The 72,089-nt window shown below is 37.7% G+C and overlaps 1 pseudogene across 1 annotated transcript; it reads right to left on the bottom strand.

Moving 5' to 3' along the window:
* Positions 1-28,163: 28,163 nt before the first annotated feature.
* Positions 28,164-29,891, bottom strand: LOC105549611 (annotated as a pseudogene). The gene has a single exon (XR_001007576.1). The product of XR_001007576.1 is annotated as a T-complex protein 1 subunit eta pseudogene (transcript).
* Between the last annotated feature and the right edge of the window lie 42,198 nt (positions 29,892-72,089).

Genomic DNA, 72,089 nt, shown 5'->3' with positions numbered 1-72,089 from the left:
ATAAAATCTTTTTTAAAAATCAAAGGATGCACCACACATGGCCAAAGCCCTTTTTATTAATACTTTATAGCTTTGCATGGCATATGGAACAATGTTCCCAAACTGTCCTAAGTTATTAATAGGTTCAGCAAAACCAAAACCAAAACCAAAAACCTGGTGTTAGCAATATTTTCTTCAAAAGTGTATTAAAAATATAAATGTCAGAAAAATACTAAGCACATTTCTCTTGTTCTTATTATGTAAAAGTCTGTCTTTAAGGAATGGTGGGCAATCTTAAGACAAAAGAAGTTGTATATGTTACCTGAAGGATGAATGACTGGTACTCAGTTTGTTAGTCAATGCAGAGTCAGGTTTTACCATTTTACCAACTTATTCTAAACTTTAGTGTATGTCAACTATTCAGTGATCTTCAGCCTTTCTTATGCATATTTGTGATATGGATAAAATTTTGATCGTTTTAAGGCAGTTTCCTTGAAACTGTTTCTACTGTTTACTTTAATCTACATGCCTATTTCATGGGTTCGTATTGATCTTTCATCACTACTTTATAGTGCATTTTGAGGGCAAACAGTTTTGGGAAATACTGATCTAGAAATTGTTGCTGCCAAGTTGGTACCAGGCATTGATTGCCAGTTTCTCAAAAGAGATACTAATCTTGATTTCGCTTCTTACTTTTTGAACTTTTGTTACATGTTAGATGGATATGTAGTGTCCAATGTGCATATATCTACAACATTAACAGCACATAGATTTAATGCACATAGATGCACTTTTCTTATATACTTGATAACAAGAAATATTTAACAAGAGTAGTTAAAGAAGTGAATTTTATGTTATATGTATTTCATTACAATAAAAAATGCAACAGGGTGATACTGGTACTTAAGGAAGAACATAAACTAATAAATTGCAAAATATAATATTTTTCATGTCATAATCAGATATAAGACAATAAATAATAATCATATCTTATTAGTATGAGAAAAAAACATAACCAGGAGCTGGAGCTACATGTCCCAGGGGATATAAATAAGAAACAAATTCATTAAAGAATATTTACATAGAATTAAGTAAAAAGGTAGACTTCGATTCGGTTTTGTTTTTGTTTTTTGAGATAGAGTCTCACTCTGTCACCCAGGCTGGAATGCAATGGCACGATCTTGGCTCACTGCAGTCGTCACCTCCCGGATTCAAATGATTCTTGTGCCTTAGCCTCCCGAGTAGCTGGGACTACAGGCGTGTGTGAGCACGCTAATTTTCATATTTTTAGTAGAGATCGTTTTTCACCATGTTGCCCAGGCTGGTCTTGAACTCCTGGCCTCAAGTGATACGCCCACCTTGGCCTCCCAAAGTACTGGGATTACAGGCATGAGCCACTGAACCTGGCCTAGACCACAATTTTTGAAAGGAAATCAGTCATTGATGTGTTCTCAGTACTTGATATAGTGTCTGACAGAGTAGGTGTTCAAGAAATATTTTTTGAATGAATAATAAGATTATTTCCACACTGGAGCTCTTTCCCTAGTTGTCCATTTAACCCATTTACTTCCTAGAGCAAGTTACATAACTTATTCCCTTAGAACATAGTGAGGCTAAACCAGAGTGATTATAAAACTCTTGATAATGCCACATTAAAAAACAAAATGTTGTATGTAACAAATATATCTGGGTAAAAATACTTTTAGGAAGCTTTGTTTAAAAAATCATTTCTATATCTTTATTACCATATTTGGTTGAACTATATGAAATTGCCATTTTTTTGTAGGTCAAAAATAAGCAATTTTATATGATTTGGTCGTAGTTTATAAATTACTAGCTAGTGGGTGCCTGTAGTTTTTCATGTTGGAAACATTACAACTTGGAGAAAATGTAATTTAATGTTCATTAAAATGATTCTTTTTTGCTCCCAAATGCAAGGGACTGAAAAGTGATCTCAGAAATCAGAACAAATATTATAATACCTTCATTAAAATATGTGAACCTGACACATTTACTAGTAAATTTTATGGTTAATCACAAATCTCCTACCAGAGGCTGTGGAATGACCATCTGAATGTATTATAAGAAGTCCTTTTTTTTTTTTTTTGAGAGAGTCTCGCTCTGTCACCCAGGCTGGAGTATAGTGGCGCGATCGCTGCTCACTGCAAGCTCTGCCTCCCTGGTTCACGCCATTCTCCTGCCTCAGCCTCCTGAATGGCTGGGACTACAGGTGCCCGCCACCATGCTTGGCTAATTTTTTTGCATTTTTAGTAGAGACGGGGTTTCACCGTGTTAGCCAGGATGGTCTTGATCTCCTGACCTCGTGATCCACCCGCCTCAGCCTCCCAAAGTGCTGGGATTCTAGGTGTGAGACACCGCGCCCGGTCTGTAAGAAGTCTTAATGGTCTTAAATATCAATTGCCTTAACATACAGCAGTCCCTTTCACTTCCGACGTTTAAATAGGCCCTCCCAATTATGATTTAAAAAAATGGTAATGTCATTTATTTCATAATTAGAAGTGTAATAATTAAGTAGATCTATAATTTGTTTTTAAAAATATTGCAAGTAATGATCAAAGGCAGGGAAATTAATTTTGATCATTTATTATTTTAATATTTTTAAGTCCCTAAATGATTACAATCAATTGAAGGGCCCCCAGAGGTAGTAACCATGGGCAAAGTCTGACACAGGAAATAGAACTCTTTGCTTCTGACATCATACATGACACCTTTAGCTACTTGTGAACACTGCCACAAGAGAGACCTCAGGGACACAACCATCAAAGCTGAGAAGTATAAGGGGGAGAATTAGAAAGGGGCAGACTATCACCTTCTATCTTGTAACCAGTATGCCCTCTTTATTCTCCCAGTCTCGGTTTAGCAAGGGAGCATTTAGACAGATTACACAAGAATGCCCAGTTACCTAGACTTGCTAGTAGACCATTCCAGCATTAGTGGGAGGAGTGAGTGGGTGATGCACTACATTTTGGTCACTGTAAAGCCTTCCAGACATTTTCTATGCTTGTATCTACCTATATACTTTAAAAAATAGGCCGGGCGCGGTGGCTCAAGCCTGTAATCCCAGCACTTTGGGAGGCCGAGACGGGCGGATCACGAGGTCAGGAGATCGAGACCATCCTGGCTAACACAGTGAAACCCCGTCTCTACTAAAAATACAAAAACTTAGCCGGGCGAGGTGGCAGGCGCCTGTAGTCCCAGCTACTCGGGAGGCTGAGGCAGGAGAATGGCGTGAACCTGGGAGGCGGAGCTTGCAGTGAGCTGAGTCCGGGCCACTGCCCCCCAGCCTGGGTGAGGGAGCGAGACTCCGTCTAAAAAAAAAAAAAAAAAAATAGTACCATGTGGGACATCTTGCAACATAGCCTGCTATTTAAAAATTATATATATATATATATATAAAAAATGAACTTCTTTTTCATTATTATTTTTATACATTCTTTCTAGAGCTTCTTAAAATTGTATTGTACATGTGTTGCTCCACAATTTATCCACGAATCCTCTATTGTTGTTCACTAAGTTTTTCTAAATCACTTCCTCACTATTAACAACATTGCAGCTAAATGTGAGCATAAATCCTTAATTCTTTCTTAGGATAAAATCCTAGGAGTTGAATTTTTTGGTTGACAATGGAGATTTTAAATGATTTCATGCAGAAAACATTTAGCTTACAAAAGCAGAGAGATGGATGAGATCAGAGACAGTAGGGTAGACTTTTTTATACTCGGGGAGCTTCTGAAGAGAGTCTAGTCTACGCAGCTTAGAAATATGAATTGGAAACATTTTGTATTTTTCACCTTATACTTAATTATTTTAAACGAAGGCCAGAAAGATGGGTAGGGTGAGGAAATCTAAAAATGGTTAGCATTTCCTGGGGTATTTATTATGTGTCAGGCAAATGCTTCAAGCGCTTTTCATGTCTCTGATTCCACTTTAGTCCTACCGTAACTCAAAGAAGTGGGTAAGGAATGGAGGGAGGCAAGAAAAACTAAACAACTTCCCCAAGGTCCCACATCTAATACTGTATATGGTAAAGCCCAGAGCTGTCTGTACTCTTAACACCTGTGCATTGCTTCCTCCCATCCAACACACTGGACTGCATAGGCAGAAAAAATAGGAAAGCTTCATAATAGAAGAGGCTATAGTGCACATGATACCTTTCTAAAATCTTCTACTTTCCTCTTTTTTAAAAGTTTTATTTTTCTATGAATGCCACATTCTCTCTTGCTAGTAAATACACTGACTATATAACCTTAAGTATTTTACAATTTGCCACCAATTATTAATGTCACTAAAAATTTATCTATATTAATTAGAAGGTGCCACATCAACTGTTGCTACAGTTAAATTAATTCTGATAGTTGTTATAAGTAAATAATTATTTTTATGTGATTGTACTTGGTAAGGACGTTTCTGAATTCTCACTGGATAAATTCTTTATATTTTGATTAGTCTTAAAGTCAATCAGGCACAACAGACACGACACAGAAGATTGTGGAACTGTCCTTTCTAGGAAGTAATGCTGCATAGGTTTTTTAAAAAAAATTGGGGGTGGGGGGTATATAGTAGGTATCTATATTTATGGGGTATGTGAGATATTTTGATACAGGCATATGATACTTAATAATCACATCAGGGTAAATGGGTTATGCATCACCTCAAGCATTTACAAACAATCCAATTATATTCTTTTAGTGTTTTTGAAACATACAATAAATTAATGTTAACTGTAGTTGCCTTGTTGTGCTATAAGATACTAGATCTTATTTTATCTAACTATATGTTTGTACACATTAACTATCCCCATTCCTGTCTGCACTGCCCGCCCCTTTCCCCTTCCCAGCCTCGGTAAACATCATTTTACTATTTCCATAAGTTCAATTGTTTTATTTATTTATTTTTTTTTAGCTTCCACAAATAAGTGAGAACATGTGAAGTTAGTCTTTCTGTGCCTGGCTTATTTCACTTAACATAATGACCTCCAGTTCCATTCATGTTTTGCAAATGACAGGATCTCATTCTTTTTTATGGCTGAATAGTACTCCATTGTGTATATGTACCATATTTTCTTTATCTATTCGTCTCTTCATGGACACTCAGATTGCTTGCAAATCTTGACTATTGTAAATAGTGCTGCAATAAACATGGGAGTGCAGATATCTCTTCAATATAATGATTTCCTTTCTTTTGGGCCCATACCTCAGAGTATGATTGCTGGATTATATGATAGTTCTATTTTTATTTTTGGGAGAACCTTCAAACTATTCTCCGTAGTGATTGTACTAATTAACATTCCCTCCAATGGTAAACTAGGGTTTCTTTTTCTCCACACACTTGCCAGGATGTGTTATGGCCTATTTTTGGATAAAAGCCATTTAAACTGTGAGATGATATCACATTATACTTTTGATTTTCATTTCTCTGATGATCATTGATATAAAGCGCATTTTCACATACTGATTTGCCATTTGTATATCTTCTTTTGAGAAATGTCTGTTCAGATTATATTACTCAGGGTTCCCTAGAGGGGCAGAACTAATAGGATATCTATATGGTAGTTTATTAAGTATTAACTTACACGATCACAAGGTCCCACTATGGGCTGTCTGGGAGCTTCAGGAGCAAGGAGAGCCAGTCCAAGTCTCAAAACTGAAGAACTTAAGTGTCCGATGTTTGAGGACAGGAAGCATCCAGCATGGCAGAAAGATGTAGGCTGGGAGGCTAGGCCAGTGTTGCCTTTTCACATTTTTCTGCCTGCTTTGTATTTGCTGGAAGCTGATTAGATTGTGCCCACCAGATTAAGGGTGGGTCTGCCTTCCCCAGCCAAGTGTCTCAAATGTTAATCTCCTTTGACAACACCCTCACAGACACACCCAGGATCAATATTTTGCATCCTTCAATACAATCAGGTTGACGCTCAGTATTTGCCATCACACAGATCTTTTGCCCATTTTAAAATCAGATTATTATATATTTTTTCCTATAGAGTTCCTATAGGCTGGTTATTAATCCCTTTTCAGATGCATAGTTTGCACATATTTTCTCCCATTCCTTGGATTGTCTCTTCACTTTCTTGATCGTTTCCTTTGCTATGAAGAAGTTTTTTAACTTGATGTGATCTCATTTGTCCATTTTTTTCATTGGTTACCTGTGCTTGTGTGGTATCACTCAAGAACTCTTTGCCCAATCCAGTGTCCTGAAGAGTTTCCCCAATGTTTTCTTTTAGTAGTTTTATAGTTCAAGTCTTAGATTTAAGTTTTTAATCCATTTTGTTTTGATTTTTGTATACAGCAAGAGATAGGTATCTAGTTTTAATTATCTGCACGTGGATATCCAGTTTTCCCAGCACCATTTATTGAAGAGACTGACCTTTCCCCAATGTGTGTTCTTAGCACCTTTGTTGAAAATGGGTTCACTGTTGATGTGTGGATTTGTTTTTTAGTTCTCCATTCTGTTCCATTGGTCTCTATGTCTGTTTTTATGCCAGTACCATGCTGTTTTGGTTACTATAAATCCATGGTATAATTTGAAGTCAGATGATGTGATTCCTCCAGTTTTGTTCCTTTTGCTCAGGATAGCTTTGGTTATCCTGGGTCTTTTGTGGTTCCATATAAATCGTAGGATTATTTTTTATATTTCTGTAAAGAAGGTCATTGGTATTTTGATAGGGATTGTATTGAATCTATAGATTGCTTTGAGTGGTATGGACATTTTAACAATATTGATTCTTCCAATTTGTGAACATGGAATAGCTTTCCAACTTTTGGTGTCCTCTTCAATTTCTTTCATCAATATTTTGTAATTGTTATTGTAGTAATCTTTTACTTCTTTAGTTAAGTTTATTCCTAAGTATTTTATTTTATTTTATTTATAGGTACTGTTAATGGGATTACTTTCTTGAATTCCTTTTCAGATTTTTCACTATTGGCATATAAAAATGTTACTGATTTTTATATTTTGATTTTGTATCCTGCAACTTTACTGAATTTGTTTCTGAATTCTAATAGTTTATTGGTGGAGTCTTTACAAATATAGGTTTTTTACAAATATAAGATCATATCATCTGCAAACAAGGATAATTCAACTTCTTCCTTTCCAATTTGGATGCCTTTTATTTATTTCTCTTGTCTAATTGCTGTAGCTAGGACTTCCAGTACTATGTTGAATAACAGTGGTGAAAGTAGGCATCTTTGTCTTGTTCCACATCTTAGAGGAAAGGCTTTCAGTTTTCCCTCATTCAGTATTATAGTAGCTGTGGGTCTATCATAGATGGCTTTTATTATGTTGAGGTGTGTTCCTTCAATAGCCAGTTTTTTAGGGTTTTAAAAATCAAGAAGAGATGTTAAATTTTTTCAAGTGCTTTTAAGCATCAATCGAAATGATCATATGGTTTTTGTGCTTCACTCTGTTGATATGGTGTATCACATTGATTGATTTGCATATGTTGAACCATCGTTGCATCCCTGGGTTAAATCCCACTGCATAGGTTTTGATTTTTTATTTCCACATAGTACATAAAAATGTTTAATCTTAATAAATACCTAACCATGTCCAAGTCATCATATTCTATAGAAAACACCCCCATAACACTGTCTCTACCTTTAAAATGGCTGAAGATAAGCACACATTCATCTTGAAGAATTACTCAAAGCATGCTTGAATAAATGAAGATTGTATTTGCACACTGATCAACTGGAACAGATGTCTTTCTTTTCTCCATTGCTACTTCTGCCCTCCTTCTTCAAAATTCTCAGTTCCTTTTTAGTTCCAGTGAATATAGCACTGTAGTTAAATGCATAGATTCTGGAGCCAGACTACCCAGGTTCCAATCCCAGCACTGCCATTTGCTACCTATGTGACCAGGGGGAGAGTTTCTTAGCCTCTGTCTGTTCCTTAGTTTCTTTATCTCAATTGCCAGGCTTATATCTCCACATTTGACTACTCCTCAGACCTGTAGATTTGTACCTAATTGGTATCTCAACTTGGTGGCCTAACAGATCTCTCAAACTTAACATCACCAAATAGAGCCTGTCTCATTCTTGTCATATAATTGGCAACATCACCCTCCTTTTGCTCAAATAATAAATGTAGGAGTTGTCTTTGATTCCTCTTTCTCTCACTCCCTCACTCAATCCATCAGTGAACCCTATCCCTTTTACCTCTAAAACAAATCTCAAATCTGCCCACTCCCACCAGCACTGCCCTACCTAAGCCACGTCCTCTAATGTCTGGGCTCCTGCAATGGTTGCTTTACTGGTCTCTATTCTTTTACTCTTGTCTAAAATCCAGTATCCCTGCAGCCAGAATGATTTTTTGTAAAGCATTAATTTTATTAATTAGTGATTCTCTTACTCCAAATCCCCCAGTAACATCTCATCACATTTAGAATAAAAGCAAAACTCCTCAATCTGGTCTTCAAAGTCCTACAAAATTGGGTGCTGCAGTGGGTTGAATAGTGTCTTACCCAAATTCATGTCCTCAGAAGGTGGGAATACAATTTTACAGATGTAATTAAGATGAAGCCATATTGGATTAGATGCACCTAAATCAAATGAGTGGTGTCCTTATAAGGAGAGGAGAAAACGCACAGAGTCAGAGGAAATATAGAAAAGGCCATGTGAAGGGGAAGGCAATGATTTGAGTGATGAAGCTATGAGATAAGGAACATCAAAGATTGCCAAGAGTCACCAGAAGCTAGAAAAAGACAAAGATTCTCCCCCAGAGCCTAGAGCATTTAGAGGCAGTGGAACCTGCTCATACCTTGATTTCAGACTTCTAGTCTCCAGAACTGTGAGAGAATATACCTACATTGTTTTAAGCCGCCAAGTTTGTGGTATTTTGTTACAACAGCTTTAAGAAACAAACACAGGTGCATTTATAACACTCCAGCTTCAACTCTGTTGCCCTCCCCTTGCTCTCTACCCTCCAGTCACACTATTCTCCCTCTGTCCCTGGTGTTAGAATACCAAGCTTGTTTTCATCTTAGGACTTTTGTACTATCTATCTGGCAGACTCATTCCTGGATCTTTTCATAGATCCTTCCTGTTATTCACATCTAGCCTGAAGTCACTTGTTCAGAGAGACTTTTCTCAAACACCCATTCAAAAGTAGCCTCCCAAACACTGTCTTTCACATCACCCTATTTTAGTTGTCTGCTTTGCACTTACTACAATCTGGCATTTCTTATTCATTTACATATTTATGGAGTCTGTTGCTGTTCCCTCAATATACACATGCACACACACCACATACTTGTGCATTCACTACACCTACACTGTCCAAAAGGGTAGCCACTAGCCACATATGGTGATTTAAATAGAAATTTAAATTAATTAAAATTAAACATTTAAAATACTGTTTCCAAGCTGCAAAAGCCACAATTTCAAGTGCTTATAGCTGCTTGTAGCTAGTGACTACCATAATGAACATCATAGGTGTAGAACATTTTCATACATTGCAGTAAATCCTACTATTCATTGCTGCTCTAGAATATAAGCTCCAGAGAAAGAGGAATTTTATATCCTCAGTCTGAATTTGTTTGATACATAATAGATGCCAAATAAATATTTTTTGAATGAAGAATGAATGAGCTTTTGAAGAAAAAAATTGAGCATTAATGTGAATAAACTTTGTAAAAGCAATGACCATTTCTGCTACTGAAAAGAAATATGGCTTTCAGGGGAAAATGACTTCTGTTCATCTGGGCAGAGTTTCTGGAACCACATTTGTCATTGATTATTCTTTTTGTTTGTTTATTCAATAAACACTCAAAAATGGATCTGGTTGTAAAGAGGATTTCAACAAATTCTCTCATCTTGAGTGATAGCTTTTTTGGCTTATAAGTAAGAAGTTTTAGCAAGGATCTTCTGAGAAGTGGGAGGAGGGCAGACAGGGGTGTGGGTTGAATATTATCTTCTGTGCAGTATAGCATTTTCTCTAGATGTCTAAAGAGACAGTGTTATCAATCTCACATCTTTAGTAATAGTTTCTCTGTGCTTTGATTAATGTGGGTGTAAAATGTATCTGATGTAGCAAGCATATGTCTGAAACATTCTGAGACAAGAAGAGTAAAAAGTATTTTAATTTAAAAAACGAACTTTAAATATGCTAAAAGGCATAAGATTATTTAATATAACAGATAAAATGCTATATTGCTGCATTAGAATAAGAATCATGGAAATATGTCTTTGTCAGACTTGCAGAGCAAATAGAGCCATATGTTTAAAAACCATTAAATGTTGGCCATAAGTGCCCTGCTCTGCTTTCAAATCATCACAATGAGGTTAAAATTAAAGCTTGTGAGTTTCTGATACTGTGCCTAGTATATGAAAAAAAGTCAATCTTGGTTTCTCTTCTTTATCTCATTCCTCTATTTTAATACTCTGATACATGTCAAAGTTCTTACAAGGCAGTTCGTTGATTAGTTAGTGAAGAATTATTGTTGATTAGTGAGAATTACTGTTTTAAGAGAACCTTTGATTGAAAAGCTAGGGACTCACAAGTCATCTGAAGACCAATTCTGAGTGGTCAAACTTGAATAATATTTATTAAAACTTACCCATTTCCTATTACAATATTAACTGACCATAGAGTGGGATTAGGGCATTATTGAGCTGCAGTAATCATAACTTGGTCTGAAACCCTGTATAGATTCTCCATGTGCTATTACATAATTAAAGTACAACATTTCCACAAAATAAACTTTATGGCTTTAGAAGCATTGCTAATGTCTTTACATGCAACTAAAATGGAGGAAAATATAAGGAACTAGGTAGAACAAGACCTCTTTGCTATAAAACTGAATAAAGAGGGGGAGAGTGCGTGTGTGTGTGTGTGCGCGCATGCGTGTGTGTTTGTGTGAAAGAATGCACGTGAGAGAGACAGAGAGAGGCAGGCAGAGACAGAGAGAAGCAGAGAGAGAAAAGGAGAGGAGAGAGGAATAAACAATTAGAAATGAGGGGAGTATGCCTGATTTCAGAAATCAAAAAATAGAATATTGGAAGTGTTCAGAAAGCTTGATTCAGACTCTAGATGATTTTCTCTAACTATTCAACACAGAAAGGTATCTCAGCATTTCTGTGCTGTGTTCAGTGGTCAGAGGCCCATGGCTGATGATAAAGATGCTTTGGTAGAAATGGGTTATCTCATTCCCACTGGGGTTCTGGTAAGAGGCAAGAAAGGAGCAATGATTCTTAGATGAACAGTGCCTTGGTTAAAGTGACCCAATTTCAGATCCACCAATGTAGAAAAGAGACAAGTCCTTTAGCCATGGACGAAACAATGAGGAAATAAGAGTCTCTTATTTACGGGTTCCCTGCACAATTCACCTTTTCCAGAAAGTAACTGTCTCATCAATATTTCTCCAGAGAAATGACCACAGTTTCCCTCATTTTGTGTGTGTTTTTTCTGACATGAATGAGAGAAGATATACAGTGAGGAGAGCAGAGCCAGGGAGGAAGGGATGGGAAAAAGAAGGGAAGAACAAAATATGGCAGTAAAGCCCATTTGTGAATATTCCAAATAGGGTTGGAAATCAAGATCCCCCATGACCCTGTTTATACAGGGAAATCTAGTTTACATAATGAAGCGTAACTTATAAAATGTGCTCCCCATAAAAAATCAAATGTCAGCCCCTCCTGTGTGTAGTTTAAAGAACTCCCTTCCTTTCTCCTTTGAAAAATTGAAGTGTGTGTGGATAAAAAAGGACTGACTTTTGGCAAGGGATGAGATTTGGGGTAGAAGTATATAGAAAGGGAGAAAATTAAAAGGATAAATGCTTCTGCTGGGGGTGTTTCTAGGAGTTTCCTGAGATGTGTGGGGCAGTTTCAGAATTGAGTTTGGGCCTTGAGTTGGCCCCATGCTCCTCTCCTCAATTTAAAAATTGCTCAAGTTCTATTGAGCAGAGATTTCAGACCATGGAGCCCACTTTATCTCCACTTTACTTCCTCTTACTGCCCTTCCCTTCCTTCCCAACTCCCTTCAGCAGGTGTGAGAGAGGGAAGTTGCTGTGGCAGATCTCATCTTGATTCTTTCTATCTTTGACTCCAGCTTCTTATCCCAGCGGAGGCTTTGAGGATCCTACAGGAATTCTAACCTTATTCTATCTCCGCTAAGCCCTCAGTGTGCCTAGAAATTGAAGGAAGGAAAATAACTAATGGCATTAATTTCCTGACTCTGTTTTAAATTAACCCTGAATCAAAAGGTTAAGAAGACAGTGAATAAATGAGGTTTGGAAAAATAACCAACTGTTCTGTTTTGAGAAAATTTTTGCATGACAATCCTCAAATTGGATAAGTAGGATTAGCACTTTATATTGCATTAAGCCATCTGTCATTGTAGGTTCAGTAAATTAAATAGCAGATCTAAAAATCTCTAAGTGATGTGTTATTCCACGAATGATAAGAGCAGTATCTGTAACTTAAGTGTTGCAGAAATTAGAAATATGGGGTCAGAAGAGCCAACATCCTGATGATCTAGCTGCTGTACCCTAAAATGTAGTTATAATGCCACTACAAAACCAATATCCCTTAAACTTCTTTCTATCACATCAGTTCCCTACTCTAGATATTTCACCCTCTGCCTATTTACAATCTTTTTTTGTCTTCCTACACATTTTCTTCTACACTGACATTCCTCCAAAATTTTAATTGGTCTTGTAAAGTCCACCTCTAGTTTCCCACCTTCCATCTATAAGCTCTGTTCCCATAAAAGCATATGCCTGTAAGGACACTGTAATCAGCTTTTTATGCATCTTGCCTTGTTTGCATCAGATCTCTTTCCTCTGGAATGTGCTTCTTTCTATCCAGTTTCACCTGCTCCACAATAGCTCAACATCTTGGCTCAAATCCTCTAACTTCAACACAGCCATCTCTGAATGTAGCCTAATTGGTATTTCTCTCTTCCAACCTTCTGTAGCTCTGAAAAGACTACATAGCCTAGCTTTTAATTATATACACTTGACCGTTCTTAAATAACGTGTGAAAGAGCCTTACCATCTAAAAAGCATAACAGTGTCTGGCATGTAGTGTCACCCAATAAATTTTTATGCATTCATTTGTTCTTTATTGTTATTGCATATGGTTTGTTTTCTTCCCAAGAAGGGTGGCAGCTAATTGAAGAAAGTGACCATTTTGTTTCATCTCCTATGTGTCCCCATGAGGGGCTGGCATCCTGGAGAGCACTCAGTAGATAATCAATAAGTACTTACTGACTGAATGATTGATTTACTAATGCACTTTGCTTTTGATTCCAAGTGCAGAAGCCCTTTAAGATGGCCTGGTTTTCTTCCAAATGATTTGAAATTGACCTCTACTACACAATGGAAAGTTCACTGATCTTTTGCAGATGAGAAAGTTGAAATAAAAAGAGAATTAAAATACTCTCAAACTCAAGCAGAAGATTAGTGATAGCTACAGCCTAGAATTAGAAGCCAAGCACATCCTGATGCCAGTCCATTGAATTCAGAGTCACTGAACCGTGCTTTGTTTTCTGACATAGGTAACCTTTGTCCACCTGTTAATCTTTAATGTGTAAGTTATTATATAACACATTGCTATGTGAATCTACCTCTTTTTCTTGTTTGTTTCATTTTATTTTTTTAGTGACTCTTAACAGGTAAAAAATGTATCTAATTATCCTTCATGATGTTGCTTTTTGTTTCTTAGTTGGCCTTTAAGGTCAGGAACTATGCCTTAAGTGCCCTTACACTTTTGGTGTATGGCACAGTACCTGGCAAATAATAGATGTTTAATAAATATCTGTTGATTAAATGAATGTTATTGGATGAAATAATCTTTTTAGAGTACTGAACAATTAACATGCCTAAATCCTCTTTATAGTATCAAAGAGAGTCAAACATCTAAACTGTCTTATTTAATTCATAGCAACCTATTCTTAATGCTGAATCATAATTCCCTTGCTTAGTTATTGTCCTTTAGGGGTAAAATAAGAAACTGAACACTTACAGCATCATTCTTGTTTTGATTCCTAACTATAGGCTGAAGTAGGCTTTAATTTCCACAGGTAAAAGTATAACATTTACATATTTAAGGAAAGAAAGTAACTTCTCCCAACTGAAATAAGAGGTAATTTAAGGAGACAGAATTATTGGTCCCAAGTTAGCAAAAAGGCGTTTTAAACCTGACTCATCTGTGCCTTATGGATTTCGTAACTGATGATTAGCTTCTCTTAATCAGTTGAACATCCATTTAAGGGACAAATTGATTAGCTCCTTGCATAATTAAAAGAACATTAAGTGCCATTGCTTTGAGTTTAAAAAATTGTTTTGATTAACAGCAAATATGCACAGTTTAACATTAAGACATTAAATGGTGTTATCTCAAATTATTATTAATTTGTTATTTTTTGAAATGTTAAGGAGGTGTTTGCAGCTAGCTCAGTGACCAATATTTGCATTCCCCCAAAAAAGTGCAATTTTCATTTTTTTCTGGCTGGCATTAAATTTAATATGCTTTTTCCACAAAGCATGAGAGCATAATATAACCTATAAATAATAATCAATGTTATGATGTAATCAAACAATCAAATTTACTAATTCTTTACTTAGTGAAACAGTAAATAGCATGGTGCTGAGGTACAGAACAAGGAAAATAATTAAATATTAAATGTTTACAAATCATTTCAAAAAGAATTGGTAAGAGTTAGAGGAGGATTAGCAAGAATGTTAAATTGGAGAAAATGGCTATTAAAGGTGTCAGGAGCCATACAGGACAAGATTCACAAGCCAGTACAACTTACAGAATTGAACAATGTGTAAAAATAAAAGAGTAGAAGTGAAGAAGACATTAGAGAAATGAAGGATGGAAAATAATCCTCCTGCTGAATCCAGGTACAAGGAAACATTCAAGTGGGGGAAGAATGACTGGGAGATGGATTTTCCAATCCACAGGGGTTTAAAGATATTCTATGTCAGTAGTCCATAGAAAATTGCATAAAATTATACAAACACATAATTAAAGCTAAACATTCAGAATGTTAGGCAGCACCATTCTGAGCCAGATGGTAGTTGATTCTGACTATACTTTGGGCACTGAGGACCTAATTAGTCTTTGCAAGAAGGTGTGCAGGTGTCAGTCAATTCTGAAGTTATCGCTCAGCAGAACAGATTAATGGATACACTGAAATATTTGAAATTGATGAAGCCTGAGGTAAGTTTCAAACACTTTTTTGCAGAAGCTTAGGAGCTTAGAGAACATGTAAGACATTTGATTTAGGTCTGTTTCTGAAAGTCTACAAGTATGTGCTGTATGTTTATCTTTTTGTTTCTTCATCTCAAATCACCAGTCCCAGTAAGGATTAGTCTTAAAGAGGACTGTTTTGTATGCTCTCATACTGAACTATTAATCTAAAATGATCATGTTTGTATTTATTTATTTATTTATTTATTTACTTAGAAGGAGTCTTGCTCTGTGGCCCAGGCTGGAGTGCAGTGGTGCGATCTTGGCTCACTGCAACCTCCGCCTCCTAGGTTCAGGCAATTCTCCTGCCTCATCCTCCTAAGTAGCTGGGATTACAAGTGTGCCCAGCTAATTTTTGTATTTTTTAGTAGAGACAGGGTTTCACCAGATTGGCCAGGCTGGTCCCAAACCCCCAGACCTCAGGTGATCCACCCGCCTCGGCCTCCCAAAGTGCTGGGATTACAGGCGTGAACCACTGTGCCCGGCTGATCATGTTATTTTAATATCATTATGTTTTACCCATTCACTAAGAGATGTTTGGGCTTGACAATGTAAACCTAACTTGAATGGTAGCACAGACCAAAGAATTCCTGAGAAACAGTCAAATAACTTGAGTTCCACTAGGCTACCTTCTCAAACATTAGTGTTCATAAGTTTTCCCTGGCTAACGGATTGAAAATACAGATTCCAATGATCATCCTCAGTGATTCTGGTTCAATAAGTTTGGGGTGGGAACTGAGAATCTGTACTTTTAACAAATACTGATAGGCAATCCGTAGACCATCCTTTGCAAATCACGTACAAGCCAAGAGTTACTTGAGGGTAAAGGCAATTATTTATCATTTATAATTGCTTCAGGATCCAATGTGATGATGTCTGGCAATAGTTAATAATGATTTGTGGACTGAATAATAGGCAAACTTTACGTCTCATGATTATTTCTCACTCTGGATTGTTCTCATTTAATATCAAAGTACTTTCAGGTTCTGCAATGTTTGCCTAGAATACTAGTCTTAAATTCTTCATCCTAAACAACAGAATCATGTATTATAATTGGAGTTCCTGTACATTTCATCCTTCAACATTTAAAAAATATTAATTGAGCTCACACTATATCCCAGAGACTCTTCTAAGCACATGGGATATATCTGTGACAGAGACAAAGATCCCTCCTGCATGGAGCTTACATTCTAGAAGTTTGAGGTTTGAAATTATTTTCTCAGAATATAATTATGTAAGTTCTTAACACTAGAGAGTTTCTTACAGACTCTCAAATTAAGTAAAAAATTTATTTTGGCAACTTTTGAAGCTCACTGAGGAGAAGAGAGATTGGCTTAAAGCACCAGGGAATTTTATTTTCGCACATAAATATTTATATGTGTAAAGGGGTGTGTGGTTAATTATAAGCGATGGGAGGAGAATGACAGATGCTTAGATCCTCTGTCCCCATGGAGAGACAGACCTTGCCTGTTGGAGTGTAGTGGCACATTGTGTGGTCTGTATACTGAATCACTGATTTAAATATTGCAGCAGCTGGAGTGCAAAGTATATCAGCAAATACTACAGGAGGAGGAGTGCATGTGTCCTGAATACAAAGTAAGAATAAAATAGGTTTGCATAGTCACATTGAGCAAGGCAGTGGCTGTGGACGGCCTTTTTTTTTTTTTTTTTTTTTTTTTTTTTGAGACAATCTGTCTAATATTGTTAGTGAAGTGTTAAAGTTCCTCACTACTATTGTGTAAGAGCCTATGTCTCTTTTTTTTTTTTTTTTTTTTTTTAATGTATTTTAGTTTCAAAGGAGAACTAGAGGAGGGCAACTGAACAGTCCAGGAAACACAGACTGGCCACAGGCAGGTAAATGAGTAGAGGACTGGTGCTGCTTCCTGAATCTCAAATTTCTATTCCCTGCAGAGAGGGAGAGAGAAAGGAGAAAGGTGGGGATGGGGGGGGGGAGGGAGGGGGTAGGGGAGAGCGAGGGAGAGAGAGAGAGAGAGAACTCTACTTAACACTGGGGAAAACCTACTCAGATACTTCATCTCTGTAATGAAAGAAGTAAACGAAACAGGTATAGACCCGACTTCAAGGCTCATGAGAAAAATGAAAAGGAAAAACTACAATTTTCTTTGTCAACTTTAATTTTATTGCCTCTACTTCTGGTGCGATAAGAAGTTCAAAATTCTTTTCTCAATTTTCCTTTAATAAATAAATAATATCTCTAAGGGCTTTCTAGTTTACACAGACCACTCCTTTCATCATTTACTATTTTTTCCCCTGTTTTACAGGTTGGGAATGTGAGGCACAGAGTTCAAATGATGGTACACAAAGACCACTTCATTTTGTAAATAGCAGAACAGACTAAATCCGGGTTCTCTAATTACAAAATCATATTGCCCTTCTTACTCCTGTTTTTGTTTTTGTTTTTGTTGTTGTTGTTGTTATTGTCTCTCCTCTCCCTTTATAATTTCCAAAGGCAGAAATGACAAAAAAGCTGGAGGAGTAAGGCTGGGGGTGGGAAGTGAAAAAATGCTTTACACTGATGGGTAGAAATTTGGTACTTACAGATATGATGTTGAAAAGGAGTAGGAAAAAAATAAAAGCAGTTTATGCAGAAATCTGAATTCAAACAGTAAATGAACAGATATATTTCACACTTGAAACAATGAAATAGCTAAAATCCTTAAACTCCTTTTCTCAGCAGTCTAGATTCCTACTCTACCACCTGTACTGAAGATGTCATATCAACTGGTGAACTTCCTGTAAAGATCATCTGACTAAAAAGTGTTTCCCAAAGTTCCAGGTTATCACAAGAGCCACCTTCATCTCAACATGAAAATGTCCTTCATAGTCATCAGAAATTATGACCCAGGGTCATTTAATGTGCTAATTCCTTGTAAGTCTGGGTCACAGCTCCTCATCCATGCTGATGCCAGTGGATTTTCTAATGTTCATGTGGAAACAGCGGGGAACAGTGAGCTGGATTCCATTCTGCCTCATGCCTCATCAACCAGATGGTTGGCTGTATCAAAGCCAGTAATGCTGATGTCAGAAGCGAGAGAACACAGCTGGATTTTCAGGTTCAAGGGGAAAGAGGGAATCTATAATGCCTAAAGTTTGGGAGAAAATTGCCTTTGGACTGGTGGTTAGAGCCAACTAGAACTGATGGAGAGTTTTTAATGTTAAGTCCTGCAGCAACATTTCTGTGTAATTGCTTTTTGAGCCATGGTAGGATCTGAATTCTCTTTATCTCACACCTGCTAACAGGCCTACTGGTGCCAGTCAGCTAGCTATTGTGTACCAGATCTAGATGAGATTTTAGCACTGACATATTAGGCTCCCACTAATTCCTGGCTACTACTGTGTATCTTCTTTTATCCCTGGATTTCTGGTGACTAGCATGAAACCAAAAACTATGAGGATGGAAAATAGCTTAGAAAACCAGTTCCTAGAAACTTGATGAAGATTTTATTTTTTGGTATGTCACTATAATTTTGCACCTTGACTAAGATGTGAGAAAGGTAATGCATAGCCTTGTTTTCTGGCTTGATTGTTGTAGGGCTAGGAGGAAATCTAATTATAGGCATATGGGACAGAGGATGCTGGACAGAGCTATTTCGTTACTACTTCCTTACTAGGGCTCATACAATGTAGAAAACTTGAAAAAGGGGACTCAGGTCTTTATTCTATCACAGTTGCTGCTAAGATGTTCATTGCCCAACTGTACTTGTCCCATTTGAATATGAACACTCCCTTACAAAATTTTGGCCATGGCTCCAAAGGCCCTGGGACATGCTACCCATGTGTTACCACATCAGAGGTCTTATCACTTCTGGGCCACTGCATGGAAAAGGGGTTCAAGTCTTCTATCCACACCTGAAATAAACAATATTCCCCTCCCTTCCCAAAACACTTTGACTCTGTAGGAATCTCTCTCTCTTTTGCCCTCTCTCCAAAGTTCAGGCTGTTAATCCCTGTTTCCCAAGTACCAGCTTCTTCCCAAAGATGTGGAGTAAGGTTGGGGTAGTGGGAAGGGTGTTGCTTTCAGGTTGTCTTCTGGAAAACAAAGAACCTACTACAATAATTCCCACAGATCAAGGGATATTGATCACAGGGACATGATTATTCTTCTTGGAAGGGAGGAAGGATAAGGAAAATTTCCCTTTTATTCTTTGTATTCTCCTACTGCAGCAAGAACAAGGTAAAATAAATATCTCAATGAATCATCCTGCCACAGAGAAGTAGGTGACTTGTAGGTTATTGAGGTTCAGTGAAGACTTGTGGGCTATGAACAGACTTATCTATGATTAAGTCAAGTTTGGGAATGTAGGACCAGAGAATGATTGAGCAATGATTTATAGATGAGTGCTTGATCCAGGAGGATTCAGGCAATACTTCATTGGGGCAATAAATATGACATTTGGTGTCAGGAGAATAACAAATCCAGGGAGGGAGGGCTATTCAGACCTAAATGTGCAGGGCCAGTAAACAGTATTTCTGATGCCAGGAGTGCCTGCATGTAAGTGTGCATAAAATGCTTAAGCAGTAATCCCTCTGTGATGCTGCAAAAAGGCAATTTCTCTCACAGCTGCAGCAGCAAAAGGGGTGCCATGGATTTTAACCCCCAGGAATTAACCTATGTAAATGACTTCTGGGTAGCAGGAAAGATTTTTTCCAAAAAGCACTCAGCCCAGAAGTAGCTCTTTTCTTGCCAACGTTCTGGGTGATTTATACAACTGTTCTCACTGAAGAGTGCAGAGAGAAGGGATTTTGCAGCACTATATGATTGTAGAACTGGAGGCAAGAGATGTCCCCTGAAGTTGTAATAATTGCACAGAGACAGAGTGAAAAGATCAGTTGGACCAAGACAAAGACATTTATTTTAGCCATAACAGTGCACTGATGTGATGGACTTAATAAATAATGCCTTGGCTACATGATTTTATTACTATCTATTATTTGTAAATAATGACTAGTATATGCTTATTGTATTATGATATATTACAATAAGGTAAATAAAAAAAATAACATGTATTAAATAGTTACAATTTTACTATGTTCTATGGTATATTTCAAAAAATGTCTACAAATTTGTCCCTTCTTCATATCTGTACCACAGATGGTAACTTCCTATACTAACACTGGGCTAGAAAAATATGACTTGTATTGATAAATGAGAAAAATAGCCAATGTAACACAGGTGGATTTTGAAAGTGCTTGAGTAGTGGAGTTGCTCTGTTGCTGCTCTTAGATGCCTAAACAATCCTGTGAACAAGCCCAGGCTACTCTATGGGAGGACTGGGGCACAAGGTCTACTTACCTCCATCATTAGAGCCGACAATGAGTCAAACTCCAGAAGCAGGATGAATAGTTGGTCAATGATGGACTGTATACACTGCAGTAAGCTGCATTGAGACCAGGGGAAGAAACTCCCAGAGAAGCACAGCCCAAATTGTGACCTACCCAATTGTGAGCTAAATAAATGGTTCTTATTTTAAGCAAATAAGTTTTGGAATATTTTGTAATACAGGCTTGTTATGCAGCAATAGATAATTGATATAGTTCTTTACACACATATAGCTCATTTAATGTTCACAACAGCCCTATAAAATTGATATTATTATCACTTTCATTTTACAGATGAGGAAGCAGGGGCAAAGAAGGAATGAGTACATGAATCAGTCTCATACAGCTTGTAAATGGTGGGACCAAGATTGAGACAGCCTGATTCCAGTGTCCATACACTTAACTGCTACGTGTGATTAAACATTAACTGAAGTATTAATTAATTATTAAACCAAAAAAAAGCAAAACACCTGTCCTTTAAAAATGGTTAAATTAGTTTGTTTTAAAAAAATCACTCTATTATATATGATGGATTATTATGTAGGTATGATTGACATACAAAAAGGTATACATACCTAACGTACAAAACTTAATGAGTTTGAAGATGAGTGTATACCTATGAGACCATTATCACAATCTATGCCATAAACATATCCACCACCTATAAATGTTTCCTCCTGGCTTCTTTATGTATTGTTATTATTATTATTTTGTGATAAGAACACTTAACATAAGATCTACCCTCTCAGCAAATTTTAAAATATTACAGTACTCTTAACTGTAGGCACTACATTGTATAGTACATCTCTGAGATTTATTCATCTCATATAACTGAAACTTTGTGTCCTTTTACTAATACTTTACCATTTCCTCCTCACTCCAGTCCCTGGTAACCATAATTCTACTCTTTTTCTATGAGTTTGACTGTTTTCAATTTCTCATAACAAATGGCATCATGTAGTATTTGTCCTTCTGTGTCTGGCTTATTTCACTTGGCATAATGTCCTCCAGGTTCATTCATGTTGTTGCCAATGGCAGGATTTCCTTCTTTTTTTGAGGTTGAATAATATTCGTGTGTGTGTGTGTGTGCGCACGTGCACCTGTGTGTGCGTGTGTGTGTGTATATATACACACACATATACACATATATATACACACACACATATACACACATATATGTATGTATATACACGTATATACATATATATACACACATGTATATCTTGCCTTTCAACATTTTTCTGCTGTTCTGATATGTTATCATCTGTATGGATATCAGTAACCATACTTCTACAGATGATGTCAATCTCAATCTACTTATTCCTCTTAAGGTCTGCCAATCCCTGAGCTCCACACTTCCCCTAAATAAATATATAATCAGTCATCTTCTCTGCTCTGTCTAATCAGCATGGCTCTTCCTTTCTCTTATTTTTTTATTTGAGGTATTGAGTGGTGGTCTCATTATCCCTTGACAAATCCTAGAGCAATAGTAAAATAAAACAAAGAGATAAAACTAATAAGACCATGATGAAAATAAAGTGAAATTATAAAAATATTCAATTATTCCAGAAGAAAGCAGGAAAATGGAAAAAAAGAAACAAAGGATAATTGGGAAAAATAGGAAACAAATAATAAGATGCTAGATATATGAAGCCAACCATATCAATATTCACACTAAATATAAATGATCTAAAGAATCCAACTAAAAGGAAGAGGTTGTCTCATTGGATTAAAAATCAAGTCCCAGCTATATGCTGTTTCTAAGAAAGCAACTTTAATGCTAAAGACAGATAAACTAAAAATAGATAAAGACATAATATGCATGCACCACTTTAAAGTAAGCTGGGGTGATTATATTAATATTATATAAAATAAATTTCAGAACAAGGAATATTACTAGGGATAATGATAAATTGATCAATTCATGAAAAGGACATAACAATTGCAAATACCCATGTGCATAACAGCAGAGATTTAAAATACGTGATACAAAAACTCATATAATTGAAGTGAGAAATAGAAATCCATAATTACAGTTGGAGACTTCAACATTCCTCTCTTAATAATTGATGGGAGATGTATGCAGAAAATCAGTAAGAGTATAGAAGAGTTTACAGATTACAAAATAATCTATGTGGAAAATCCAAAGGCCTCTCCAAAAAATGACTAAAACTTGTGAGTTCAGCAAAGTCACAGCATACAAGATCAATATGAACTGTGTAAACAATTGGAAAATGAAATCTATTTATATATACCATCCTCATTTTAGCAGCTTCTGTACTTTGGAATTTGCCTATAGCTTCAGGCAATTTTAATTTATTTGTAACCCCCAAATGTATACTCCTGGCACTCTCACACTCACTTGTGGACATGCACAGAGCAATGAAAAATTTAAGTCACTTGATGTTCATATTCCCTGCTGATGTTGAACAAGATGATGCTCTGTCTTGTTATTTCATCTCTCATACTATAAACAAGTGCCCTTTTTGTGCTCTATTTAATGCCACTTTTTGCATAGCTGTGCTTTTTTGGAGTGGTTTTGCTGTTCAAAATGACCCCCAATCATATTGCAGAAGTGATGTCTAGTATTCTTAAGTGCAGGAAGGCTGTGATATGCCTTACAAAGAAAATGTGTGTATCAAATAAGCTTTGTTCAGGCATGAGTTACAGTGTTGTTGGCTATGAGTTCAATGTTAATTAGTCAACAATATATAAGAAATAACGTGTCTTTAAGCATAAATATGCATAAAACAAGATTATGTACTGAGCTGTTGATAAAAACATTACCAGAGACTTGCAGGAACTTTATCTTTATTTTCCCTAGGAACAATGGTTTAGTTTTGCTAATTCAGTGTTTACGGAGACTTTATAGAACATAACTACTGTGCATAATAATAATTTAGTGTACTTACAGTGAACAATTAGAAATTTCAATGAAATCAATACCATTTGTAATAGAATTGAAAACTGTAATATTTAAGAATACATTTAGTAAAATATGTACTAGTCCTGTATTCTTAAAACTACAAAACATTGTTGTGAGAAATTAAAGAAAGTCTAAACAAATGGAGACATATACCATGCTCATGAATTAGATGACTCAATACTGTTAAGATGTCAAAATCTTAGCAGGCTTTCCTTGGTAGAAATTGAAAAATTCATTCTAAAATTTATAAAGAAACAAAAAAATCTAGCATAGAGAAATTTTGAAAATAAAAAACAAAGTTGGAGGAATTATAGTGTCTTAAAATCAGATACATGGTACTTTGATTTTGGCATAAAGATAGAAATATAGATTAACAATAAAACAGAGGGTCTTTCATGTTCTCATGAGTGGAAGCTAAACAATGGCTACTCATGGACATAAAGATGGCAACAATAGACACTGGAGACTACTAGAGGAGGGAGGGAGGAAGGGGGACAAAAGTTGAAAAACTAACTATTGGTTACTATGCTCAGTACTTGGGTGATGGGATCAATTGCATCCCAAACCTGAGCATCACACAATATACCCAGGTAACAAACCTGCATATATGCCCCTGAATCTAAAATGAAAGTTGAAATTATTTTAAAAAAAGAATAGAGGGTCTAAAATTAGACCTCGCTATATATAGTCAGCTGATTCTTGACAAAGGTACCAAGGTGATTCAATTAGAAAATATAATCTTTTCAACAGATGTGCTAGAAAAATTGGATTTCTATTAATATATGCAAAAGAACCTTTTGCAGGTACAATTTGGGAGAGAGTTACTATAGGAATGGATAATTGGAAACAAGATTCAGAGTTTATGGAGCCTTGTAGGATGAAGCCTGGAAGAGGCATCTTCCTGGCATATTTCAACTCTAAAGTGCATTTTTTTGTACCTCAAATCTGAGATGACTTATATTTCTGAAGACTGGTGTTATTAAGTACACAGGGTATTACTCATTAGTTTCAGTTGAAGAGCTACCTCTCCTCTGGTACTTAAGCAGCTAATCTCACCCACACATGTCTAAGGTACTTGTAATAGAGAATATATTTGGAAAATGCTTAACGTTTGACTAGAGATCTAAGTATAGAAAAGGGAAATATGTTGAAGGCATAAGAGAGAGATCCACTTCATATTTCACCGGATATAATTCTGAGTTTAGCAAACCCAACTTTTTTAATGGTTTTATTACTAGATTAGCCGTAAACTTGAATACTTTGCCTACATTTTCCTTGTTGACTTTTTCCATTCCTTAGATGTGATTTTTCTGGTATGTTTATGTTGTAGTAAAATATATATAACATAAAATTTATCATTTTAAAGTGTGCAATTCAGTCACATTAGTCATATGTCAGTAACAGGGATACAGTCTAAGAAATGCATTATTAGGCTATTTTATCATTGTGCAAATGTAATAGGGTGTACTTACAAAAATCTAGATGGTATAGCCTACTACATACCTAGGCTACGTGGTATAGCCTATTGCTTCCAGGCTACAAACTTGTACAGCATGTTACTGTACTGAATAGATACTGTAGGCAATTGTAACACAATGGTATATGCATAGCTAAACCTTTCTAAACATAGAAAAGGTAATGTATTGCACTGCAAAGTTACCACAGCTATGACATCAACGGGTGATAGGAATTTTTCCACTCTATTATCATCTTATGAGACTACCATTGTATATGTGGTTCCTTATTGACTAAAACATGACTATGTGGCACATGACTGTAATTACATTCACAATGTTGTGTAATCATTACTACTATTTCCAAAACTTCTTCATTACTCCAAACAGAAACTTCATAACCATTAAGCAGTAACTCCTCATTCTCCCTCTCCCTAGCCCCTGGTAAACTCCAGTTTACTTTTTCTGTCTATGAATTTGCCTATTCAAGATATTTCATGTAAGTGGAATCATACATTCATCCTTTTGCATTTAGCTCATTTAATTTAGCATAATATCGTCAAGGTCCATCCATTTTGTGGCATATGTCAGAATTTCATTCCTTTTTATGACTGAATAATATTTCATTGTATGTATATAACAAGTCTTGCTTATCTATCCATCTGTCGAGGGACATGTGAGTTGTTTCCACTTTTTGACTATTGTGAATAATGCTGCAATGAACATTGGTGTACAAGTATCTGTTTGAGTCCCTATTTTCAGTTACTTTAGGTATATACCTAGGAGTGGAATTGCTGGATCATAAGGTAACAGGGTGATTTTTCAAAAGCATAAATAATGAGTAACAATTAAAGAAGAATTAAACTATAGAGATAAACTCAAAGAAAGAATCAAAATCTGCCTGTTAGCAATAAATCATTTTTCCTGTCTTGTTCTGTGCTTCTTACATTGTATAGCATAATGTTTAAATGTAAAGTTGGGCGCAAATGGTACCTGAAAGTAGTTTTTGTGATCACCTTCTCTTTATAGTTTATATTGCTAGCGAGTAGAAGGAAATCATAGCTAAGGGAGCTTCAGAATAGGGTGAACGACTTCTCCCAATTTGCCTGGGACTTTCTGGTTTTAGCATTGAAAGTCCAACATTCTAGAAAATCCCTAATTCTCAAGCAAACTGATGCAGTAAGTGACTGTATTGCAGAGTCTGCCAATAACATATACAGGCATACCTCAGAGATACTACAGGTGTGGTTTTGACCACCACATTAAAAGGAATATCACAGTAAAGTGACTCATACAAATTTGTTGGCTTTCTCGTGCGTATGAAAAGTTATGTTCATACTATACTATAGTCTGTTAAATGTGCAATAGCGTTAGGTCTAAAAATAATGTATACATCTTAATTAAAAATACTTTATTGTTAAAAAATGCTAATGATCATCTGAGCGTTCAGCAAGTCATAATCTTTTTGTTGGTGGAATGTCTTGTCTCAGAATTTGATGGTTGCTGATTGATCAAGGTGGTGGTGACTGTGGCAATTAAAGAAAGAAAGACAAAAATGAATTTTGACATATTGATTGACTCTTCCTTTCACAAAAGACTTCTCCATAGCATTTGATGATGTTTGATAGCATTTTACCCACAGTAGAACTTTCAAAATTTTAGCTAATCCTCTCTGACCCCTCTACTGCCTTGTTAACTAAGTTTATGTAATATTCTAAATCTGTTCTTATCATATCAACAATATTCACAGCATCTCCACCAAGAGTAGATTCCACCTCAAGAAATTACTTTTTTTGCTAATCCTTAATAAGCAACTCCTAACTTGTGAAAGTTTTATCAAGAGATTGCAGCAATTCAGTCATGTCTTCAGGCTCTGCCACTTATTCTTTCTTTGCTATGAAGACACATCCTTCACTGAAGTCTTGAACCCCTCAAAGTCAACCATGAGAGGTGGAATCAACTTCTTTCAAAATACTGTTAATGATGACATTTTGATGTCCTTCCATGAATCATGAATGTTATGAATGAATCAAGAATAGTGAATTCTTTCCAGAAGGTTTTCATTTTACTTTGCTCAGATCCATCAGAGGAATCACTATCTATGGCAGCTATAGCCTTAAAGAATGTATTTCTTAAATAATAAGAATAGAAAGTCAAAATTACTTCTTGATCCATAGTCTGCAGAATGGATGTTGTGTTAACAGGCATGAAAACATTATTAATCTACTTAGACATCTCCATCAGTACTCTTAGATGACCAAGTGTGTTGTCAGTGAGCGGTTACATTAGGAAAGGAAGCTTTTTTTTTTTTTCCCTGAGCAGTAGGTCTCAACAGTGGGCTTAAAATATGTATTGTATCATGCTGTAAACAGATTGGCTGTCATTCAGGCTTTGTTATTCAATTTATAGAGCACAGGCAGAGTAGATTTACCATGATTCCTTAGGATCCTAATACTTTTGAAATAGGAAATAAGCATTGGCTTCAACTTAAAGTCCCCAGCTGCATTAGCCCCTAAATTTTGAGTCAGTGTACTCTTTTTTTTTTTTTTCAATTTTTTAATTTCAATAGTTCTTGAGGTACAGGTGTTTTTTGATTACATGGATTAGTGCTTTAGTGGTGATTTCTGAGATTTTAGTGCACCCATCACCTGAGCAGTGTACACTGTATCCAATATGTAGTCTTTTGCCCCTCATCCCTTTCCTAACCTTCACTGCCAAGCCCGCAAAGTCTATTATATCATTTTCATGCCTTTGCTTCCTCATAGCTTAACTCCCACTTATAACTAAGAACATATGGTATTTGGCTTTCCAGTCCTGAGTTACTTCACTTAGAGTAAAGGCCTCCAGCTCCATCCAATTTTCAGCTTGCTCTTTGAAGTCTTGGAGCCAAGCATTGACTTCTCTCCTGCTCCAAAAGTCTTAGATGGCATCAATGATCTTAGCTATATCTTCTGGATAACTTACAGCAGCTTCTACATCAGTGCTTGCTCCTTCACCTTGAACTTTTATGTTATGAAGATAACTTTTATTAAACCTCATGAAGCAACCTCTGCTAGCTTCCAACTTTTCTTCTGCAGCTTCCTCATCTCACTCACCCTTCACAGTATTGAAGAGAGTTAGGGCCTTTCTCTGGATTAGGCTTTGGGTTAAGGGAATGTTGTAGCTGATTTGATCTTCTACTCAAACCACTAAAACTTTCTCTCTCCATATCAGCAGTAAGGCTGTTTGACTTTCTTTCTTTTTTTTTTTTCCGAAGTCTTACATTTTATTTAAATAGCCTCCAGTGAGAAGAGAGTGGGCCAACTGCTACCCCTTCCTTGTAAAATGAAGTAACCAACCCAAGGAGAGTAGGTGCACGCAGCAGTCAGCCAGTCATGTGATAGGTGGGGTGCCTCTCAGTGCGGGCGGCCATGACCACGGCCGCAGCCTGCTGCTGGGGGAGCATCCACAGTCGAGCGGGGGTTCTTGATGGTTTCATCTACAGACACGATCAGGCACGTAGCCTCAGAGGCTGCTGTGAGGGCATTGATCCGCACCATAGCTGGCTCCCACACGAAGGCCTCAAAGTTGTCAGCAATGTCCTCGTTGTTGATGTCCACCCCATACCATGTGCCCCTCTGGGCATGCCGAGCCCGCAGCTTGTTGAGAATGTTTGTGGCATCAAAGCCAGCATTGTCACACAGCTGGTGTGGGATAATCTCCAAGGCCTTGGCATACGCCCCAATCAACAGCTGCTGTTTTCCTGGAACAGTCCTTGAATAATCCTGCAGGTACTTGGAGAGCTCCATCTCAATGGCCCCGCCACCAGCCACCACTGAATCATTCTTGATAGTCCTCCTGACGATCATGATGGCATCATGCAGGGACCCCTCTGTCTCCTCCATAAACTACTGGGCACCACCACGGAGGATGAAGGTGCATGTCTTGGCCTTGGGGCAGCCAGTAAAAAAAATTGTACCTCTCGCCTCCAATCTGGGTCTCTTCAAACACCTGGCATCGACCCAGCACATCTGCTGACAGAGTATTCACACTGGTCTGGATTGAGCCTCCACAGGCCATCATTGTCCTCTTCAGATCCTCCTCAGGTACTCGGCCAGCACAGAACATGTCTCTGTCAGCAAAGTACCGGGTGGCCACATCCCCAGTGGGGAGTTTGGACAAGACAACTTTGGCTCCAGAATGATGGATCTTCTCTAACTTGTCATTAGAGAATGTTCCACTCAGCATCAACAATTGCCTGATAATCCTCAGCTGTGTGGACTCTTATCTCGGCATTGTCTTTCTCAGCTTTCAACTTGAGCTCGACATTCAAAAGGGCGATCTTGGGATTGTGGTACTTTTTGGGTTGCATTTCAAACCCAGCGTAAGAGAAAGTCTTCTTGAATGCAACACCAGCTACCAGCTGAGAATCCTCGAGGGCTCCACCCTGTACCTTCTTGATTCCAATCATTTTAAGCTGCAGCAAATCATCGAGCATCATCACTGCATCCACCACCGTCTTAACAAAGAAAGCTTTCTGCTGGGAGATCAGCTTGGAGCTCAGAGCAGTCATGGCACACTTTTCCAGCAGCTTCCTCTGCTCCACTTTATCGGCCTTCTTCACAGTCACAGCAGTCTCTTTGATCTTGTTAACTGCCAGCTGGGTGGCTGTGCGGAAAGCTTGAATGATGATTAGGATTTGGCAATGTCTACCAAAGTCTTTGCTGCAGGATGGACAACATCAAGAAGTTTCAGAATTGTGGCCCCATCATTAGAAATTGTTGCTTTGCCTCTGCAATCTACAGTAAGCTTGTCCATGCCACGGGGACCCAGGGTGGTTCTTACAGCTTCAGCAATCACCTGGCAGGCACTGATGTTACTCACAAGCTGGGGGATGCTTTGGAAGCTATCAGTCCCCTCTTTCAATAGGATAACTGGTGTGGGCATCATTTTGGAAGCTTATTCAGCAGCCCGCCACTCTCCCCTCTTCTCCGAGACCCGGCCACCTGGCTGTTTGACTTTCATATTCTTGTGTTCACTGGAGTAGCACTTTTAATTTTATTCAGTAACTTTTCCTCTGCATTTACAAGTTGGCTAATTTCGGCACAGGAGGGTTAGCTTTTGGCTTATGTCAGCTTTTGACATGCCTTCCTCACAAAGCTTAATCATTTCTAGCTTTTGATTTCATGTGAGAGTTGTGTGACTATTCCTTTCTCTAGGATTATTAATTAACCTGATTTCAATATTGTCGTGTCTCAGGGAATAGGGAGGCCCAAGGAAAGGGACTGAGACCAGGGAATGACCAGTCGGTGGAGCAGTCAGAACACACACAACATTTACTGATTAAGTTTTACATCTTATTTTGGCACAATTTGTGGTGCCTCAAAAAGAGTTATAATAGTAACATCAAAGATCAGTGATCACAGATCACCATAACAGATATAATAATAATGACACAGTTTGAAGTATTGCAAGAATTACCAATATGTACGTAGAGACACAAAATGAGCATGTGTTATTGGAAATATGAACTTACTTGACACAAGGTTGCCACAAACTTTCAATTTGTGAAAAATACTGTATCTGTGAAGCACAAATAAAGTGCAATACAATTCAGTAGTGAAAGTAGGGCTTTAATATGGACTTGCTTTTCCTTTATGGTACAGCCTTGAGGTTATGCTTTAAGAAAAGTGTTCTTGTTATTTACATTATAAAATCATACTACTCCGTCGGGCGCGATGGCTCACACCTGTAATCCCAGCACTTTGGGAGGCCGAGGCGGGCGGATCACGAGGTCAGGAGATCGAGACCATCCTGGCAAACATGGTGAAACCCTGTCTCTATTAAAAATACAAGAAATTAGCCAGGCGTGGTGGCAGGTGCCTGTAGTCCCAGCTACTCGGGAGTCTGAGGCAGGAGAATGGCGTGAAACCAGGAGGCGGAGCTTGCAGTGAGCCAAGATCATGCCACTGCACTCTAGCCTGGGCGACAGAGCGAGACTCCATCTCCAAAAAATAAAAAATAAAGTAAAATAAAATAAAATAAAATCATACTTACTTTACAAACAAGTTTTCTTAACTGGCAGCATTTCTTTGAATTACAGTGTCCTTGGCACGTTTTGTTTATTGGTCATTAGTCACTCAATGGAGAGTCTGGGGAATAACTGCCAAATGCCAATCAATCAGAAATGAGGATAAAACATTTATCAAATAATAAAATAAATCACTGGGAAAGTGCAACTAAGTATATTTTGTTTTCCATAAAAATACATGTATCCTACAAGTGGATTGATTTGGGCTGGAAAGATATTCTTCCTTGATAGTTAGAAGATGTATTTTAGAAGTTCTGCATTAGAAAGAACCTTGTCGAATGTCATTAAGAGAATCACTGAACTGAACTTAAAACTGGAGATAAGATTGTTATTTTTGAAATGGGGAGACCAGGTAAATACGTTTTGCTAAATTCTGGGGACAAAGAGATGCTGCTGAAACCCCACTCAAAATGTGGTAACAGTTATTTTTATTCTATCAGGATCTTCACACTTGAAGATGTATTGTACCCTATCTCCTTTAATTACTTCTGTTTCAGATATTATACATAGAATACCCAAGTACTACTGAAGGGGCACACTAATTAGAACCATAGAAGGATTTAGCACCATGAAACAATAGTAAGGGATTAGTGAAGGTGTGATAGAGTCCATAACAAGCATATTTTGAGTAAACAAAAATTAGTTTTCTTGAAGAGGATTCCACAGAATGAGAAAGTAACATGAAGAGATAAAAATGATGTGAATAGAAATGGAAAAATAAACTTCTGCTTTAATAAGCCTCTATGATTAGATAACAAGATATGTGTGGGATTACCCAGGACCCAACCATTAAGACATTAAGCTGATTCAGGAAAGCAGTTCTTACTAAATACCCCATTTAAAATAATTTTCAGCTTCATCAGTCCCTTATTTTGTATTGTGTCATTGCTTTTCAAATCTAAGCATATGGCTTTTTTCATTATATTTATCTTAAGCACACCTCTTTCCTTTTTTACAGACTTCACATTTTTATTGCTTTACCCCTATAACATACTTGAGTGACTTTCGTAATAATAATAACAGCAGTAACAATAACAATAGCATCCGCCATTTGTGTGTTTCATTTTTCCCAGAGGGTTTGCCAAGTGCTCTGTGTGATTTATTCTCATTTAATCTCCCAACATCCTAATGAGAAAACTGAGGTTTAGAGACATTATGTGATTTGTTCAAGGTCAAATGGAGCTAAATGGTAGAGCCAGAATTTTAATACCAGGGTCTACTTGACCAAATCTTTGCTCTTAACCATTGCATAGCACCTGCCACCACCGCAGGTTTTTAAGGCTATAGCATCCTTGGCTATGGGGGAGTCATAGTTCTGAGACCATGAGATCACCCATCTTTGCCAGAGAGGCTGTCCAAGAGACTTCAGGGCTTTTTGTCTGATAACTGGGCAGTAGCTGTTAGGTTCCTTTATCTTCTTATATGTGATTCTTTAATTCCTGATTATTCTCAGAAGATCTTTGGAAGAGTAGTTAGACAGCTATTATTTTAAATCACAAGGTTAGGTCAAGAAGAACTAGTCAAAGATTAAATGACCTGCCAGGGTACTGAGCAAACTCCTCTGGGCTAGGCTCTGCAGGAGAGAGAAAAGCCAGATGGGGTAATTGCCCTCACCCTGGGGTTTCTGTCTTATGGGGTTCAGAGCTAGAGCCCTTGGTTCTCTCTGTCCTTCTGCAATAGTTTGTTTCTCTACTGCTAATTTTTGCCCCAGCAAAACTGTGCTATCCAGTGTATCTAAGGGTACTTTGGGAATACCCCAGAAGGCCACCGTATAAACCTACATGTAGTAAATTGAAGCCTATGTTTCTGTAATGGATGGAAAGAAAAGCAACAAAACAAACAGTTCATTATGTTAAATCTGATTTTAATTCTTCTTTTTTAAAAAAGCAAATGGCATGATATTTTGGCAGACTTTTCGACAGCACCCACATTTGATTTGATGAGATGTGTGCTCCTATTTGAGTTATGTCCAAAAGAGGGCAGACAGATGGAAGGGTTTTACAAAAGGAAAAAAATATCCTGGTTAGTGTGAGCCCAGAATTCCTAATTTGCTTTTAATTTTTTCTCTTTAAAAGCAATAAATAGGTCTTAACAGATGGACTAACACTTGAGTTAAAAGCATCCTTTGAGAAACTACAAGCAATGAATGCTTTATACAGATGTAGAGAGTTCAGATGCATGCAAATCATAGCAAACCACACAGAGTGAGGCTAGAGAAGCATAAACTTTCTGAGAAAGGAGGTTTAGGAAAAACGTACACTCAGACCTATAAAACAATCTTCTGTGACCTTCCAGCGTAGATTTTCTTTTGTTTTTTTGAGACAGGGTCTAACTCTGTCACCCAGGCTGGAGTGCAGTGGCGTGATCTCAGCTCACTGAAGCCTCGGCATCCTGGGCTCAAGAGATCCTCCTACCTCAGCTTCTTGAGTGAGCGGGATTACAGGCACATGCCACAACACCTGGCTGATTTTTTGTTTTGTTTTGTTTTGTGGAAACTAGATTTCACCATGTTGCTCAGGCTGATTTCGAACTCCTGGACCCAAGCGATTGGCTCACCTCAGCCTCCCAAAGTGTGGGATTACAGACAGAGGCACTGTGTCTGGCCCAGCATAGATTTTCAAACTGTGAGTCATGACCCACTGTTAGGTCATGAAATCAATTTAATCAGTTGTGATCGGAATTTGAAAAAAAAGGTGATAGTGGTAGTGGTGGGGCCAGGAACCGGATCTATTCAGAGTGTACCATGTGTGGTAAAAATCAATGTTCTCTCATGATGGTTTGTTTCTATTACATACTGTATCCTGGGTCATGATGCATTATTTACTATAGGTCATGGTTAAAATATGTGTATTCTAGAAAGTGCTGGTCTAGCAGATGATTAATGCAAATATATTGCAACATGACTCCATTCATGAGCCCCTTTTTTCTGCTTCTCTCCACATCTGGTCCATTAGCTTTCTGCCCAAAATATGGGGTATGCTGTATTCATCCACTTCCATCTACTTCTTTTCATTTCCACTACTTTCACCCTTATCCAACCCACTAGCATACGTCATTTTAGGCTATAGAATAGTCTCCTAACTATTCTCCTGGCTATCATTTGGGCCACCTGCAATCCATTCTGTATGTGGCAGCCACAGGAATCTTTTAAAAACATAAATCAAATAACTATTGCACCTAAACCACTGCACTGGTTTTCCTTTGAATTTAAAATGAAGTCTAAACCTCTTAACATGCTAAAGCCTACATAGACTGGTCCCTGTCTATCTCTCCAGCTTTATATCCTGCTGTCCTTCCATAGACTACCACTTGGTCTTGTATCTGCTCTTCTCTTTCCCTGGAAAGTGCTCTGCTCAGATCTTAGCAAAACTCACTTCTTTTCCCACACAAGACTCTCCTGAACCATGTAGATGAAAGTGCATTCTCTGATCCACCCTCCTCGTGACGCTGAATAGTCTCTCACATTCCCTGCATCAGTTGCCTCAGATTTACTTTCTTTGTAGAATGTTGTCACTGTCTGAAAGTATCTTCTTTGTTTACTTGCTTATTATCTGTTTTCTTCTGTAAATGCCAAAACATTGGGACCTTGTCTGTGTTGTCCTAGACTGTATCCCCAGCCTTTAGAACAGGGCCAGTGTGGCAGTAGTATGCGCTAAAAAATATTTGTGAATGAATGAATGAATTTGCTTTAGGATATTCCAAAGGCCCACATTATTTTTTTTCAAAGTTTTATTTTTAATTGACAAATAATAATCATATATATTTATGGGGTACAATGTGATATTTCGATACATGTATACATTGTGGAATGATTATATCTAACTAATGAACATATCAATCACCTTACGTTCTTAACACTTTTTGCAACGAGAACATTTAAAATCTACTCTTTTAGCAATTTAAAAATATATGTTATTGTTATTACTAACCATGGTCACCATGCTAAGCAATAGATTTTGAAAACCTTCCCCACTGTCTAACTGAAACTTTGTACCCTTTGATCAATATCTCCCCATTCTGCACTCCATACCACCTGGTAACCACCATTCTACTCTCTACTTCTATGGATTTGACTTTTTTGGATTCCACATAGACATTAGGGCAAGTAGTATTTCTGTGCCTATTTCGCTTAACATAATGCCTCCAAGTTCATCCATGTTGTGGCAAATTACAGAATTTCCTTCTTTTTTAAAAGATGAATACTATTCTATTGTGTATATGTATCACATTTTCTTTATTCATCTGTTGATGGACAATTAGTTTGTTTTTGTATTTTGCCAAAGGCCCACATTCTGAAGACACCAAACATAGACAAACTTATGAACAGAGTGAAGCTGGAACTTTTTCCTTATCCTACCAGTTGGATGTGGCATTTTGAAGCCAAGTTCCTCTGGGTGTGGCTTCCTTGGTTACTGCCATATTTGGTTCTCTTTCCCCTCAAGACTTGTTGCCATGACCCTGACAGACTTGAAGTGCTGATAATGTGGTGTTAGGAAACCAGAGTTCTGTGATCTGAATCTTGATTCTTTTATCTGTAAAATAAAGGCAAGAATAAATTTACCTACTAGAGATGTTTTCAGGACTAAATAAGAAAGTGGGTATGAACAATAAATATCTGCTATTGTGATTACTAGTCTCTACAGGTATTTTAAAAGAATCAGAAGTGAATGTGAAATGCTTTTTTATTTTAATTTTAATTTTTTATTATTATTATACTTTAAGTTCTAGGGTACATGTGCGTAACGTGCAGGTTTGTTACATATGTATACTTGTGCCATGTTGGTGTGCTGCACCCATCAACTTGTCAGCACCCATCAACTCGTCATTTACATCAGGTATAACTCCCAATGCAATCCCTCCCCGCTTCCCTCTCCCCATGATAGGCCCTGGTGTGTAATGTTCCCCTTCCCGAGTCCAAGTGATCTCATTGTTCAGTTCCCACCTATGAGTGAGAACATGCGATGTTTGGTTTTCTGTTCTTGCGATAGTTTGCTAAGAATGATGGTTTCCAGCTGCATCCATGTCCCTACAAAGGACACAAACTCATCCTTTTTTATGGCTGCATAGTATTCCATGGTGTATATGTGCCACATTTTCTTAATCCAGTCTGTCACTGATGGACATTTGGGTTGATTCCAAGTCTTTGCTATTGTGAATAGTGCCGCAATAAACATACGTGTGCATGTGTCTTTATAGCAGCATGATTTATAATCCTTTGGGTATATACCCAGTAACGGGATGGCTGGGTCATATGGTACATCTAGTTCTAGATCCTTGAGGAATCGCCATACTGTTTTCCATAATGGTTGAACTAGTGTACAATCCCACCAACAGTGTAAAAGTGTTCCTATTTCTCCACATCCTTTGCAGCACCTGTTGTTTCCTGACTTTTTAATGATCGCCATTCTAACTGGTGTGAGACGGTATCTCATTGTGGTTTTGATTTGCATTTCTCTGATGGCCAGTGATGATGAGCATTTTTTCATGTGTCTGTTGGCTGTATGAATGTCTTCTTTTGAGAAGTGTCTGTTCATATCCTTTGCCCACTTTTTGATGGGGTTGTTTGTTTTTTTCTTGTAAATTTGTTTGAGTTCTTTGTAGGTTCTGGATATTAGCCCTTTGTCAGATGAGTAGATTGCAAAAATTTTCTCCCATTCTGTAGGTTGCCTGTTCACTCTGATGGTAGTTTCTTTTGCTGTGCAGAAGCTCTTTAGTTTAATGAGATCCCATTTGTCAATTTTGGCTTTTGCTGCCGTTGCTTTTGGTGTTTTAGACATGCTTTTTGTTAATTGCAAATGCTGGGAAATGCCTCTATCCTGCAAACTGCTCATCAGAAGTTGGGGCATCATCGTCAAGGACTCATTTCCCTTTATCCCCACATCCAATCACCTACCAATTTCTATCAATACTTCTTCTTCTTTATAAAGTGGGGGCAGCCCCATTTAAACTCCTTTGTAATTTGAGATCTGGCATGGGGCCCAAGAATTTGATTAGATGAACTGACATGCCTGGAGCACAGAGATATTTTTAAAATATTAGTTTCCTTCCTTTTCCTAAGGAAAATTCATCTGTCCCTTTCCCCAAGATATTCCTGGTATTTGGTGCCACACAAGGCTCTCCTGTGCTGTGTAGATCAGGGTGCTTTCTTGGGCTTGTCAACCCTCAGTTGTTACCACCCTCTTGCACAGATGCAGAATGAAGGGGTAAATTCTCCTACAGTCCCCCTCCCCTGCTTTGCATTCCTCATGTGATTTAAATAGTTGCTGAAATCTCACATGATTCCACTTAGGTATCCCAGCAGTTCTACATTACTCCTAACTTCTAACTGGTTGAAGTAATCACATGCTTTTACCAAACCAGTCATGCATGCCTATAGTCCTCCTTCATGCTCTTATCAGGGAAGGCACTTATATTTTGGCTGGCCTTGCACTTTTTGCTAGTAATAAGCCACATTCATATATTATGACTTTTTAAATAAACTTAATTTCCCCAATCTTTCTTCCCTTCTCATCTAATTATTTATCAGCTGGACTATTGTAATGGCCACTAAGTTGTTTTCTTGCCTTTCATCTCACACCCCTCCAGTCAACTTGTTGTTATTGTTGTTATCTCATCCTCACAGGACCATCCCCAAAATTTCACAGTGACAATTATACAGTCTGAGAAACAAATTAAATCCAGAGTGATAGAACTGGTGAGGCATGACTCCTACTTTTCTTATCCATCTCAAAGGAGCTACTCTAAGTATGCTAACTATAGACCAAATAAGAGGGTAGTGCCCCAGTGGACAAATTCCAGGTCTGAGTGTGTACTAAATTGCTGGTTAACCTGGGCAGCTCATATCATGTCTCTGAGCCTTAGTGTGCACATCTGAAACAATAAAAATAGTAATAGCTAAAGTTTCTTTTGAATTTACTATGTGCCAGGCACTGTTTTAGTGCTTTACATAGACCTACTCATCATTTCAAATGCCTTTTGAGGTAAATACTACTATTGTCTGCATTTTAGAGATGAGAAAAATGAGGCAAAGAGAGGTTGAGGAACTAGTCCACAGACACACTATGGTAAGAACCACAGTCCCAGAGCTAGAAAGTGTTGGGACTATGGTTCAAACCCAGGCAGTGGCTCCAAAGCCTGCACTTGGATGCTGTAAAAAGGAGTTGAATTAGATGAACTTCGGTCTACCTCTAAAACTATCTTAAGTTCATGTGCCAGAGAAGGCTACTGGTTTCCCCCAACAAACAAAGGTTAGGAACAGTGCTATGTTAAGGTGTGACACTGCAACCAGTACAGTTCATCCTCCAGCAGGGAACATTGTCTAAATATAGAACCTCCCTTAACGTTGGAAGGTCTGACTAAACTGGGTTAGTTGCTGGGTGAGGTGCTAGAGGCAGCGCAAGGAGAAAGGTGTGCCAGCTTCGCAGTAGTGCTCCATAACAATGTAGGGCAAGATTCCTCCCTGAGCTCTGCCCTGCTTGCATCACTGCTTTTATTGCATGTCCTTTAGCGGGATTATATAATGCCGATTAAGGTAGATTACTTTATGAATCAATTTGCCTCTCAGGGAAATCAGGGCATTTTGCCAAACTCTTTTTCATCAAAATGACAATTCCATGGCTTTAGGTTGATTCTCTTTTTACTTGTTTGTCAGTTGCAAGGGAAACTCTGGTTTGTGTCTCTTCCATGCACAGCTGGACTGTCTTTGGACATGCATACTTTCCAACAATGTTAACTTCTTCTTCTGGCTTGTTCTTTGGGATATGATTTTAGACCTTTGAGATACTGTTGTGAGTTGAATTGTATCCCCCCAAAAGAGATGTTTAAGTCTTAGACCCCTGTACTTGTGAAAGTGACCTTAATTTGGAAATAGGGTCTTTGCGGATGTAATCAAGCTATGATAAGGTCATACTGGAGTAGAGTGGACCCTAATACAATAGCTGGTTTCCTGAAAGAGAGGTAATTTGCACACAAACACGCAGACACAGGGAGAATACCATGTGATCATGGAGGTGGATGTTAGAGTAGTTCATGTATGAGCAAAGGAATGCCAAGGACTGTGGGCAAACACCAGAATCGAGAAGTAAGCTAAGAACCATTGTTCCCTAGAACTTTCAGAGGGAGCATGGTCCTGCTGATATCTTGATATCAGACTGTGAGAGAATAAATTTCTGTTTTTATGCCACCCAGTTTGTGGTACTTAGTTATGGCAACCCTGTGAAACAAATGCAAATGCTTCTCTGGATCTTTTGCCAAAGATGTTAAATGGGCTCCATAAGCATAATTTCATTAATTCATGCAACATAAATTGAACTATTTAAAGAGGATGTGTCATGGAACTAGGACTAGGATGCTGGCCCACAGACCTGAGATGCAGCCCTGGCTCTGCTACTTACTAACTGTATGACTGGGGGACAAATCATTCATCCTTTCTGAGTTTTTTTTTAAATGTCCATCAGTGACAGACTGGATTAAGAAAATGTGGCACATATACACCATGGAATACTATGCAGCCATAAAAAAGGATGAGTTCGTGTCCTTTGTAGGGACATGGATGCAGCTGGAAACCATCTTTCTCAGCAAACTATCGCAAGAACAGAAAACCAAACACCGCATGTTCTCACTCATAGGTGGGAACTGAACAATGAGATCACTTGGACTTGGGAAAGGGAACATCACACACCAGGGCCTATCATGGGGGGGAGGGAGGGATTGCACTGGGAGTTATACCTGATGTAAACGACGAGTTGATGGGTGCTGAAGAGTTGATGGGTGCAGCACACCAACATATGTAACAAACCTGCACGTTATGCACATGTACCCTAGAACTTAAAGTATAATAATAATTAAAAATAAATAAATAAATAAATAAATAAATAAAGGTGGGAAAAAAAATGAGACTATTGCAAAATTACTGCCCTATTTGCCATATAACGTTGTTATGAGAATCGGTAATAATTTACATTTGTGTAGCACTTGAATGTTTACAAATCACATTCAGGTAAAAACACTGTGTTATTTGTTCTTCTCAATAATCCTACAAAGTGGATAGTTTTCTTGATCTAATGTTGCTGATCAATGCAAAATTTAGAGAAGCTGTTTGTTTGCCAGAGACAACACAGCTGATAAATGTTAGAGATGGTACTCCTCTCTTTCCCACTCTACATACTTCACTGTATAGTGCTTAGGAAAACACTTGGCCCATTGTAAATGTTCAATATGTATTTGTTGAATGAATAAAGGGACAAACGAACCTTGGTTTTCTGATACCTAAGCATGCGAATCTTTTAGAACCCTTCAGCTGAAAGATTAATGTATTCAGTATACAGTTCCAATTATTTATGTATACAAAAATATTTGTTGAATGCTTGCCAGGGGCTAGGCATGGGTCTAAGTGTAGACTTACAAGCAGTGACAAAACAGACCAAATCCCTGTTCAGGCATAGCTTACATTCTAGTGGGGGAAATATATAGTAAGAAAACAAACTTCTATCTTGACGTGAAATTGCCAAGGAGAAAATTCAGCAGAATAGTAGGGGTGGTAATTATGGGGTGGGAGGAGGGGATAGAAGGATGTTATAGGGTAGTCAGGAAAGGCCTCTGTGATAAGGTGACTTTTGAGTAGAACTGAGAAGGAAGTGATGGGTATCTAGGGAAAGATTATTTCAGGCTAAGGAAATAGCAAATAAAAAGTATGAAAGTTTTCTTGAGACCTTCGAAAAACAGGAAGGAAGCCAGTGTGGAAGAGGGGTGGATTGGTGGTTAGAAAGTTATAGGAGGCCCGATCACGTGGACCTTGCAGACCAACAACAGGAGTTTTGGTTTTACTACAAGATGGGAAGCCGTTGGAGGGTTCTGCACAGAGGAATGACCGGATATGTTTTAAAAGGATCATTGTGGTTGCAGTGTGGAGAATAGATGGGAGAGGGAAAAGGATGAAAGTTGGCAAAGATTGTTATAATAAGGTACGTAAGAGATGGAGTTAGTGAGGATGGTCAGATTCTGAACATATTTTGAGGGTAGAACTGACAGGATTTTATGATTAATTTGGATGTGGGATGTGAGAGAAAATGAGGTGTCAAAAATGGCTCCAAGGTTTTTGATATGTGCAGCTATTAATAGAACAGATTTAAGAGTTATTAAGGTGGGAGCAGCAGGTTTGGGATAAGGGTGGGGAAACCATTTAGTTTTGGACATTTCAGTTTGAGATTTATCATAGACTTCCAAGTAGAGATGTTACGTAAACAAATGGAAAAATGAGTCTGGAGTTCAAGGAAAAGGCCCAGGATAGAGATAAAATCTTGGGAGTCATTAGCATATACAAAGTATTTAAGTCCATTAGATTGGATGAGATCAGCAGAGGTTGAGTATAGATTTTTAAAATAGGTTCAGGGTTTGAGCCCTGGAGCATTCCTCCTTTTGGGGATCAGGAAAATGAAAAGTAATGGGCAGAAGAGACTGAGGAGGAACAGCTAATGAGGAAGAAGGAAAACCAAAAGGGAATGGTGATGTAGAAGCTGAGGAAAGATACCATTTCAAAAATGTTTCAAAACTTATTACACAGAAGAGAGAGGGATGATTGCTAAAGCAATGCTCTCAGTTCACATACTGCTGACTGATTGAGTTAGGTAAAGTCTAAGTTGTTTCTGTTTAGTATGGCAATTTGGAGGTAATTAATAAGTAACCTTGACACAAACAGTTCAGGTGTGGGTGGGAAAAGAACCTGATGGCAGTAGGTTCAAGAGAAGATAGCAAGAGAGAAAGTGGAGTCAAAGTACACACCTTTTGGAGGAGTTTAGTTATTAAAGGGGCAGAAAAATAGTGTGGTAGCTGGAGGGTAATTTGATGTTAAGGGAGAAGGAGGTTGGTTTGTTTGCTCATTAAAAGGGGAAATACTAAAGCATGCTAATGGTAACTACATTATAGAAAGAAGAAACATGATTACATAAGCAAACAGAGTGAGAACTGCTGTGATAATATCCTTGAGCCAGTGAGGGAGAAGACATCCAGTGAACAAAGGGAGGAGTCAGCCTTACAAAGGCACACTTTTCCACTGTGATCTATTGTCACAGAAAGGAAGGCAGAATACATGGGTGCAGACACCGGTGGGTTGTTTGTCATACAAGTGAGAGCTCATGGAATTTTTCTCTGATTGGTTCAGTTTTTCCAGCAGTATAGGAAGCAAGGTCATCAGCTAAGAGTGAGGAGGGAAAGAGGTATGACATTCGGGAGAACGGGAGAGTGAATAGACTAAGGGAATGTAATAGTAGGATTTCCAGGCAGCATTGTATAAACATGTGAGAGATTACTTTGATGACTAGAGAACAAAGATGGGAATTTCATATATTTGTTGATAGCCCACACGTGGAAGCCATGCTATAGGCTTTGAGATACAAAGAAGAATTCTCACCTCCCGGAATGTAAAATCAAGTGTCAGTGATAACTAATAAACACATGAAATATTCAAATAATAATTTAAGACAATAGAAGAAAATGTATGTGACAAGGAAGCATTAAAACTGCTGAATGTGTTTATTAAGAAGTTCGGAGGAAAAAGAGAGGTGATCTAGAAGTGATATGAATGTGGTAGAAAAGATAAATTCAGAGAATAAAGTAAATCGTAGGAACAAAGACCAAAGCCTGGAGGGAAAGAGGCAGAGATACATCATCACCAAGTAGGGTTGTCAGATAAAATACAGTACACCCTGTTAAATTTGAATTTCAGATAAACAACAAATAATTTTTAGTATAAAATACATATTTATACAGAATCAAATTTAACTGGGTGTCCTGCAGTTTTATTTGCTAAATCTGGCAGCCCTAGAATCAAGGTTAAGGGAAACAAAAAAATGTTATTGACCCAAGAGAAGGAAGAATTTCAAGAATACAAAAGGTGTTCGATGGTGGCAGATACTTCAGTAAAGCCATGGAAATAACGTTTTGTCATTAGAATACCACTGGTGGCATTTGACATGGCATTGAAGGCAGAGGCCCAAGCAACAGATATGGACTACTCAGTTGAAAGGCTTGGCAGTAAGCAAGGAGATAAATATATAGTCTAAGGCCAAATGTAGAGGTGAATCCCAGGACCTGGGCTCACAGCCACTGGGATGCTATATGCATTTAGATAATGTGTGAACAACAAAGATCCCACCTTTAAGATGCTCTGTAAAGGCCAGAGACTGGCTAAACAGTGAAGTCACAACTTAGCTGGTTTGGTACTCTAGGGCTTGGGTATCCTCTGTTGGGGAGCAAGACAAGGGAAGGAGACACATTTTGCAAATGAAATATGAAAGAAAAAAAAGTATGGAAATTCTGTTGTTGTCAAAATGTTTATTTCAATTCAACAGTAGACCAAATTCAGGTACTCTCAAATTGAAATCAGGATGTGAACTTTAGATTGTAAATCATTTAATAGAACAGACTTTCTGCCCACAAAGGCCTGCCCTATACTGGATTTTATTTCTTTACAACTGGGTAGAGGAAAGCATCAGATAAATTCCATGAGAAACAAGCACTATTGTGAAAAAGGCAATGGCAGAATTTTTCCTGCCTGGCCACTAGTGTTAGCGCACTTGGTCACAGAGGATGGGCATGTCTGAGGGCTGTACACTATCAATCGGTGGAAGTGTTAGAATGACAGTGACAGTAATGTTTTATCCTTAGGGGTCTCAATGTGCTGTAGTATCATTACAGAATATTTATTGCTGAATTTTCTGCCCCCAGGAAGAAACGGTAGCAGCTTTTGGAGGAGATTTTTTAAAATGAGGGTTAACAGAGTAACCTTTGACAATAAGTACTAATGGATTAGGGTCAGGGACATCTCAGTGCTCACAGACCTTAAAAATATTGTCATCTATCTTTCTCTCTGAGTTGAGTGTTCGTCTTGCCAGTTCCTATAGTTAATTAGATTGTTAACTCTGTCTATTTATAGCAGCAAACACTTCACTGGCATGTAGCAAATGCTGATTATTAATCAGGAGCCTCTACTGACTCAGGGTGGAATGAAATGTAATTATTCAAATTAGATTTAGGCCAAGGTCCAATGACCTCACAGGCAACATCTTGATTTTACAAGTACTAGTTTCCATAAACCATGTCTCTGGAAGATGTAGAGATTACCATCTTTAGGAACCTAGGAGTGAATAGTGATGCTGAGTTTAGGCATCCTCTAGCATTCTTTAAAAAATTATGCTGTCTTCTATAAATGTACCTATGCACCTGCCAGCTCATGACGCAAAATCAGCCTTACTGAGTAAATCATTATACAAAGTAGTTATGGATGTAGAATCTAAATAGCAAATCAATTAAAGTTAATTTTCATGGATGCTATTAGGGAGGATATTCACCAAGCCTGTCTCTTTTCATATATCACATTACTTTACACTTTGAGAGAAAAGCTCTCTGTTTTCTCATCTTTTGCCTTTTGTATTTTTTATTCATTTTTACTTTAAGAAATTTTAGATTCAGGGGTACTTGTGCAGGTTTGTTACAATGGTATGTTTTGTGATGCTGAGGTTTGGGCTTTCATTGATCTCGTCACCCATATAGTGAACATAGTACCAACAGGAAGTATTTCAGTCCTTGCAACTTTCCCTTCCTCTCTTCTTTTGGAGTCCCCAGGGTCTGTTGTTCCCAAATTTATGTCCATTTTTACACATTGTTTATCTCCCACTTATAAGAGATTATTATGTAATATTTGTTTTTCTCTTTCTTCACTAATTTGCTTAGGATAATAGCTAAGCTGCATCAATGTTGCCGCAAAAGACACAATTTTATTATTTTTTTGACTGCATAGTATTCCTTGGTGTATACATACCACATTTTCTTTATTCAATCTACTGTTGATGGACACCTAAGTTGATTCCATGTCTTTGCTATTATGAATACCGCTGCAATGAACATATGAGTGTAGGTATCTTTTGGTAGAATTATTAAATTTATTTTCCTTTGGATATATAAAGGAAATAAATCCTTTAGGATATATAAAGGAAAAGTAATGGGATTGCTGGGTCAAATGGTAGCTCCATTTTTAGTCCTCTGAGAAATTTCCAAATTGAAATTTATAAGCTTAAGTAAAAATAAGGGATCTATTAAGTAGGTATGGGTGTATGTTCTCAGGGGCAGGATGTTCAGCTGAACCTCACAAAGATTCATACTAGGACTTGGAGAGCTTCATCTTTCTAGGGGCTACTAGTTGTCTTGTCTCTGCTGCTGTCTTGAATATCTGCTCCTTCTCTGTTTCCAAGGAAAACTTTCTCTGTTTAGCTTGTATATGGCTCATGATGAATGCCCTCAAATTGTACCCTCGTTCTCTAAGTTATAAGATGTTCCTTGTCTAGAGTCTATAGCTACCTGACTTAATCTTTTTGCTTTTTAAAAAGTATAGCATTTTAAACAATTGAAATATACTTCATATAACCTAAGAGTCACCATTTGAAAGTGTATGCTTCATTGTTTTTAGCATATTCATTATGTTGTCCAGTTATCACCACTACCTAATTCCAGAATATTTCTGTCACCCCAGAAAGAAATCCCATACATGCTAGCAGCTAGTCCCAATGACCTCCCCACCACATACCCTGTGCAACCTCTAATATAATTTCTGTCTCTATGAATTTGTCTCCCCTGGACATTTTATATAAATGGTGTAATACAATATATGGCCTTGTGTGTCTCACTGATTTCACTTAGAATAATGTTTTCAAGGATCATCTGTGTTGTAGTACATGACAGTACTTCATTACTTTTTGCAGCTAAATATTATAATAGTCCATTTATGAATATACTACATTTTGTGTATTCATTCAACTGATGAACATTTGGGCTGTTTCCACTTTGTGTTTTTTAACAATAATACTGCTATGAACATTGTTTTTTAAAAATAAGCATTTATTTATAACAAAAAAATGACAAATTTATGTGTACAATATATTTTGATATATGTTATACATTATGGCCTGATTAAATCAAACTAATTAACATGTCCATCACCTTACATACTTATCTTTGTGTTGAAAACACTGAAAATCTATGGACTTAGCAATTTTTATTATTACAACAACAAAATAGTAATTTATATTGTTATAATCAATAATGATGATTTACATTATTATTAGTTATAGTCACTATGCTATACAACAGATCTCAGGAATGTACACCTCCTGTCTAAAAGAAACTTTGTATTTCTTAACCAACATTTCCTTATTTCTCACCCTTCTCCCCCTACTCCTGATAACCATCATTCTACTCTCTGCTACTATGAGTTTGATATTTTGAGATTCTACATATAAGTAAGATCATGCAGTAATGGTCTTTCTGTACTGAGAGAATTTGGAAAATTGGAAATTTCTCTTATTTAACTTAGCATAATATTCCTCCAGATTCATTCACGTTATCTCAAATGATAGGATTTTCTTTCTTGAGGCCTAATAGTATTCCATTGTGTGTGTGTATACATTTTATATATATATATATATATATATATATATATATATGTTATACATACACACACACCACATTTTCTTTTTCTTTATCCATTCGTTAATTTGTTGATGGACACTTAGGTTGATTGTATCTATTGGCTATTGTGAATAATGCTGCAATGAACATGGGAGTATAAATATCTCTTTGACATACTGATTTCATTTTCTTTTGATTTCTGCCCAGAAGTGAAATTGCTGGATCATATGCTAAATCTATTTATGATTTTTTGAGGAATCTCCATACTGTTTTCCACAATGGTTGTGCCAATCTACATTCCCACCAACAGTATAACACAGTTGCCTTTTCTCTACATTCTTGTTTACACTTATTATCTTCCATATTTTGATAGTAGTCATTCTAACAGGTGTGAGATGATATCTCATGGTGATTTTAGTTTACATTTCCCTAATGATTAGTGATGTTGAGCACCTTTTTATATACCTGTTGGCCACTTTTGTCTTCTTTTGATAAATGTCTACTCAGGTCCTTGGTCCATTTTTTGATCAAGTTATCTCTTTTCTTGCTATTGAGTTGTTTGTGTTCCTTGTGTATTTTTGGATATTAATTCCTTATCAGATATGTGGTTTGGAAATATTTTCTCCCATTCTATAGGTTAACTCTTCACTTTGTTTATTGTTTTCCTAGCTGTGCAGAAAGTTTTAGTTTGATGCAGTTCCATTTGTCTAGTTTTGCTGTTGTTGCCTGTGCTTTTGGGGTCTTATCCAATAAATCTTTGCCAAGACCAACATCAAGAAACTTTCTGGGTTTTTTTTTTGTTTTTTGTTTTTTTTCCCTACTAGTTTTACAGTTTCAGGTCTTACCTTTAAGTCTAATTTATTTTGAGTTGATTTTTGCCTATGAGGTGATATGGGTTCCAATTTCATTTTTCTACTTGTGCATATCCAGTTTTCCTAACACTACTTATTGAAGAGATTGTCTTTTTGCCATTGTATGATTTTGTCACTTTTGTCAAAGGTCAGTTTACCATAAATGTGTGTATTTATTTATGGTCTCTCTATTCTATTCCATTGGTCTATATGTCTGTTTCTGTGCCAGTACCGTGCTTTTTGGATTATGATAGCTTTGTAGTAGATTTTAGGATCAGGTAGTGTGATGCCTCCAGCTTTGTTCTTTTTGCTTAAGATTGCCTGGCAATTCAGGGTCTTTTGTTTTTCTATATGAATTTTAGGACTGTGTTTTCTATTTCTATGAAAAGTGACACTGAAATTTTGATAGGGATTGCATTGTATCTGTAGATCAATTTGGATAGTATGGACATTTTTATGATATTAATTTTTCCAGCCTATGAACGTGGGATACCTTTCCATTTATTTGTCTCTCCTAAAACTTCTTTCATCAATGTTTCATACTTATAATTGTACACATCTTTCATTTCCTTGATTAAACTTATTTGTAAGCATTTTTCTATGCTATTGTAAATGAGATTATTTTCTTGGTTTCTTTTCTGGATAGTTCATTGTTAATGTATAGAAATGCTACTTATTTTTATATGTCGATTTGGTATCCTGCAACTTTTCTGAATTTGTTGATTAGTTCTAACATTTTTTTGATGAAGTGTTTAGGGTTTTCTATATACAAGATCATCTTGTCTGTAAACAGAGACTATTTAACTTCTTCCTTTCCAATTTGGATGCCTTTTATTTCTTTTTCTTGCCTAATTTCTCTGGCTAGGACATCTAGTACTATGTTGAATAGACATGATGACAGTGGATGTCTTTGTTTTGTTCCTCATCTTAGAGGGAAGGCCTTTCAACTTTTCATTGTTCAATATGAGGTTAGCTGTAAGTTTGTGATATATGGCCTTTATTATGTTGAGGCACATTCCTTCTATACCTCATTTGTCAATAATTTTTAATCGTGAAAGGATGTGAATTTTGTTGAATGCCTTTTCTGCATCTATTGAGATGATCACATGGCTTTTGTCCTTCATTCTGCTAATGTGATGTATCATATTTATTGATTTGCATGTATTGAACTATTCTTGCATTCAGGGATAAATCTCACTTGATCAGGATGAGTGATCCTTCTAATGTGCTGTTGAATTAGGTTTGCTGGTATTTCATTGAGGATTGTTGCCTCTGTATTCATCAGGAATATTGGCCTGTAATTTTCCTTTTTTATAGTATCCTTTTTGGGCTTTGGTATTAGGGTATGATATGAACTCTGTTTACAAGTTTTGGTGGGACATATCTTTCCAAGTCGCTTGGAATTATATTTAGGAATGGAATTGGTGAGTCATATGGTAATTCTATGTTTAATTTTTTTAGGAGCTGCCATACTGTTTTTTGTAGTGACTTTACGTTTTTACATTTGCACCAGCAATGTATGATGAAAGCCCATTGATTTTTAATTTCAAATTTCTAGGAGACAGAGTCTGGTTTTCCCATCTCAATCAATATCAATTTGGGGTTCTCTTTGGGTAAGGTATGTACTCTGTTCAACACAGTTCAGTATGGATGTGAGCAGTGGGACATGGAAGTAGAATGGTTATGAAAATACTCATGTATGCAAAGGCCGATTATGTAACAGTTCTCAGAGAAGGGATCTGGGTATTTTGGATTTCTCCCTTCCAGTCTAAACTCAACCTCACCCCTAGTATTTCAGATTTAAAATAGTTTTGAATCATGAAAGTGGTCGGTTGATGACAATTTCTTATTTTTAAATTGAACTGAGCCGTGAACTTTTCTTTAGGACAAGGCACAAAACTCTTTAGTGGCTAGTAAAAGTAACATATTCACTTTGAATAAATATCTCTTACATCAAACCTGTGAGGCATATGAAAACTCCGACCCAATGTGGAGCTGTTAACTGAAATGTACAAGATCATAAAGTGAGTTAGTGACCATTATAGAATTAGCATAGCATTTGGAATATTATTGCCACTGATTAGATTCTTAGGCCACTTGGCTGGAAACTTAATTATTGTCCTTCCATGCTATTTTGGGATCCAAAGTCCCCTTCTTTATTCATTCTGTTGGGGAATTTGTAGACAAAACCTCACTTAATACTTTGCAAAATGAATTGCTTTATAAAAAACCCAGAATGCAATCAAATCCATCTGTTTTCTCTTCTACATTAACTTATTTGTTGTAGTAAAGTCCCAGACAGTCCTCGGAGAGATACAGTTATAGGAAAGAAAACTGATTATGACGGAACAATTTTAGGGTCATTGAGATTTATTCCCCCTATATGCAAAATCTGCGTAATGTGTGCAATAGCCTGAGATCACCTTGGCATAAAGCATAGCTCACATTTGAGAAGCTGATCATGCAGGCTGCACACGAGGGGAATAATAAGCAAAGGATTCCCACTACAGAAGGTTTAACAATCCAGAGCTTAAGATATTGCAATGGAAATGAGGCTGGTTATGCAGCCTTTTAACTGAGCATTATTCTGAAGCTTGTCTCCTAGTATTAAGGCTCTTGAAAATTATTGATTTGGATTCAAATGGGGAGAAGGACTTAACATTTGCCTTGCTTTATGTGAAAGTCAAGATAAATTTATACCAGCAAACCTGAGCCTGATGTAGACTGTGTGTGTGTATGTGTGTGTGTGCGTGTGTGTGTGTGTGTGAGAGAGAGACAGAGAGAGAGAGACAGAGAGACAGAGAAACTAAGAGAAAGAAAGAGAGATTGATTAAGTAATAGATATAAAGACCTGAGTATGGAAGATTAAATAATGATGGATAGTAAACCTTATAGAAATTTTATTTCCTTCACATTATTTTTGATAATTTTGATTTATTCCACATTATTTATAATAATTTATGATCATTGGAAGTTACATAGCTGAGTTTTGTGGAGTGGCAATTCAAATGTTATATGAGCTCATGGATTGTGGGCCATGTTGCTTCTCTTCTACTCCTCTCTCCAAGAGGGTCCCCAGACACAGCAGGTGACACTGATGGATGGTCCCTGCCTGGCTCTTTATTGAAACTCCACATTGTACACAGAAAGGGTGAGATAGTTGATGCCTCAGTCAGGAGCAGAAAAGTAACAGGTCAATAGAAACTCAACCTGAAATTGCTGTCACAGAAGCTTGTTATAGCTTTTGGCTTTGATGTACAGCTACACTACTTTGTAATTCAACAAATGTGTTGCTGAGGGACTGCTCCATTAGATCCATCTGTAACCAGAAGTCAGGTGATCTGGAGCCCAGCTTCAACTGGAGCCCTGTGACCTCAGAAGGATTTTTCAGCACCCCTGAGATTATTCCTTCACCTGCCAGAATGATTGGGTGGGTGTTGGGATTTTCCTAACCAGGGTTGACTAGGATGATGCATGGGTACGTATCTTGAGAAAGAAAAGGTATTACCAATAAGATAAAACTAGACAGGCCCAAATTCCCTCAGGGGCATTTCTCCTTCTAGTGTGGGGAAAGTGGTAGAACTAATGTGCTTCAAAGCAGGCATTGCATATTTTGTCTCATTTAACCCCATTAAGGTTGGTATTATTATACCCATTTTGCAGATGAGTTCACTGAGGCTCAGAGAACATAAATGACTTGCTCAAAGTTGCATTGCTCTGTCAGTTTCCACTTGGCAGAGGCAAGATTGGAAGAAGTATGTCTTACTCCAAAGCTGAGTCTGAGGTGTGTGAGTCTTACCTCATTGCTCAGCCCAGTACTTACTTCTACATTAGCAACCCATCTCCTCTGCCATACTTCTGCCACTTGCCTGTTATATGACCATGTGCAAATTAACCCTTTTGAGCCTGGTTCCTTATTTGTAAAAACAGAATTAATGCCACTGACCTTGCAGGCTTGTGTGAAGATAAATGAGCGGTATAGCTCCTAGTCATGGGTGGGCACAGAAAATACATCTTATCTCTCCTCACATCCAGGCCTTCTGCCACTTCTATGCTGCTGACTCTATGATGTTCCCTAAGTTCGACCTGTGCCTCAAGACTTCCCTTCTCCCATCAACAAGAAGAATTAGAAAATGTCACTGCACATTATCTTTCCATTTTTACTGACATTAAATATTTTTCAGAAATACTCTTAGATATTTTCTGAGCTAGGCACCTAGGCAAGTTTTCTGGAGGAAGATTACTCTTCAGTGGAAGGAAAGAATGTGCCTTGAGCTGTTGCAGGGATGACTCAAGGCAGAGATTTTTGACACCGCTGATCATTTTGTTTGTATTTCCTTAATAGCTGACAGCCATGGCACCATTATTCTCTTCTAGTGACCATTATCAATTCCATTTAACATTTATCAATAAGTAAAATGTTAATGAAGACTGTGATGTAACATTATTTCACTTTAAGATGGTGATTTTGATGCACACACTTAACTCTCGTTCCTTCCACCCGAATTCCATTAAAGACTGCCAAAGAAATTATAACATCTGCAGCAGAGCTAGAGAGTAAAAAACAATGCTATCATCAGGCCAGAAACTTTCAGAAATTTTGATAAGATACAGTTTACAAAAAACTGGATTTAGGGTCTTACTGTATAGTAAGAGAAAGTCTTTGTCTTAGTCTGTTTTGTGTTGCTATAACAGAATATCTGAGGCTGGGTAATTTGTGAAGAAAAGAGGCTTATTTAGCTTACACTTCTGTATGCTGGGATGCATCTGCATGACTTCTGGTGAGAGCTTTATGCTGTTACCATTCATAATGGAAAGTAGAAGAGGAGTGGGCATGTGCAGAAGGACCACATGGTGAGGGAGGAAGCAAGAGAAAGAAACTGAGGAAGCCAGATGCTTTTTAAACAGCCTGCTCTCTTGGGAATTAATCCATTCCAACCTATTTTTTGTCTTAGTCTGTTTTGTGTTGCTATAACAGAATACCTGAGGCTGGGTAATTATAAAGAAAAGAGAGATATGCCCTAATCTATAAGAGAAAGGCGTTAATCTATTTACGAGGAATCCACTTCCCGCTAGGCCCCACCTCCCAACACTACAATATTGGGGATCAAATGTTTACATGAGTTTCGGCAGGGACGAGCCACGTCCAAACCACAACACTCTTATTTTATAAATAAAGGCAGCAGAGAGAAAATTGAATATTGCAATTAATTGAATTGGTAAATTAGATGATTAGGTTGAGAAATTCTCCAAGAACACAGAGGAAAATACGCAAGCATAACCATATGAGTGTAAAGAAAAGGTACAGAGGAAAAATCCTTGGTATAATAAAAATATCAAAAGGAGAGAGCAGCTAGAGAAAAGGTAACAAAAAATAGAAAAAAAGGTCCTAAACTTAAAGAAATACTTGAGTCTTCAGCTACCTACTAGGTATCAAGTAAAATTTAGTATTTAGACTCTCACATTGAGATATAGCCTAATGCAGTCTTCTTCCTGCATTCAAGCAAAACCAAAAACAAACAAAAGAGATTATCTAGGAAGGGAAAAAAATAGACGTTTCAGCATACTGCTTTTTTATCACATGAATTACTGGAACATGGGAAATAGTATACATAGAATTTTGAGGGAAAAGATGGTTACCCGAGAATATCTTCTTCATCTTATGCATGAGGGCAATAGAAAATCTCTTCTCAAACACCCAAAAGCTCATAAAGTGTTCTTTCTGAGAAAAATTCCTTGAAGAAGTCCTATGGCAGTTCAAGAAGGAAATCAAAATAAATAATTCAAATTGAAGGAAGCCAGAGCATCCCAGAACTATATGCAAGAAATAGAGCAGTCAAATTTTGTGTAGTATATGTATACTTGTATAATTGTTAACATTATAAAATTCAGCAAAAGAATGTTAAAATGATAATCCGGATCTAAGAAGATAGTTTATTTAGATAAAAACTTAGGAGCGTAGAGGGAAGACATGAACAGAGGCTCTGCAAGGACATAAATTTTGTCTAATTTGTTTACTATTTTAGCCCCAGGTTTAGAACAGTGCCTGGCACATAGTAAGTGCTTAATGAATGAATGAAAAGTCCGCTAAATTTCTCTAATCGATCAACATGAAAGATTCCTATGAATCAATAATAAAAAGACAATTTAATAGAAAAATGAAACAAAAAACACAATTTATAGGCAATTTGAAGAAAAGCCAAATGACTAAAAAAAAGAAAAAGAGAAAAGATGCTCAACCCAATTAGTAATCAGAAAAATACAAATTAAAATAACAAAAATATACTAATTCTTATTATTAATCTGATTATTAAAGATCAGTATGGCTCACAATATCAAATGGTGAGTATATGGGGAAACAGAAACTCAGTCTGTTTGTGTTAGTCTGTTCTCACACTGCTATAAAGAAATGCCCAAGACTGGGTAATTTATAAAATAAAAAGAGGTTTAATTGACTCACAGTTCTACATGGTTGGGGAGGCATTGGAAAACTTACAATCATGGCAGAAGGGGAAGCAGTCACATCTTACATGGTGGCAGGCAAGAGGGTAAACTCAAGGCGGAAGAACCCCTTATAAAATCATCAGCTCTCATGAGAACTCACTTACTTTCATGAGACCAGCATGGAGGAAACTGCTCCTGTGATCCAATCAAGTTCCATTAGGTCCCTCCCTTGACATGTGGGGATTATGGGGATTACAATTTGAGATGAGATTTGGGTGGGGACACAGAGGCAAGCCATATCACTATTAGTGAGACTTTAAATTAGTACTGAATATTTGAAGAATTTGGCAATATCAACCAAAGTTGAAGATGTGCATACTCTATGTTTCAGCAGTATACTCTAAAGAATTTACAGATGTTCCCCACACGAACCCCTCCAAGGATGTTCACTGGATATTGTTTATAATAGTGAAAAATGTAAACAATTTAAGTGTTCATAAAAGGGGATAAATGAACAGTGGTTAATTCATACAATTGAATAATACACATCAGTTAATTTTTGTGAATAGCATTTGTGTTTCAACTGAATATTAAAAACGTATAGTTACTAAGAGAAGAGCAAATTGCAGAATGCTGTGTATAGCATGCTAATATTCATGAAGAGTTAACAAGCCCTCAAAGTTATACATGCATTACTATGAATTGCATATGCCTGCTTAGATAGCTAATAACAGTAAGAAACAAGAACTAGAAGGAGATATTGCAAATTCATGGTAGTGATCACCTCTACAAAGGAAGGACAAAGAGTTTTGAGACTGTGGATTGCAACAAAGAACTTCAATTTTATCTAGAATGTTTTACTTCCTTTATTTAAAAAAATTTGAGCAAAGAGAATGTTAGTATTTATTAATTCTGAATAGTAGATACATGGGTGTTTGTTTTATTATTGTACTTTTTTTATTTTTAGAACCCTTCATACTCTCCCAGAAATATAATCAATATCTAAGCCTATGTCTTTATAAAAATGATTCCTTTAGAAGATTAGCTGATGGGTTTCTAGAGAGGAGGCAGTAAGTCCATGTAACTGCTGAAATGACACTAATAACAACAACAGTAGAATTGATGTGTGCTGTGTATGTGCATTGCTTTTTGGAGAGGGTAATACTCTGTCCTTTTCAAAGGCATTTGTAAATCTATTTACAAATTTTCATTTTGATTTTGGTTTGCACAATGGTTGAATGGTGTTTCTGGTATTTAGCATCTGAGGCCAGAGATGCTAAATATCCTGAAATTTGCAGGTGTGCTCCCATAAAATAAAGAATTGACCAGTTCCAAATGCCTATTACATCCCTTTGAAAAATACTGAGTTAGAAATTGAGGCTGGGCATGGCGGTTAACACTTGTAATTCCAACACTTTGGGAAGCTGAAGCGGGTGGATCACTTGAGGCCAGGTGTTTGAGACCAGCCTGGGCAACATAGCGAAACCCCATCTCTACTAAAAACACAAAAAAAATTAGCTGGGTGCAGTGACGCATGCCTGTATTCCCAGCTACTTGGGAGGCTGAGGCATGAGAATTGCTTGAACCCCAGAGGTGGAGGTTGCAGTGAGCCGGGATCGCACCACTGCACTCCAGCCTGGGTGACAGAGCGAGGCTGTCTCAAAAAAAAGAAAGGAATTGGATTCTGCTAAGGATAACAGAAAATCCTACTAGTCGTTTAAACACATAAGCACTTTCTTTTCCTTATGTAACAGGAAGTCTGGAGGTTGTTGGCATTGGTTCAGTGTCTCAGGGAGGTCAGGGCCCAGTTCACTGTTTCTATTTTCCTTTCCCTCATAGGCTCACAATGGCTGTTGAAGCTCTAGCCATCAAGTGCAGTGTCCAAACAGAAAGAAACAAGGGCTGGAGAAGGAAAGGGCAGTATCTATATTTAGAAAACAAGACTTTTTCAGAAATCCTCAGTAGACTTCTACTTAGGTCTCATTGTACCACAAAGCCTTGCCTGCTGCAAAAGAGTTTTTGGCTTTGCAGCCTTTATACTAGAGGAAAGAAAGAAAGAAAAAAAAAGAGAATTTGGAATGGGTGCTAAGTAAACCACCCACAGTATTTGCTGCAAAAGTGAGTAGGTTAAATTTTCATACTAAAGTAAAAAGAGTGGGTATATCAAGGTTCATTCAGGAAAACAGAAACTACTCTGAGTATTTAAAACAAAGGGAATTTAATCCAGGAAATTGGCTACATAAGGGATAGAAGAGTATAGAAGTTAAATAGGAGACAATGAGGTAGCCTAGGGATTACAGCCTCAGGAAGACACTACCTGCAATTTGCAGAAAGATGAGGGAGAAGGCAGAATTACTAGGGTCACTTGGCAGAATCTGGAAGCAGAACAGGCCCATCTATCAGGAGTTGGAGCCAGAGAAAAGCTGTAGCTATTGCAGGAAACAACACTTGAGAGGTAGGGGAAGAGAAAGAGCCTGGTTTATCCCTTTCTCTTACTGTTTTTTTCTATTGGCCAAACCCAGTTGAAAGCCAGCTAACACAGTCTGTAGGAGCCCCACTGTGATGCAGAACTGAGCAAGAATGACAAAAAATAAATGAGAGGGCAAACAGGTCCTCAACTAAGCACTTTGGGTCAAAAGACAAAATACTTCTATGTAAAGTAAAGGGAAGTATGGGCAATAAGAGTAAATCAGGAGCGACAAAATTAATATCAGAGGATGATGTAGAATTAAAGGATCAGGCCATTAAATGAGATGAGAAAGGGTTCCTTCTTTCCTTCCTTCCTTCCTTCCTTCTTTCCTTTTTCTTTTTTATTGCTAACGGGTATATTTCATAATAAAGAGAAATCACTGAAACTCTAGGTGCTAAGCAGTATGGTATCATATATATAAACACCTCTTAGAAATATGAAGAGAAATTCACAAGAACCATAATCATAGAGGGTGACTTTAATCTCTTTGATAGACAAGCAAACAAAATAAATAAGAATATTCAATAATGGTTCATAGTAAGACATATGGCAGCAGCCAAACCTAAAATCAGAGATATTCACAGCTTTAAGTGCTTTTATTAATACACGGGAGAAATGAAAATACATGGATTCAATTATGGCCTCAATTCAAGAGGACATAAAAAAAGCCTATATAATTTTAGGAAAGCAAGAGAAAGAAATCAATAAAAATAAAAACAGAAATTAATACATTTAAACAAATAGTAGAATTGATAAATTTACCAACAGCCTTTTTCAAAAAGATCAATAAAGACACAAACTCTTGGAAAACCTTATTACAAAAAAAGTAACAAAAATATCCAAATACACAGCATTAAGAATAAGGATGGTAATATAATCACAGATATTGAGATAAAAAATATTGTTAGAGCTATACTATGTATTACTTAGTACACTTGAAAATCTCAACAAAAAGGATAATTTTATAGTGAAGTTAAAAAATTAAAGAAGGCCTCATTATGGTTCATGACGTCCTGCAGTTATACTCTGTCATGGTACCAGTAATTCTCCTGTATGACATCTATCATGATGAAATGCAAATTGAATGTACTGAACCATTTCCCCTATTAAACTATTAGCATCCTGAGGGCAAGAACCATGTCTTATGTGATTTTTCATCCTAGAATCTAGCTAAAGGATACACCAGATGCTTAGGGGATGTTTGTTGAAAAAAAATTCTCCTTTCTTCCCTCACTTTCTTTTTCCCTCTGCTTTTACTTTCCTTCATTATTCTTTTCCTTCTTCAACACTCCAGAGAATAACCAAGAAGCAAGATTCATTTAGCTTAGGATAAAGAGCACCTATTTATGTCATTCTTTACAACCTATTGCTGATCTGTTCTCTATAGATCCTGTAGCCCTTCAAAGGAGACATGTGCATGCAGGCTCCTATGTGGGGTCCACAGAGGTTTTCTCTGCAAGCAACACTGCTTATCAAGAGCTGCCCGGAGCTAGTGACTCAGAGAATGGCCCAGCAGTCTCTGGCTGTTGCTAGGAAACCACGTTTCCCTTGTGGAACCCAGCACCATACTTGCAGGTTGTCCCTGATAACTTAAAGGAAATGAAGAGCTGTCAAAAAAGGTAGAGGGGAAAACAAAACGCTAACATGAAGAAAGTAATTTTCCTTGCCCAGCACTAAATGACAAGTATCTATGGGGATTAGAGACAAAAATAGTCAAGAGAGAGGTTGTCATCATCAACAAAAAAAACACTTTTTGCTTTTTCTACTTTTAACATTGTAAAATGTGCTTCAAGAACACAGCCAAGAAGATATCTGTACTGTGGGCAATCAGGGCTTTCTGGAACTTTAGCCATGGAAGGGCCTAGAGAAGTGATGGAGGGTTCTCCCTCAGGATCCATGTCCACACTCTGATTTGGATCTCTCTGGTTACCTGGTCAGCTGACTTTTGCAAGTGAATGCCTGCCGTGGCTTCCAATACACTTTTGACCAATTGCACATTAGCGTTGCCAAGAAACACCCAAAGAAGAAATAGCAGAAGGAGAATAATAAAACCTTACAGCAGTGGTTCTCAAAAGTGAAAGTGTATTTGAGTTACTGGAGAGTTTCTTACACACGGACTGCTGGGTCCTATCCCCAGAGAGTCTGATTCAGGAGACTAAAGTGGGGACTGAGAATGTACATTTCGAATTAAGTTCTTAGGTGATATTGATGCTGCTGGTCCTGTGACCACACTTGGAGAACCTCTTCTAGCCTATTGGATCTTGCAGGAAATTGACAAATCATTTAACTGATTAAAAACAAACAAACCAGAGGTTCAAAGGGGAGGCGGTGGATCACCCAAGGTCACTTTTGCTACTGGTGGTGGGCTCAAACCCAGGCTTCCTGAATTGAACACCAATGCTTTCTCCACTACAAAATGTTCTCCAAGCTGTGCTCTTTAAAAATTCTCCAAAAGACTCCAGATGGCTGCCAACAGGGGTGGTCCTACCAAGTGAATGCCAAGTTGCTAAATCCAACCCTGATAGCAATAGCTTTGAATATGAAGCCAGAGACAGTTTGCAAAAGCCTTTGTGTTCTTTGCAGCGTTGTCTCTCATCTTTCTAAATGCTGTAGATAGAAAAGGAAGCACGTTGAGGAGGAGCAAACACAGCTAAGCAGGGCTCCAACACATTTCCAAAGGGGCATGCCTCCAGTGCCATGCTGCTAAGCTAGGGCTGCTAGTGGGAAGCCCCGTTGACTTTGGATGCAAACCACAAAGCAGTCCCCACTGCCACCACTGACTACTCCCTGCCTGCAGCCCCTGTATGTGCTGAGATGGCTTCAGAGATAAATTTAAAACTTAAAAAGAAATGCCTTCTTTCTCCTTCTGCTTGAATATGGGCTTCATTAGCCATCAAGGCTAATCGTAAGCTGCAGGATGCAAAAAGAATTAAAGTCAGCCAAACAACATTTGATTAACAAGGCCTGGTGAAAGCAAAACTAGGGAGAGTATGGAGTTTGTTTTTGGTTACCCTGGAGTCTTTGACCCTCTCATATTTCTCCAAGGTCCTTCACTTTGCCCTGCCCTTCTTGATTTCTATTCCTGTAAGATCTTTCTCTTCATTTACTTTCAGCTAAACTCCGCTGAGGTATGAGATGAAAGATATTTAAGGGCTTGTTCGCCCATGGGCCTTTTAATTTTGAAAAAAGACATTGGAAGAGTTAAAACCCCCTGATCACAAATCAGGAATTTGTGATTCTTCCCTGGAATTCTTTATATTGAACCTCGTAGGTGTCCTGCTAAGAAGAAAGCTTACCTTGTGTATTGGCAATACCAACGAGGCTAATGCTTATGAACCATCACTTATATCTGCAGTACTTCTCACAAAAACTTTGTGTCCACTAGATGGCATTCAGATAGAGCTGGTGGATGAAGTCTTGGTTCTGTAACCTACTGGGGTTAAAAAAAAAATGGTCTAGGGAGTACTTCCTTCCTGCCAGGATTTTAGCTTTGTTCATAGTGTCTCTGCCTCGGGACGTATGCTATATGTTTGTGCCTTCTACTGAGTGCAGAAACATATGTCATCTTCCTTGCATATGGCACTTTATAGTTTTCAACGTACCTCACATGCATTACTCCTTTTTGAGCTCACTTCTCAAATTTGTAGAAATTATCATTTCCATTTTACCTCTGAGGACACAGAGGTTCAAATACATCAACCAGGAAGTAGCAGAACTAGAATTTGAATCTAAATCTTTTGGTTTCTCATTCTAAATAGACCATATTTCATCCCAAAACAGGAAATCTGGGTGTATCATAGAAGAGACAGAGAGGGGCTGGCTGACTGAGAGGGCAGGAAAACCCTTAGAGGACTAACTGGAATTGAAAAGTGAGTCTGGTCAGCATATGAAAACATAGAAAAGGGGAACATTCTGGGAGCACCCTTCCCTCTGGTGATACCAGTGGATGCTATGATTTCCATGCCTTAGGTCCAGAGCAGTGGGGCAGGCAACAACATCGTGTAGCCTGTGACTTTCAGGAAGGCAGGAGATTAGGAAACTGCGGGTTGGGCTGCAGAGAGGAAAGATGGTGTTTTACATGGAGCAGAGGATTTGCCAGCTACCTCTGAGATTCCACTCATGCAGTCAAGACAAGTCCTAAGAAGATGAGACTGCTTCAAAATTACATTTCAGCTAGGAATGCAAAAATGACTGCGGGCACATAAAAGGGTTTGTGCTGACCAACGTCTCCCAGGAATTATCTGCATGTTATCTATTTATTTAATGCGTTATATAAATGTTATAGAGTGGTGTATTTCATTAATATTGTTTTGTAGAATGTTTGTCCTGTATTCCAGATGTTCCCAGAGATAGTGGGAGAAGGGCTTATATGAACCGGCAATATTCCATGCGTTTAGTTACTCCGGGGAAATTAATATAGCGATAACAGTGACTAAGGAGTTAAGAGAAAGAAGGTGGTAGATTAGCAGACACAAAGGTACTAAGATGGAAATGAGCTTATCTGCAGGGAAGAATACAATCCTCTGCCTTGTCAAAGTGGAGAATCTGGGAACAATTGAAAGTAAGATTGGACAGGTAATTTGAGACTGGATTATTGGGCCTGGTGTGCCACACTGTAGAGGACTGCCTTGATGGTGGCATTTGGACATCATTAAAGGTTTTTAGTGTGATGCTAGGAAGATTATGCTAGCAATGCACAGGATGGCTGGGAGTGGGAGAGCCTGGGGACAGGGAGAAAAGACCTACAGATACTGGAGTAATTTTCATATGAGGTAATAAAGAGCCGACTTCATGTGGAAATAGAGAGGAAGGACAGATACGAAAGATACTAAGATGAGTCAATGAGAAAGTCAGTTGTTTATTGAACATGTTGTCCCCACTGGGTTTTCCTGCTATTCTTTTAACCTCACATTCTTGCTGCTTGTTTTCTCAATGTGGTCCCCTGTTGTCTTAATAGAGCAGTGGAGCTCTGCTCATTAAAACTATGCAGCACATTACAAGTATCACTCATTTTAAGTAACTGATTTTATAGCACTTCAAACCTGCCAAGTTGATAAATTAGGCACTGTACTATTTTACACAATCTGGAGTCTGAGATTTAGGGAATTTTGAAAATTGGCAAATCCTGTGGCAAATGGCAGCACCTGCTGGCAAATATGATATTACAGGCTAACTCGAGTAGACAGTGCAATGGCCCAGAAAAAGATGAACAAAGAGAACAAAGCTGGCAGGAGCTGGAAGCCTTGAGGAGGGGAATCCATAGGCTTGGAAGAAATTAATGTATTCTGGGAAAAGCAGTGATGGCAAAATAATTTGGGAAAATCAATTCAGAGAAATTTTTAAAAACTAATATGTGTCTATCACTAGGCTAGGTACTCTGAACAATATAAATGTGATACCAGACAAGATTCCTGACCTCAGAGGCAATCATACGTTTAGAATGATACATTCTACAAATTGAAATGCTGCAAAAAGTTCTTTTAGGATAACATTGCAAACCAGCATTTCAAAAGTCTGACTATCCTCCCCAAACCTTCTGCAACAGTAATTCTGTATTTAATGCATTTGAGAATTATTTTCTTCAGAATTGTTTTCCCTGTGAAAACAATTTTTAATAAGCTGAAACTTAGTGTATGTGAAGCAGAGGGTAGGAGAGCATGGAATTCACTTTTTAGCCCTTACTAAAATTCATTCATTCTGTAAAGTTAGATTTTCCAGACCATCTGATTCAAGGAAGATGACAAAAGTCTTTGTAAGGTCTGGTCATAGATTTTCAGGGAGACTGGTGTGCAAGAAGCCTCCATAGCTTCTTGCTTGTTTATATTTCACCTTTTTCCCCAGAAAGAATTTAAGACAACTTTAAGGCAGGCATGCATAGCAAACAGTAAACAACTAACCATGTGCAAAACTTTATAGTGGCTACAGGAAGGTATAAAATGAGACAGGAGATGTAGTAACTACCTTAAAGAATCTGACTGGGAAGATGGGAGTAGACATTAAAAGTTAATGAATAATACAAGATTATCTATAAAGAACACAGTTTCTGGAACTGACTGACGGGGTCAAAATCCTGGCTCTGCAGTTCTCCAGCTGCGTAACCTTGGGAAAGTTACATAAACTTTCAATCCCTATTTATAAAAGGGGGATAATAATAGTATCTGCCTCACAGGGTTGCTGTGAGTTTTAAATAGGTTAATATATGAAAGTAGTATACAGAGCATAGAGTATAGTAAGCACTATAGATGTTAGCTACTATTACTATGAAAAGTGGTAAATGAGTGGCACATTCAGCAATTTCTGCAGGAGTCAGCTGTAAATTCTTTTGGGAAATACTAAAATAAATAAATAGTGGTTAGAAGAAAATAACAGAGAAGGATGAACTTGGGAGGTTTACTGGGAGACTGGTGGTCATTCATGTAAGCTGAATTTTTGAAAAGAAGAAGGATTCACATAAGAGACAGGGAGAATGGCCTGAATCATAGTGCAGAGAGAGAAGTGCATGTAGTCCATTCTAGGGACAGGAAGAGAGGCTGGTCTGCTTGAAGCAGTGTCAGTATACAGGAAAGTATTATAGTTGAGGCCCTACACTAGGATGATCCTGGCAGCCTTTAAATATCAGGATAAGTCAAAACTTTACTCTGAAGACATGGGAACCACAGATGAGGTTTGAATGGGATAGTGTGGCACATTAGGAAAGTTAATTTGTGCTATACAGGTGAAGTATGCCAGGAGACTGGTTAAGGGTCAAGTAAGTATAGGACCAGAAGTGCAACTGTAAGAGTCTGGACAAGGGGAAAGGCAGATGGAAGGATGATGAGATGGACCTTACTAAGGAAGACCTGATGACACTGAATGTAGAGGCCAAGGGAAAGGGTAGGAAGATCCTACTGTTTGAAGCTGGAGACACTGGAATAATTGAGATATAATCAAGTGAGCTAAGGAGCATGTGGCTGGGGATACCACAGATGATGTTTTATCCTATACATGTTGATAGAATATTGAGATAATAGAAAAAAATGAACATTTATAATGTCTGGGGCAGTTTCTAGTAAGAGTCTCAGACAAATGTCCTTAGCAGTTCTAGGGTAGAGGGGCCCCTTGAGTATGGAATCTATCCCTTGGCAAAAATCCAAATAATTTCCCCAACTTTTCATTTTTACATTACATTCATAATACGTAATGTTATTATAGGACTGCTGATTTCACTGCTTTTAGTCTGAGTCTGGGTAGTGTTTGAGCTCCTCAAAAAGCACCTGAGCAGTGTACAGTTTTTATCATTAGTAGTACTAAGTCTGGCCCGTCCATCCTGGCTTATTCACATTCAGTCTTTTGTGCTGACTTTCTGCCTGAGGACCCCAATGTCTCACCTTCCCATTTGGCATTAATATTAATGATGACCACTAGAGGAGAAAATCAGATCAGCATGCAAAGACATAGATCTGTTCCCTGAAGAGTTGCTGGTTTGCCCAAATGTGAAAGTTTTGGTGTGTTTTTATCCTTCAGCTAAAGTCTGGTAAATAATGAGAAGCACCCCTTTCCTCAAGTGAAAGGCTGATGCTGTTAGAAATGGTTCGCTCTTTGCAACCTTATTTAGCAGCACACTCAACAGTGGTTCATTAAGCTGTAAGTAGCTGTGTAGTGGCACCAGAGACTTCTGAAGGCATTGGGCTGAGATGGTGGCTTCACTGTTCAGCTTCTGAGTCTGGGGCCATTTAGAACTCAGTAGGAAGAACAGACAGAGTAGCAAGTGCAATGAAATTGAACATGGCCAGATTCAGATTTGTCCTAACATTGAATTAATGCTATAGGTGCTGAAATCCAGAAATAGTAATAACATTACACATAAAACAAGGTGGGGTAAATTTTGCAAGGGTTCATTTGTTTACCCATTTCAAGGTTTGAGTGGTCAGATGTAATAGGGATACAAAGGAATATAGAAATAAAAATCCTAATCTATAGCTTGTCCCCTGCCGTATTGTGGCGAAATGCATTACTGTATGTCTTAGGTTTTTACCTAATATTTTTTCCTATGTAGTGTTGTGGATGGCTTTAAAATTACACTCACATTATGGAATTTCTTCAGTGTGCAATCTATTCACCTGTTCTTCCACTTATAAGTCAGCAATGCCCCCAGTGGCAGTGAGCACAAATAGCTCAATATGCTTTGAGTCATACTTTCCATTTTTATAACTACTGCTTGTTTGAGAGTCTAATTTTAGGCTTGACTTATTTTTTCCTCTCTAAGTGCTATATTAATAATATTCACAATGCCTTGACTATAGCAAACGGTCAAATATTCATTGAATGACTGTTTCATAATCATAGTAGATAAGAAAGAGCTCAGGAAGAAAACTCTTTATTGTCTTTGGTGATGCTATTGTGCAGACAGTATAGGCGCAAGAGCAAGGCACACTTGGGTTCCAATTCTATGTGACATGTGCCTATCACTTATACTAGCTGTATCTCAGTTTTCTTATCTGCTAGATGAGAGATCATGATCTTTAAAGAATCATCATAAAGAATGCAGACATAACATATAACTAGCAGAATACCTAGTATATTAAAAGGCCCTTAGAGAGTCTTTGTTGAAGAAATGAATAACTCTATGGGAAAATTTCAGAAGACACAAGCAATATTCTATATACAGCAAAGTTTCTGAAATGCCATGCTGATGATATATCTATCATGGCGCTAGATACATATTATAATCCTCTCATTCCATATTCACTTTTTAATGATTACATTTGTGATGAAAGGAAACTTGGATATCTCCTAAAATGATGTGAAATTTTTCTAAAGGTGACTTTAAAGGAATTTTACTCTTTGCTTTAATAATGTAAACCAGCAGCAAAAATGGGCTCTATAAAGTACATTACAACTTGCTATGAGAACTTGATTACTTAAAATGATGAGTAAATAAAAAAGAACGTGAAGTGAGCTGTATGAAAACTTCAGTGTCTCAAAAGAGCATTTGCCGATGACCTTGAAGTATCATGGCCTGAAGATCGGACAACTGCCTCCCTGAGGGCCACCAGGGAGACACACATTCTCACGGACTTCCGCGACCATTTGTGGGTATCGGCATCTCTAATCATCATGAAGAAAAATAGTGTGATGGCCCTGTTTTCATCTTAGGACTTCATTAATTTTTCTTCACTAAGTGATGAAGTCGAATTACTTTTGGGAAAGGAGTAGAGCTTCATTCTGAGAGTACTGTTGGACAATTTGGCCTTTCCTATCAATTATCTGTAACTCAAACAACCTGAGAAGATAGGCTCAGAATTAAACAAACCACTCAGTAAATAATATAAAAATGGAAGCTCACAGATTCCTTTTGACAAAATATTCTCTAAGCTTAATGTTGTCCGTAGAAATCGAGCATGTGGTCCTCAGGGAGATTGACTCAATAGGGCTTCAAAGCCAGTAGGTGCATCCAAAATGTTATAGTGTTATAAATTAACCCTCCTCCCCATCATTTTTTAAAGTCTTGGCTCACTTCTTAGTCGTGTCCTTTTTTGGACCCTAACTCCTAATTCATATTACCTCTCAAAGGGAGAAACATACCATTTCATAACATTAAAACATTAAACACACACACTAAAAGCTGCCTTACAGGTAACGATCTTAAGCTTCCTTCATTTTAGCAGTCACTTGGAGTGTCTGTTTTCTAGCTGAGGTTCTGAACTCCTACAGAGGGTTTTGAGGCTGTACGCAACTTACTTGTAACTGTTCTTAAATATGACAATAGGGAACTCCTGAAGATGGCAGCAGCACTTTAAATTTCACCAGACTAGGAAGGGCCTGTGGTTAACACAACCGGAAATCAAATGATGCTGGCAGATTTCTGTTTGTCACCCCTGCTGCATTCCTCAACATTTTCAGCCACTAGTTCAGATTTCAGCTTTACCTCTTTGAGCTTTTCATACAATGTAGAGCATAGAAAGAGGGACTTAAAGCCAGAGAAATGTGTATCTGATTCCCCTTTTATCAAAGGAGGGGTTTTTTAAACTTTTCAATATCACCAGCCCCTCCACTTTCTTCGTAAACATGGCTTCTCTCTATCCTTGAGTGTGAAACGGAAGGAATAGACACAGATACTGTAGAGCATACACTGATTTTAAAAGTGACATTACTCTCCTTTGGCTAGTTACACTATTAGACAAAGAATGAACAAATTATTCCTTCTTGCTTTCTGTTTCCAGAAATGCCCATTAAAGAAAATTAATGTTTATGCTGTAATTGCTGAAAACTGTAAGTTGCAATGCCTATGTGTAAGAGGTATCTATAAATATAAATCTGAGTCTTTCCCACTTGATTTGAAAAGCTATATTGTTTATATAATTTTCCATGTGAAGCTGAAGATCTAAAACATATTTTCTAGGCTGGTTATTATGTTTACATTTATAATTATTTTTAACTTAATTAGATGTTTAAATTGTAAAGGCAATATGAGCTTATATAAAAAGTCAAACAATTCATAAACATACATAGATGGTAATTCTCTCCTCTGCTCTATCCTAATTCCTCAGGTAACTGTCAGATAGGCTAAAAAAAATTCACCAAAAAAAGAAGTGACATTGTATTGTACACAGTACTGCAACTTTCTCTGGATCAAGAGATGCAGATTAAACTCATGTAACAGCTGAATACTATTCCATAATATGAATGTAACTTAATTTATTCAACCATAACTCCTATGATAGACACTTATTTCCAGTTTTGTCATCACCACAAACAATGCTGCATTTTCATTATGGCTTTTCTACTGATGCTTTTATTCTTTTAGGCTAGAGTACCCAAAGTGGAGTGTTGTGCAGAGGGTTTTGTGTACTGTAAGTTTTAGTGCATACTGCAAGATTACCTTCAAAAAATGCTACAACAATATATGAGTGAATATGTGTTTATTTGCCCCCATCCTTACTGGCACTTGATGTTACCAATATTTAATTTTTTTGCCAACCTGATGGTAGAAAATGGTATCATGTTTGAATTTGCTTTTTCCTGGCAAGACTGCATGGCATATTATCTAATAACATGGACCTAGAGTCCAATTACCTGGCTGTGCAGTGTACTAGTTGCATACTGTGTGGTCTTCACAAATTATATAACTTCTCTGTGCTTCAGTTTCATCTTTTCCATCAAAAATGGGAAAAATAATACCACCTGTCACATAGGATTATTATTGGGATTAATGGAGATAACATTTGCAAAGACTTAGAAAGATGCCTGGTGCTTAGAACAGTGCTTGACATATAATAAGCACTATATGAACTAAATGAATGCATTCTAGTGATGGGGAACATCTTTGTATACATTTACAACTATTTGCATTTCTTCTATTAAATGCAAATGTCAAAATGTTCAATTTTTGTGTAAAAATGAATCCTGTTGGGATTTTCTTTTCTTATAAATTTATTACATAGTAATATTACAATAATTATTTCCAATAATAATAATGTAAGAAACAGATCTCTGTGGAGTGTATCACAATGTCAGGGTTAGGAGGCCTCAGGACTGGAACAGGGGGTGAAATCTCCCCAGATGGAACGCCATACAAAAGCAGGGGTGAAGCAGAACTGACCCTGTAAAGTTAAAAACCCAAGTTGAATGGAACCAAAAACCCGCAGGTGATTGTAAGACTGAGTGTTTATGTGGTAGTCTGTTACACTGACTGCTGTTGTGTGACCTGGACTGTTGGTGGAAGGATGAGTGGATGTGACTCTGCGCCTAGGTAGTGGGGCTGGTGGGCCAGGGTGGGGTGGGTACTATGCTTATTGCCTGGGCGATGAAATAATGTGTGTACCAGACACCCTCAACATGCAATTTACCCATGTAACAAATCCGCACATGTACCCTCTGAACCTAAAAGTTGGAAAGAAAGTTTTCTTTTTGTAGTGCCCCAGATGTTTCAGGCAGCTTCATGTCTCCAGATTGTCTCACCTGATGTTTCCTTTGTGTTCTCCCTCATTTAAAAAAAAAAAAAAGAAAGAAACAAAAAAATGAATGCCTTTTTTTTTCACTTTTGAAATCAGCTCACTCTTGGGGAAAAGGACAGCAATCTCTACAACCCTTCTCTAGGAAATACTCCCCTGCTTGGAAATGCCAGATGTGGAGAAGAATTTTGCAGAAATGTTTGAATGAGAAGGAAAATAGAAATGTTTTGAAAAGCAGAAAAATTTTCTAAACGAAGGAATATTCCAAGATTAACCCTTTCTAAAAAGTGAATTAAAGTTTTCTTCCCTAATAGGTAGGACCTCAGTTTACCTGGATAGAGATTTAAATCCATTATTGGCTTTTCAGAGAAAGTGAGATGAGGCAATTGGAAAACAATTTAATTGCCAAGGGTACAATATTCTAGGTAAAAAATAGACATTTTATGTCTTGAATTTCAGGATAGCTCAGCTTTCCTGTTGAGATTACTAACCACATACCTCTCTTCTCGTCAGTTGTTTTTCACTTGGATTTGTCCTCTACAGGGAATCTTGTATTATTTATCAGTCACATAAATCTAAAAATACCCAGCATCAGTCTTGCTTAAATGTCAGAGACAACTATTTCTTGTGTTCTTTCGCTCAGCTTCTATCAGCAACATGCTCTTTTTATGTTGTTTTTTTTTTTTTTCTACATCTTCAGTACTATGGAGAGATGCTCTTTCATCAGGCATTGGTTTCCGTCTGTTTCAGTTAAACTCAAATTTGAGCAGTTATATTCCTTTTCAAAATTATAAGAGAGAAAGGAGAGAGGAACAGAGAGAGGAAAAGGCTCAATGGAATGGGGGCTGTATAGAGTTGGGGAGAAAAAGGGGGAGAGAAAGGAAGGGAGAGAGGAGGGGGAGATTTTTGAAACATGCTCATTACTGTTTGTGCAGGATTCTTAGGCAACATCCAATTGATTTTTATTCAGTCTTAGAAATAATGGCAAGTCATTAAAGTGTTTATGGAAATGCTCCCCTACCCCATATTATATCAATTGAAAACACCTGGATTTTCTACCACCATCTCCTATTTTTCCGGCGCATTCCCTCTAGTACTCTGATTCCAACAACTCCTGGATCCTTGTCCCTATCACCTTTGCACTCATCATTTCCTCCCCTCCTGTCTTTACTTCCCTCCTTAATAGGCTATCTTATTCTATTCAGGCTGCTATCACAAAATACCTTAGACTGGGTAATATATAGCCAACAGAAATTTATTGCTCACAGTTCTGGAGGCTGGAGGTACCAGCAGACTCAGAGTCTAGTGAGGGCTCTCTGCTGCATTCTCACAGCAAGAGGGCACCATCTACAAGGGGCAAACAGCTCCCTCAGACCACTTTCATAAGGGCATTAATCCCAATCACAGGGGCTCCACCCTCATGACCTAGTCCCCTTCCAAAAGTCCCACTTCTTAGCACCAGCACATCGGGGATTAGGTATCAACATACAAATTCTGGTGGGACACAGACATTCAGACCATAGCATAAGCTTAGATTCTATAGCCCACTATCAGAGTAATTTTTTCACTCACGTCTTCAGTTCTCTTGCTCCTTTCTATTTCTATCATCCTATTCTGAGTTCATTACCACAAACCTCAAGTGGATCATGCAGCCAGGCAATTTTACAGCATCTCCCTAGACAATTCATACCCTCCCTCCCTCCTAGACCACATCTTATGCTGCCTTCTCTTCCCTCCAACCTCTAACATCCCTCCCTACTCTTCACTTTTGCCTCATGACCTAATTTCTTATTTCACTAAGAGTTTACAAGCAATCAGAAGAGAAATTTCACTTGCTGTCACCACCAGAACCCGTAATCTAGCTGCATCTGTATCCACAAACCAGCTTCTACTGTTCTTGCAGTGGGTGAACTATCCCTGTGCCTCAGAAGGAGAATCCTTCAGCTTGTTTACTGGATTCTGCACATCCCCCAACTTCACTTACTCAAGGACAACACTTCAACAATTTCACATTCTCTTTCCGCATGGTCAGTTCCTCTCTCCTTACTTGATCATTATCACCAGCTAAAAACATATTGCAAAATTCCATCTTTTAATAATTTTTTAATATAGGTGTTGGTCGAAAGCTTTATAAACAAACTTATATAGTCATTTTAATAAGGGGAAATATTAGTGAAAAGGTACAAAACATGAAGTTGGATTGTTTCCCTTGGTGAAGTATAAAACATTTGTACAAAGACCCAAATTAGTGACACAGTCAACAGACATTCTATAAAACAAGCTAAAGCAAACCTTGTTAATTGTTATATTTAAAACTGAATAGACTCCAACACGAAGCAGAAACAGGAGCTATTATCAGGTTTCTGTGAAATAATTAGGAAAATGCACATTGATGGGCCACCATCTTCTAGTAAACTTAGGAAATTATATAACTTTGATACAGATAATGTTAAAGTTAGTTCAGCAGCAGTATAGCTTAGACTTTCCCACTCCCAAGAAAGTATCAGAAAGATAACCTACACATTCTTAAAAGTGATGCTGTTAAACCATTAATAAAATACATACATACTGCCTAAGGACTCTGACACTTCTGCTTCTCCAAAATTTTGAATTGTGTTCTCAGCACTGATAGGATTCATTGTCTATGAGGATACAGGGTGCAGGTGCATTGTGCCAAATTGAGTGTGTCAGTGCAGGTTACCAGACTCATTGCGGCCTCTTATCCCATGCTGCTGGAGTTTCTGTTCCCATGATTCATGGAAGCACCTGGTTGCCCTGCAAATGGTTGCCAGTCCTGCTGCTGATTACCTCTTGTTGGACCTCCATTCTCCACCAGCTGCCCCCTTCATCTGGGTCAGATCCTCTGTTCATGCCACTGAATACTGCAAGAATATTCCTAGGACCTGTTGTTGACTCTTTGATGCCCTAAGTATCTGAGCAGTAGAAATAAGTAATTTCAGTTTCACAATGGCTATTTGTATTTAGAAACAAGGTCTCTGATTACTAAAAAGACAATAAACCATTGTTTCCAACTTCTCTGATTTTTTGAGAGTCACAGGAAATAGTAACCTTTGGGCTTAGCCATAGAGGGTTCACCAAATATCTTCAGGCAAGGGACCTATGCAGAAGCACTTTCCACTGCAGAGGCAGTAGTGCTTTCTGGGGAATAAAGTCAAACTTGATGTACTGTGAACATCTTGGACACTCTTGGTCCGGGACCCAGTGTGGCTCTTCCACACTTACCTGGATGCTGAAGTTCCGTGTTCGTGTATTAGGAGAGTACTAACTTCTTGGTCCATGGCCACTCTGGGGACAAGACACCATTTCGGTCACCTGCCCCAGCTGCTGACCACTATCTCAAAAAGCCCCATCTATTTTGACCCCAAATCACCCTGCAGCTACTGCCCTATAAATGTGTCTGTCCTTGTTCTTGCTAGTTTCTCTCTTCCCATTTTTTTCTCAAACCCATTCCAGTCAAACTTTCCTTCTCCCCTGCCACCCCCATTTTATCAAATCTATAATGCTGTTAGTTGAATCTGGCATAGCTGATCTCTCCTTCCTTCTTATAACAATTTCTTCTCTTGGTTCCTAGAACATTGTGGTTTCTGATTTCCCTTTTCTACTTCCTCCTCTTCCTTCTGATCTTTTAACATTGTAGTGCCCCAGGGCTCAATTCTTGGGCCCTCTATCCACACTAATTTTCTATGTGATCTCAGCCAGCCTCACCCATGGGACTGACAGATAAACTACAGGATTCACGGTTTAATTTGAATTTCAGATAAACAACCAATAAATTTTTAGTCCTATATTTTTATTTGCTAAGTCCAGCAACCTTGCACATTCAGTCTTTTCCCTAATGATTTCTATCTCCAGTCCAAATCTTTCTCTTGAACTTTTTACAGGTGGGGAAATTGAATCTTACATATTAAATGACCTCAACATCTCCACTTA

The sequence above is a fragment of the Mandrillus leucophaeus genome, unplaced genomic scaffold, assembly GCF_000951045.1.
Source record: "Mandrillus leucophaeus isolate KB7577 unplaced genomic scaffold, Mleu.le_1.0 Scaffold448, whole genome shotgun sequence".
In the NCBI taxonomy this organism is placed as follows: domain Eukaryota; kingdom Metazoa; phylum Chordata; class Mammalia; order Primates; family Cercopithecidae; genus Mandrillus; species Mandrillus leucophaeus.
The sequence above is the reverse complement of the archived record's forward strand: the minus strand, read 5'-3'. Positions and strand labels throughout refer to the sequence as shown.